Source organism: Gorilla gorilla, chromosome 2 (genome assembly GCF_029281585.2).
Source record: "Gorilla gorilla gorilla isolate KB3781 chromosome 2, NHGRI_mGorGor1-v2.1_pri, whole genome shotgun sequence".
NCBI lineage: Eukaryota > Metazoa > Chordata > Mammalia > Primates > Hominidae > Gorilla > Gorilla gorilla.
The window spans coordinates 160,583,792-160,644,739 of record NC_086017.1 but is presented as its reverse complement, the minus strand read 5'-3'; the positions used below and the strand labels follow the sequence as shown (position 1 = coordinate 160,644,739).

The 60,948-nt window shown below is 41.3% G+C and overlaps 1 protein-coding gene and 2 pseudogenes across 1 annotated transcript; 1 reads left to right on the top strand and 2 right to left on the bottom strand.

The window, feature by feature from the left end:
- Positions 1-365: 365 nt before the first annotated feature.
- On the bottom strand, positions 366-29,061 carry TM4SF4 (transmembrane 4 L six family member 4). The gene is made up of 5 exons (XM_004037832.4): positions 28,649-29,061; positions 27,787-27,876; positions 15,939-16,075; positions 4,781-4,970; positions 366-984 (listed from the first exon to the last, which is right to left on the bottom strand). Exons 1-5 carry the CDS (start codon positions 28,820-28,822, stop codon positions 967-969), a joined length of 609 nt encoding a protein of 202 aa, XP_004037880.1. The 5' UTR covers positions 28,823-29,061; the 3' UTR covers positions 366-966.
- On the bottom strand, positions 7,496-9,084 carry LOC134758105 (elongation factor 1-alpha 1-like; annotated as a pseudogene).
- A 9,692-nt stretch (positions 29,062-38,753) lies between the features above and the next one.
- Positions 38,754-41,692, top strand: LOC115933994 (WD repeat-containing protein 70-like; annotated as a pseudogene).
- Positions 41,693-60,948: the final 19,256 nt, after the last annotated feature.

Below are 60,948 nucleotides of genomic sequence, written 5' to 3'. Positions count from 1 at the left end.
CTTCAAAATTTCCAGTATGACTGATTGTCTCTCAAGTGTCCTTTTACAGATGGGGAAACTGAGACTTTGAAAATAACCGTCCCGGGACCCCTAAGCTGGTTTGTGGTGGAGTTGGGGTTTGAACACAAATCAACAGAATGGATCTGATGCCCTGTTAGTGCCTGACTCATAAAGCCAGTTAGTCTTAATAAGACACATAGAATAATAATACTTATTACCTTAACCCTGGGCAATAGGCTGACAAAATTATTAGTTAAATCAATTTTTTAAAAACTTTTTTTTGTTTGATCAAAGGAAGCATTTGTAGAAAAGATGAGTTGTTATTCATTCAACCTTTTGCCCCCCCTCCTAAAACACACACAATCTTTGTTACGTTACCTCTGAATTCAGGTTTTAATTTAACATACATAAAAGAACCCTAGCCATGATGACAGCCTCAAAAGATCAGTCACAAGGAACTCAAGCAAGTCAGCAAAAAAAGACAACAAATAACAATACTTAGGATACATCAATCATTCTTTTTCCTTATACATCTTAAAAACAGAAATTGGTCTTAGTTTCTCATTTTAAATGTGCTTTCTTCCTTTGATTTATGTAAAACTTCCAAAGATATAAACATCTTTATATACAAAGAAGTAGTATGGCAGTACATGTGACTTTATACATTTTACATTTGTAATAAAAAAATCATGAAAAGTATGCTTTGAACCTGTTGGTAAATTCTAAAAAGAAACTAATTTGAAAGATTTATAAATCAAATTTGTTAAGTGGCCAAACTATTTTTTATTTGAAAATAACAAAATTCTAACTCGAGCAAAGCTGGTTGGAAAGAAGGAATAACTGCCTTTTCTAAGCTTTATCAGCTAGGAAGCAGATAGGAATTAATAATTCCAAGAAGAGAAGAAGTTTTATGAAAAGAAATTGTAGTCATCATGCTGTAGATTCTGAGCAGCTCATCTTGGAGGTTTAAACGGGTCCATCTCCCTAGAAGGTAGAAAAGGTGAATTAACTATGATGTCATGATTTATGTAAATTTTTGCTTTCCCCCTCCTTCTTCCCATCCCCATCACCTGCCTTCCTCCTGGCTCTTAATGGTTGCCTATTGAATGTTTCCTATACTTTTCTGGCTTTGTTTCAGGGCTTTACTCTGTCACCCACCTGTGTTGAGGTTATAGGAATGGAAGCTTTATTTTGTTTTGCATCATGTATTTATTTATTTAGTCCTCAAGGAAGTTACATTTTATTTATTTATTTTTGTTTTATTTTGTTTTTAATTTTTTAAAATTTCAATAGCTTTTCGGGTACAAGTGGTTGTTGGTTCCGTGGATGATGAATTAGGTACTGATGAATTCTGAAATTGCAGTGCACCCATCACCTGAGGAGAATACATTGTATACAATATGCATCATTTATTTAAAAAAATAATTTGGTAAGAGGTGCTGAGAGACCAAGTGCTATGTGGAAAGCCACCACTAACAAGTAGGAGAGCTGGGATTTGAACCAGGGAGGCAGAACCCAGAGATTGTGTTAAAGGAAACTTGAAGCTATGCTACCTCACTGACTTTCATAAGGTTAGTAAATAACATTCAATGCCATTTACTGAGCCTTCTAAGGATTCAAATGAATTCATGCTTGTCACCCTGTACTAGGCACTCCATTGACAACCGTAGGAGTAGGTATTAATAGCCACGTTTTACAGACAAGGAGCAGTTGAGGGCTACTGACTGGGCGAAGACCACACAGCTGACATTCAAACCAGGTCTCATAGCATGTATTTTAAGGCACATTCCCAACTACCACTTCATTTAAGGACTGTGCCAGGCTCAGGAAGCTCTCAGTAAATACTTTCCGCCTGAATGGATAGATGTTGATCTTACACTCTCTCCATAAATTAGGCAAGAGGCAGTTGGAATAACTGAGACTATGAGAAGTTAGTCAGCTTGCTGGAGTCACTCAGCTAGTAAGCTGTGGAACTAGGCTGAGAGCCCAAGTCTTTCCTCAGTGTCCTACTGGGGCAGGAATGCTGACCAGCCCCATGAGAGGCCAGCTGCCCAAGAGAAAGGAATCTTCAGCAGACTGACTTTAAAACTGCAGCTCTTGTGCACTGAAATATTTACTAGTGAAACTTTGTGATGTCCAAAAATTACTTTCCGAGAGTCCAGAAAGAGAGAGGGTGAGAAAATATTAACAATTTTGTGAACATGGGTGAAAGTACACAGGTGTTCATTGCACCATTCCTTCAACTTTATGTAGATTTGAAGTTTTCAAAATAAAAAGTTGGAGGAGGAGTGGGGAGAGAGACAGAGAGGAGAGATGAAGGGAGGGAGGAAGAAAGGAAGGGAAAAAAATGGACAATTCTGGTGTGTACATTCACCCTCTTGAGTCTCTGGTGCCCATGCACTGATAACCATGGAGTCCATCTACTGTCTTTCAACCTATTGAGTGACTCAGCTATTAAGCTCTCCAAAATATGGTATCCAAATAAATGAAACTCACTAAAAGGAACCAACGTGCTGACACCTATGAATGTGTTTTTAAATTGAGAGATAATTCTCAGATTTAGCAAAGTATTATCAACAATTCAAAGAGTAATCATATTTTCTTTCTTTCTTTCTCTCTCTCTCTTTTTTTTTTTTTTGGAAAGGTCTTGTTCTGTTATCCAGGGTGCAGTGCAGGGGCAAGATCTCAGCTCATGCAGCCTCAGCATCGTGGGCTCAGCTGATGCTCCCAGCTCAGCCTCCTGAGTAGCTGGGACTACAGGTGCATGCCACCACATCTGGTTAATTTTTTTGTATTTTTAGTAGAGATGGGGTTTCACCATGTTGCCATGGTCAAGACCAGTTCAAAGCTGGTCTTGAACTCTTGGGTTCAAGTGATCTTCTTGCCTTGGCCTCCCAAAGTGCTGGGATTACAGGCATGAGCCACCGTGTCCAGCCAAAGTAATCATATTTTCAGTAAATCTTGCAAAGAAAATTTACCACCCAGCTAAAATATGTAGAAACTGAAACTTCAATATATAATTTAGCAAACATTCATTCACTTTGGATGAATTACAAGATTTAAATGCTCAATATTTTCAATCACTATCATAAAAATAATTTTGGTGGATTACTAGTTGGTAGTTGCTTTTCCTCTCTAGTATGTTTAAAGACCAAAACATTTAAATACAATACAGTAGAACTGAAAATTTGTAGAATAAAAATGCAATACACAGTGAAATTTATTTGTAATACACGCATTTTACTGCTGATTTGGGGGACTTATTTATATTTTTCATTGAAAAAAGTAATATATAATTATTAAAATTTTTAATACTATAGGCTAAATTAAAGGAAAAAAGTCAGTCTTCTTACCTAGAAATAATGATTATTTAACTTTTGGTTGGATTTCCTTTAGTTTTTTGTTTTATTTTTCTATTCACAGAATTTTGTTTTTTCCTCCTTGTATAATTGTATATTAAGTACAATTTTTGTATCCTGCTAATAACAGTATCTCATAAGATACTGTTATTAGATAAGATAAGATTGGATTTTCAATATTACTGCAATTTTGGGGGAAACATTCTTTTAAGATAGGGAGAATAAAATAATAAAAAGAGATACTGTGACAGGCTATATAAGAAATTAGGTAACCTTACCTAGGTGAGGAGATTGGAGGGAACTGGCTGGATAGAAGACAAAGGCCGGAGGGAGACTTTCCAACTGAATACCTTTATATATTTCTCTGTGTGTGTATACATGTACACATTTAGTTTTTGAGTTATATACATGTAATGCTTATTTAAAATAAATGTATTTATTTATTTATTTATTGAGACAGGGTCTCACTCTGTCACACAGACTGGAGTGCGGTGGTGAGATCTCGGCTCACTGCAACCTCTGCCTCCCAGGTTCAAGTGATTCTCATGCCTCAGCCTCCTGAGTAGCTGGAGCTACAGGCATATGCCACTATACCTGGCCTTCTTATTTAAAATTTAAATAAAATAATTTGAGTCATTTAAAGTTTTACCATAATATTATGTTAAGTGAATAGACCTTTATTTACATATATTTACATAATCCCCCAGTTAGGGAACTCTCAAGTTTTATTTTTTTCTTCATACATCAATCTGTGCTTGTAAGAACTTTGTGTATGTGTGTGAATAATTGCCTAATTTGATTTGGGTATTAGTTGAAATAATCAGACTGTCTTACTGTCTGCAAGTCTGTTTTTATTTTTAGTAATTTGTTGTTGGTATTTTACAATATTATTTAGAGACTAAAGCCTGAGTGATTTCCCTTTTTTCTTCCCATATAAGAACTACCTCTTTTTCTGTATCAGAAATCATATCAAATATAGGTTTTGCATTGGTATGTTCTGTTCATCTGAGGAAGTGAGAAAATGCCAGCCCAGACCGTGACGTACTATTGCTGACACTGTACCCATATGACAAATGCTCACTTCAGGTGGATCTTCATATAAACATCATTGTAAATGTTTATATATAGACAGAGTCCTTTGTCTCTAGAACTATGGTCAACTGGATGTGAGGCTGAAAATTATGGCCAACTTCAGCCTGGGTGTTTTAACGTGCTCTGGGTTCCAGTAATGCAATGTGTCTGTCTCCATGAGCTGACAGACTGGGCTGACTGGGCTTCCCAACCTGGGCTGGTTTTCTGCAGGTGGCCACACTTACCCCCTCATTCCTTCAGTGCTGGTGGCCTGACCTGGCCTCCCTCATGCTGGTGGCCTGACCTGGCCTCCCTCATGCTGAGAAGAAACAGCAAAAGCCTGAACTTACCCCACAGCAGCCACAACACTGGCAGTCTCCACAGAGGGTCCCCAGGAGGCCATTGACCACCTGGATGGCGCAGAGAACCATCTGGATTCCTCCTACGACCAGCAGGATGGAGAAGAGGGTCAGATTCCAGGGAATCACATTGAGAGGCTCTCGGCACTTGTTCCATAAGGCCTCATCATTGAGATAATCCCTGTTGGTGATATAGGGGACAAAGGAAACATTTGTAAAAGGTGTGCAATTCCCTCTACTAGAAAGTTACCATAACAATGTTTCTCATGCACTACTTTCCACCCAAAACTAGCTTCACGAGAAAATACTCTGTACTAACAATTTAAATACCACAAAATGTACAGTTTTTATTGAGTACACCCTGTGTGCCAGACCCTGTTCTAATCACTTCACACATATTCACTCATTTATTCCCCAAAGAAACCTCTGGGTTCTCTTTTTCGGTTTCACAAATAAGGAAGCAGAGGCACAGAGAGGCTAAGTTACTTTCTCCCAGGTCACAGAACTGGCAGAACAATTTTCATTAGCTGTCGAAAAAGACGGGCAAATTCACCATCTATGATGGGGACAGGAAAATAGACACTCCAGGAGTAGAATTTCACAAATGTTCACAGCTTTATCCTAGCTATCATTGTTAGAGACCGTTTTGACTTTTGACAGATGACTTGTCAAGTGTAGTGGCCATCTGAAGCCATGTAAAGTACAAATGTGTCATATAGCTAAAGGGAAAAGCCTGATTTCAAGGCCTAATTTTAACCAAATTGTGAATTTGACTCACTATATTTTTGTTAACATGTAGGAATCTCTCACACACAAAGATGTAATTAATTTTCTTCAAAAGGAACAAATAGTCTGTTGCCTTAATACATATTTTACATAAACTGTGAATTAGGAGAAACCGCAATATATTTATATTTTATTATATAATGAGTTTATTGCAATATAAAGGGCATTGTGGCCAGGCGCGGTGACTCACACCCACACCTGTAATCCCAGCATTTTGGGAGGCCAAGGTGGGCAGATCACCTGAAGTCAGGAGTTCGAGACCAGCCTGGCCAACATGGCAAAACTCTGTCTCTTCTAAAAATACAAAAATTAGCTGGGCATGGTGGTGGGCACCTGTAATCCCAGCTACTCAGGAGACTGAGGCTGGTGAATTGCTTGAACCCGGGAGGTGGAGGTTAAAGTGAGCCAAGATCATGCCATTGCACTCCAGCCTGGGCAACAAGAATGAAACTCCATCTCAAAAAATAAAAATAAAGGGCATTGTGCCTTGAAGGATAAATGTGAAGTATACTATTTTGAGACAAAAATGAGTAAAGTGGTAAAATCTTGTGGATTATTATGACTCTTTACATTCTCAGAGCCCCAAATTGGTCTCTTTGTTTCCTCCATCCTTTCAGAGCCTTAATGAAAAACTCTTTATCTATCTACTGAATTAATGTTGATGTTATTGTTTTTAGATCTTTATGATAACCTTCACAGAAAAGGAAGGAATGAACATTTTGCTTTTGATTTCAAAATAAAACATTGTTTATAGCATTGATTCATCTTTCCATAAGAGTACAGGTACTAGCAGCTTGCTAGCTGTGTGCCTTGTGTACTTACCTATAAAATGGGAGTTACATTATCATATCATAGGGTTATTGTCAGGACTACGTGAGTTAGTACGAGTAAAGTGCTTAGATCAGTGCTTAGCATATAGTAAGTCCTCAGTAAAGGCTAGTATTGTCATTATTTTACTTAATCTAAGCAGTCTAGTCTAATGGAAAGAGCTGGTATTTTGGATTCAGATGAACCCGGGTTTGAACCCAAGCATTCCCCTTGCTAGCTATGTATTCCTCATGCAAGTTACTCACTTCCTTTAACATCAGTTTCTTTTTCTCTTTTTTTAAAAAAATAGACACGGAGGTCTCACTATACTGCCCAGGCTGGTCTCAAACTCCTGAGGTCAGTCCTCCCACCTTGGCTTCCCAAAGTGCGGTGATTACAGGTGTGAGTCACCACGCCCAGCCAGCATCAGTTTTTTTTTTTTTTAATCTATATAACAGACTAAGAACCACATCACAATTGTGAGAATTCACTGAGATGACATACCTTCTGTATAGTTGTGTAAGATTGTCCTTTTTTATTTTTTTGAGACGGAGTTTCGCTCTCGTTGCCCAGGCTGGAGTGCAATGGCACAATCTCGGCTCACTGAAACCTCTGCCTCCCGGGTTCAAGCGGTTCTCCTGCTTCAGTTTCCTGAGTAGCTGGGATTACAGACACATGCCACCACACCCGGCTAATTTTGTATTTTTGGTAGAGGCGGGGTTTCTCCATGTTGGTCAGGCTGGTCTCGAACTCCCGACCTCGGGTGATCCGCCCAAAGTGTTGGGATTACAGTTGTGAGCCACGGCATCTGGCCGACTGTTCTTTTCAGTACTTTTTTTTTCTCATTAAACTTTGCTATAGAGGGTCTCAAAATTCTGTGGCAGATTTTTGGTCAAGTTGTTTCCATTAAAAAGTACTGATTTTAGAAACTAATAACCTAGCCAGGTGTGGGGACACGCACCTGTAATCCCACCTACTTGGGAAGCTGAGGTGGGAGAATCGCTTGAGCCCATGAGGCAAAGTGTGCAGTAAGCTGAGATTGTGCCACTGCACTCCAGCCTGGGTGACAGAGTGAGACCCCATCTCGAAAAACAAACAAACAACCTAGTAACTTAAAACTGCTGCATGAAAAAAAAAATCCCAAATGGTCAACAAAACATTCTCCTTTCCTTCTGAAGGTTTTAATTGTTAACATTAACCAGTCTTTTACTATTAAACTTCAACGGCCAAATGAGACAAACAGTTCTGAGGTCATTCTTCTACCACTGATTAAGACTGTAGTGGCAGGTGTTAGGAATAATATTCACTTAGCCTTCTGAGCTTTCTGGGCAGACTTGGTGACCTTGCCAAGCCTTCTGGTCAGCAACCTTCTTGTTCCTGGCTTTGATGACACCCAGAGCGACTGTCTGTCTCATATCACAAACAGCAACATGACCCAGAGGAGGATAGTCAGAGGAGCTCTCAACACACATGGGCTTCCCAGGAACCACACTGATGATGGCAGCATCACCAGATTTCGAGAATTTAAGGCCCGCTTCTTACCAGAACGATGATCAATCTTTTCCTTCAGCTCAGCAAACTTGGAAGCAATGTGACCTGTGTGACTAGCAGCAGAGGGGCGTGGGTGGTGCAAGATAAACACTTCAGCAGTGAAGCCAGCTGCTCCCATTGGTGGGTCATTTTTGCTGTTACCAGCAATGTTGCCATTACAAAAATCTTTGACAGATGCGTTCTTAACGCTGAAGCCCACATTTTCCCCAGGAAGAGCTTGCAACATGGTGCATTTCAACAGACTTTAGTTGTAACGTTGACTGGAGCAAAGGTGACCACCATGCTGGGTTTGAGAACACCAGTTTCCACTTAGCACATAGGGACCAATGCCACCAACTTTGTAGACATCTGGAGGGCAGATTCAAGGGCTTGTCGGTTGGATGAGTTGGTGGTAGGACACAGTCCAGACCTTCAAGCAGCATGGTTCCATTGGCATTGCCATCTTCATGGATGACTTTACATCCCTTGAACCAAGCCATGTTACTACTTGGCTCTAGCATATTGTCACCATTCCAACTGGAAATTGGTACAGATGCTGCTGTGCTGGGGTTGTAGCCAATTTTCTTAATGTAAGAGCTGACTTTCTTAATGATTTTCTCATGTCTCTTCTGGCTGTAGAGGGGCTTGGTGGATGGAATCCATTTTGTTAACACCAACAATTGGTTGTTTCATCCCCAGTGTGTAAGCACGAAGGGCATGTTCATGGGTCTGCCCATGGAGATATCAGCTTCAGATTCACCAACGCCAGCAGCAACAATCAGGATAGCACAGTCAGCCTGAGATGTGCCTGTAATCATGTTTCTGATAAAGTCTCTGTCCTGAGTATCAATGACTCATGCAGTACTTGCTGGTCTCAAACTTCCACAGGGTGATGTGTCACACTCACACTCATCTTACCATTTATTCAAGACCCAAGCATACCTGAAAGCTCTTTCCCTTCTTAACAGCCTCCTTCTCAAATTCATCGATGGTTCTTTGATGATTTATATCATGTTTGTCGATCAGTTGGCAAGTAGCAGCGGACTTACCTGAATCTACGTGTCCAATAACGACGATATTGATATGAATCTTTTTCTTTCCCATTTTGGTTTTGATTTAGGGGTGGTTTTCATGACACCTGTGTTTTGGTGGCAAACCCGTTGTGAAAATGCCTTTTTTTTCCCCAACATGAAACACCCATCTTTCTGTTCTGCATTTTTCCATTTAGTCCTTTCTATCTTTACAATTTTAAAACTTGGTAATTATAAAAGGCTATAAAGATGCAATATTTTCCAGGCACACTTTATGAAGAAAAGATCCTGAGGTGAAAGAATTGGCAATCCTGAGTTCCGGGCCTCTTTGGAGAGCCTGCACAGCAGTGGCATGACAGCACCTCCTGGTGGTAGGATTTGTGAAACGTTTACGGGGGAACGTAGAAGCAAGGATTGAATTTGGTTGCCTGGAGAAATCATGAGTCCCATTCCTGCTGAAGCCTCACCCCTCACAAACCACCACATAGCCACACTCAGGCCCTTCTTCTCTCCCTTCAAACTCTCTGGTTCTGGCGGTCTTTGAGAGTCTGGCAAAAAAGCCTGTGTTCACTTTCAGTTTGATCATTGTGTCCAACTCCCCAAACCCAGCGAGAGAGGGGTCCTGAGTTTTTCATGGACCTCGCAGTGAAGCAGGGAGAGCAGAAGCAGTTTAGATGCACTTAACTGACATTTTAAAGCATCCAATTATTATGCAGGTGTTTCCACCTGAGCTGTAGTAATCCCATCAAAGTGGGAGCAGAAAGCCACGAATTTCACAGAACTCTCTTCTCAGCTGAAGACAGAAACCAGGGGGCCTGAATACGAATGCTTTGCTGGCCCACTCTGTCTGGTGAATTCAGATGCCACCTCCTCTGGGAGAAGCTCCACAATGCTTCTGCCCTCAGCCTGGGTTTGGTTTCCTTCTGTGTTCCCCAGCACTCTGTGTTTCCGCCCCTGTTGTATAGAGCCCCTGGACCCTGCGCTGCCATCACCTGTCCATTTGTTTGTCTTCTCTTTAGGACTATAAACTTCCAAGGGCAAAGACCATGTGCCACTGTCTCTGTCCCCAGTTCCAGCACAGGCAGTGCTTCATAAATAGCAGCAGCTCTCGTTTCCTAGGTCCTCTAGTGCCAGGCTCTGGGCTAGCTGCTTTCCATCATCTTTCCTAATGCTCCAAGGAGATGCTACTTTATTTGAACAGTGCTTGGCATAGAGTAACCTTCAGTAAACACTCACTGAATGAATGAACATATACCCATTTTACAGATTAAGAAGGTGAGGCTAGTAAATGGAAGTGCCTGGGTTTGATATTAGGTCTGTCTGACTCCAAAGCCAGTGCTCTGACCCATTACACAAATGCCCTTTGTTGGAGTAGTTATTTCCTTAGCATATTTGAAATGATTTATTTATGACATTTGATTTATACATCTATAATAGTATGTGAATCAAGGGTTACTTATATCACAATAAAGAGGTTTTTTTTGAGCCTTATTTATGCCTGGTTGAAATTAAGTCACAGAATCATTATAAAAGCATAACATTTTTAGAGTTTTAATGCATAAAAATAAATTCCATTTACAATAATACTTTATATTCATAAAAATGAATAATAAGGCTGAATCAAGCAAGTATGTGGTAGAAACTTTGCTGAGTGCTTTATGTACCTTGTGTTATTTACTCTTACCTGGACCTGTGAGGTGGATGTTGCTGTTACTCCCATTCATTTCACAGATGAAGCCTGAGAGATAAATGGTATATGGCAGAGGTGTGGCTAGACCCTAAGTCAGCCAAGGGCAAAACTGGCTCCTAACATTTGTGAACTGTTTCTGGTTCATGAAAGCTAAGATTACATGGTGCAAATCCAATCTCATCCTATTAAGGTGGCTTTCAGCTCTTGGGAATATGTTTACAAGCAGCTTATGATGTTCTTTGCTAATAAGTAATTTCTGAAGTGCAAATCCAGATGGTCTTAGCTGAATGTCAAGGCAGAACATTTAACTGTGTTCAGTTCAGTGTCTCGGTGTCTGAACCACAGATGTGAGGGTGCTCTCCTTGCCCTTGACTCTTTCTAAGGAGGTGAAGAGTTGCAGCCTGGCCCAGGAGTGCCATGCATAGCCCCATCCCTCCCTGACTATTGACCACTCCTGGCTCATCCTCTGCTTCCCCTCCTATGGCTGTCCCCACACCCTGTGCAGGCTGCTTTCCTTTCAGCAGCTCAGGGTCAAGGGAGGGATGGCCAATTGTCTCAGGGAGGAAGACCTTGGATGGGAGGAGGTTCTACTTCAAAGGAAGCCAAGAGGGTATATTTCAAAATGCCCAGGTTTCTTTTTCCTTCTAGGGTGTTTCTTTAATATGGTTCTCAGGACAGAAAGAGTTAACTACTTTTGCTCCCTCCCTTAATATTATCACCAAAAAACATTTATGAGGAAAACAGTGCTAAATGCTATGGCATTGCAGAGCCCTGGATTTTGTGCACTAAGTTCGAAATCTCAGAGTCCACCTTGATTACCTTCCCCTTTTCTCCTCACACCTAAACCTGATGACTCCATCTCAAACATTCTCTGAAATTTGTCTTTTTTGAGCCCCAATTCTGCTGCCTGGGTGATGTTCATCATCTTATCTGGATTATGATGCCAGCTTTTATCTCTCTTTAGTTCCTGAATCCTCCTATTCACTTTCCACATCACTAGAACCATCATGCCTCTAAAAGTCCAAAGTAGCCATGCCATGTCTTGCTTGAAGTCCCCTGCTGTGCCCTGATGTCCTGAAGGTCTGGCTGCCTCTCAGTCTCACCACATCGTGTGGCGGCCCCTTCTGCAAATCTCTCCTCATTCATACTGAGCTTCTGCCACACAGTGCTCTGAGGTTCCCTGAGCATGTCAGCCTTTTCATGCCTGAAATGTGCTTCTCCTCCCTCACTGGAAGGCAAACTTCTGCTCATCCTCCAAAATCAGCCCATGTCACCTTCTCGAAGAAGTTTCCCCCGCACTCCTTCTCCATCTCACACTTTCTGCATTATGAGGATCTGTTCCATGTGTTCACCCTAACCCATATGCTGATAGGAAAGGAACCATGTCTATTCGTTTTTTGTTCCATGTTGGAGATAGGCTTCAGCACAAAATAAGATACTGACTACATATATATATGTGTGTGTGTATATATATGTACACATATATAAAAGTAGATATGTGCATATGTAGATATATAAATGTGTGTGTGTGTATATATATATTTTTTTGTTTTGTTTTGTTTTGTTTTGTTTTTTGTTTGAGACAGGGTCTGGCTCTGTTGCCCAGGCTAGAATGCAGTGGCATGATTATGGCTCACTGCAGCCTTGACCTCCTGGGCTCAAATGATCCTCCCACATCAGGCACCTGGAGTAGCTGGGACTACAGGCATGCACAACCATGCCCAGCTAATTTTTTTATTTTATTTTTTTTCTTTTTTTGTAGAGGGGCGCTGGAGCAGGGAGTTCTCCCTATGTTGCCCAAGCTGGTCTTGAACTCCTGGGCTCAAGCAGTCCTTCCACCTCAGCATCCCAAAGTGCTGAGATTACAGGCATGAGCCAACACTCCCAGCTAATTAAAAAAAAAATCCTTTTACTAATTACTAGCCATGGAGCCCTGGGAAAATTAACCTTCTTGAGCTTCATTTTTCTCTTTCAGGGATAAAAATTCTTCTCAGATTTATGAGGAAGATTAGGTGAGATAATGCACATAAAAACACTTAGCATTTACTGGGAAGAAAAAGAAGGAAAAGGAGGAAGAGGAGAGAAAGAAAAAAGAGAAGGAAAAGAAGAAAAAGAAGGGAGGGAAGAGGAAGAAGAACAAGAACAAGAACAAGAACAAGAACAAGAAGCAGTTGCTACCATGGCTGCCCTTTGGTAATAAGGGACAAATGACAACTGTCTTGAGTTTTCTTGTTTTTGGCTCATACAAGTGACTGATCCTTTCTACTCTCTGAGCAGCTGTGTATGAGCATTAGGTTTGCAGCTATAACAACAGTTACTATATGCTTATGTGGATAAGAAGAGTCCACACACCCTTTTTAACTATCAGATACCGGTGTAGTACTGTGTAGTAAAAGCAGTAGGAGGTAGAATCCCATGAGTTTTGCCAACAGGGAATCTAGGCAAAAAGCAGACAGTATGAGTCAATATAAACTGTGTTCTAGAAAAAGCACTGTGACTTGGAGTGAGAAAACTTGGATTTGAGCTTCTGCCACTAAGAAACTGTATTCCTCTTGGCAAGCCACTTGTCCTCTCTGGGCCTCGGCTGTCCTGCCTCTGAAGGAGAGTTAAATAATCTCATAAACTTTTTGTGAGGATCAAATGAAACAATACAGGTGACAGCACTTTGTTAACTGAAAACACCAAGCAATAGAAGTTTCAATTATTGCCATAAGAAATTCAAGGTGAACTTCTGCAGTTAGAGGGAAGATTTGGAGCTGGCAGTAGTAGATAACATCAAAAAGGAATGTGAGCTCTTGTCTCAGAAGGGAGGAAACAGGATTTGAGGAGACAACAGAATGCTGCTGAAGGTTTGCCAGATGGCAAAGAGGGTGCAGTGAGACCTGGGCCCATCCCCTGAATGCCCTTCCTGTAGCCATCATGGCATATTTTATACCTTGCACAAAGAGCAGTCTTACATCTTACAAGGGATTAAATTAAAACATAAGTAGTCAAAATCATTCTTAAATAGCCTATAAATCATCTAGAAACTGTGATATATACGGTTTTGTAATACATCCCTGTACAGTAATTTTTTATCACATTATAATTTGAAGCAGCTGTACAGATGTCTCGGTGTTCAAATCATTCTCCCTTCAGGTAATTATCAAAGCTGTACAGTGAACAGGAGATAAATAGAGAATTCTGAAATGTTCCCGCTTGCCTGCAAGGTTTACCCTATTCTGTTTTTATTATCAAATCTTTATAATATGGTACCTGTTCTTGATACTGGTTAGTTGCTGTTGTGAGGGGTAGATAAAATAACATATTTGAAAACATCTATTACAGAGCAATACACAATAAATGGCTGCGATGAGAATGAAAACTTGCTTCTCCAGAAGTACTAATATGAAGAACTTCCAAAAGTCGTTTCCTGTCCTTCCCTCAGTTTGGCATTTCGTGTGGTGGCCCACAGGCCAGCTGTCACTCCTGACCTTGGGCACTGATCCCATCCCATCCCAAGTAGGGCGTGCGTGTGTGAGGGGAGGGTGTTAGTTCCTGCAGTCAGAACATGTGAGGCCATTGTATGGCTTTGGAGTGTTTTTTGGCATCTGTTGTGTTTTCTTTCTCCCTCCTTTGTTTTGGACATAGATTTATTTCAATTGACTTTAATTTTCTAGGGTAGTATTATTCACATAACAGAAAAAATAGAAAAATATGTTTACTGTGGCACTGATGTTGCTGGAATTAATAGAGGGCTCCTCGAAGAAAGACATAATCTGTAGCTTCACACACACACCCCTAGGTGGAGAGAGTGAGCTGTCAGGGGAAGAGCCTCAATGGGGGCGGGTTGTGGGGGCTCAGCCTGCTGGGATCTGAGTTCGATGCACAAGCAAGCCAACCCCATGGTAGCGTAGCCTGAACAGTCCTCTCTGCATGATAACAGGGCTTTTCACACAGTAAACTAAATGTATTTGGAAACCGCTGCACAAGGTATAAGGATGTTAGAGACCTTGTATTGCTTAACTATGAGAAAGGTGGGGACATTTCATGTGGGACGTCTGTGAACAAACCGAGACCATGTATCACAGAGAACTAGGCCCCTTCACTTCCCCAGCCTGAAGCCTGTTCTTAAGATTCTTTAGGATCTCACAGTAAGTGAATACGTAGAGGTTTGAGTTAATATATTGGCGTTCTACAGATTTTTTTTAGGCACGAATCCATTCTTCATGTGCAGAAAGACCCTATAATTATATTTCCTGACTCTGTGGGATGTGCCAGTCACTGTCAGGCAGAGGGGCTGAGATGGTGAACAAAACAAAAATGCTTCAAGCCCCCTTGGAGGTTAAAGTCTAGTGCAGCTTTGCCTAACAGATCCATTTACCATGATGGAAGTGTTCTAGATCTGTGCTATTCAATACAGTAGCTACAAACTCTGTATGGCTACTGGGTACTTGAAATATGGCTAGTGTGATTAAGGAACTGAATTTTTAACTTTATTTCTATCAATGAATTTGAGTTTAAGCAGCTCCATATGGCTGCTGGCTACTGGACTGAAGAGTGCCGTCCTGGTCAGTGCAGGACAGGAGGATGTGTACTATGAAAGGCTAAGACTTGAAGTCAGAAGTCCTGAGATTGAGCCCTGGCACTGTCCTCAACTAACAATGTGACTTTGAAGCTAGTTAAACTTATTAAGCCTGACTTGGCACAGAGTAATTATCTCTTGAGGTTACTATGAAGATTAAATTATAAATTTGTGGGATAAAGATCTTTACAATCTACAAAGTACCATGAAAATATGAAATGTTATTTTAATGAGTCTATTAACATTAACATGAGAAACCTACAATGATTTCAATGTCATTTTCTGTATTTTTGCACTTAAATGATTGTTTAATTATAGGCAATTTGGGGTATTAATGAAAGCCCTTGGGCCCAGTTAGTGGGTAATTATTCTTGTTTTCTATTATAAGATTTGTAATGATAACTATTACTCTGTTTATTAATATTATTAGTTGCCTTGTGTTGCTGCTAATAAATATTTGGGTGCAAGTGATGACACAACAAATCTCTTCCTTCCCTCAGGCCAAAGGAGGCATCCATCCTCTTTTAGTTATTTCTCCTGGGGTCTGTCAAAGGAGCAATTAGAGGTGAGAGCCTATGCAACTTTGCTGTATTCCACAACTCCAGCTCTGCCTCAAAGGAGCACCGAGCCTGAGGCTTGCATAAGGATGAAGACATGGCATTGTGTGCAGTCTCCCCTTGGGGAATTTATCTGCCCATGCCCCTTGTGGTGACAGGTGGGCATTGCAGGGTGTGGCCTTACCCGTCGTGGAAGGGGTAGCCCCATGTACTATTGGCCATGAGGCATTTAGGACCCTTGTTGATTGAAATGGCTGAGATGATAAACGAGTATCCGGCTCCCAAGAATCCAACCACAGCAAATATCGTGGAGGTGAACATCTGAAAGAGAGGAAGAGAGATAGTCACATTCTCCAGGTGGTCCAGAGGATACACTCAGCAAACCTAATCCACCTGCTGTTGAACATGGTGACTACAAGAAGTTATGTGGTAGGAGCTAGTCTTTATAGTAGATGTGGCCTGTGGGGTCTTCTAGAATGAATTTTGGTGTCTTCTTTTCCCTTCTTCACCCCCATTTCCATTTCTTTTTCACCTTTTCATTGATGACGGAGGTGTTGGTTCTGTTACCTTTGAGCCATGGCCTTTTAATCTTGTTAAACTCTCCTCCCCAGGGCTGATACATAAAGCCAATCTATTATAGAATCAAAGAACCTTAGGATTGGCGTAATCTTTTTTTTGAGACGGAGTTTCACCCTTGTCGCTCAGTCTGGAGTGCAATGGTGTGATCTCAGCTCACTGCAACCTTCACCTCCCAGGTTCAGGGGATTCTCCTGCCTCAGCCTCCTGAGTAGCTAGGGTTACAGGCATGCGCCACCATGCCTGGCTACTTTTTTGTATTTTTAGTAGAGACAGGCTTTCACCATGTTGGCTAGGCTGGTCTTGAACTATTGACCTCAGTTGATTCGCCTGCCTTGGCCTCCCAAAGTCCTGGGATTACAGACGTGAGCCACCGCGCCTGGCCTGGCAGTAATCTTAAATTTTCTGGTCAAATTATCCTGCTAAGGCCAGTCACTGTGATGTCTCATGTGACAGGCAGGTTCTACTTATGAGAAAGAGTAAAATTTAGAACCTCTCCTCATTGGCCCTCATTATGTTCCTCGAGGCCAAAAAGATCAAGTCTAACCTGTCTTCCATTTGGCATCAGTCTTTAAAATATCTGAAGATTGCCTTGACATCTCTCACCCCTTCCACCCTTCGAGCATTTTCTCTTCTTTAAGTTAAACAATAAAAATTTTCATTCTTTTAAATATTTTTCTATGATGGAGATTAATGAAAAACAGATTAGACTACCATATTTTGTTTTCAATTATAAAATCAAAATAGAATTATTGACTGTGAAAGGCAGAAGCAATCCTGGAGTCCAACTAGGTTAACTCCCTCTTACGGATGAAAAAACGTAGACCCAGGGATGTTAAGAACTTTTGCAATATCTATTCTAGACAGTAACTAGAAAGTAGAATGAAAACATTTAAAATTTTGGAAGAAGAGGCAGAAAACGATCACCTCTATTGGTTTGATGACAAAGCACAGGGTTTAAAGTCAGCAGACCCAGACCCAGGGTCATATCTCAGCTTTGCTAGTCTTCTCTGTGTAATGACTTTGCATAATGAATGTGTCCTCAGAGCCTTAGTTTTATCATCTTAAAATGGGCATGATAGAGCCCACCTTAAATATCTGTTGTGAAAATTAGATGTGGCAGCTTAAGCTAAATGTCGGCTATTTTCCCTTTCCCCTTTCATGTTATTAACAATATTATCATAGTATATATCTGGGATGGGGTAAGGTTTGAAGGTGAAGAGGACCTGATCGTGCCTGGGTGATTGGAATCTATGTAATAATGGAGTTCTACTTTAGCTGGGATTCATTTTCATATCATATATCAATGTATTTTGGATGCAACTTTTAAAAAAAGTCTTTTTAATAGAAAATTTAACTCTTTTGCCAACTCATCTGATTGATGCAACGTTTTAATACCGAGCTCTAACTTCATGTGCTTTGTCTGACTCTCCTTGTAGAACTGACCCTTCATTCTTCATCTCTTCCAACCCCTGTACTCTAGATTGCACAAATTTCTATCACAGCACAATGCCTCTAATACAATAATGCATAGGTTTTTTTGTTTTTGTTTTTGTTTTTGTTTTTAGACAGGGTCTTGCCCTGTCACCCAGGCTGAGTGCAGTGGTGCAATTGTGGTTCACTGCAGCCTCAACTTCCTGGGCTCAAGTGATCCTCCCACCTCAGTCTCCTAAGGAGCTAGGACTACAGGCACGCACCACCATGCCCAACTAATGCATAGCTTTTTATGGCTGTCTTCTCCAAATAGAGCACAAGTTCCTTGAAGTCACAGACAATAAGTTATTTGAAGATAGGGCATTTTTCCACACTTAGCATAGTCTTACAGTTTTCCTTCTTCCTAGCTTATCAAAGGCACTGGATAATGACTTGTTGCATGTTTTCAATGACTAAGGTTTCATATTACTAATTGTTTAGATTTTTCCCCTTATTGTTTATGTTTAGGGTATCTAAATCCACTCTCAGCATCCAGAACATTCATGACTTTAACCTAGGTCAGAAGTAAGTGAACATTTTGGTAAATTTCTCATGTTAGAACAGGCAATCTCTTTTCCAAAGGATGTAAGGTTGAATAAGTTTGAGAATTGCTGGATTACATAACTAAGTTTCATTCCTGCTGCACTTCTAAAAATATAGTACTTATGAAACATGAATTTGTGTAAACTTCTGAGAAGGAAATCTACTACATATGCTGGAATATAAGGAAAATCATTCACTCTCACATTATTCCTCAGAAATGAAGGAATTACCTTAGAGTTGAGTCCTTATTTCATCTATCAGGTAATAATGTATTTCCTCAAACACTTTATTTTGAACAACCAAGTACTGCCTAGAGAAGACATCAGTCAGAAACAACTCAATCATTGTTAGATGACAGAATTGTGTTAAAAATTTTTTCTTAACACATATTTATTAATTACTATAAAAAGGTTGAACCCATAGTTCCTAGTTCTGGATATTATAGTTAACAAGGTATTCTAGGCCTTGTTATAGTTTAAAGGGTATTCTAGGCCTGGCGTGGTGGCTCACGACTGTAATCCCAGCACTTTGCGGGGCCGAGGCTGGTGGATCACGAGGTCAGGAGTTCCAGACCAGCCTGGCCAATATGGTGAAACCCCATCTCTATTAAAAATATATAAAAATTAGCCAGGCACAGTGGTGCATGCCTATTTTCCCAGTTACTCGGGAGGCCAAGGCAGAAGAATTGCTTGAACCCGGGAGGCGGAGGTGGCAGTGAGCTGAGATCACGCTACTGCACTCCAGCCTGGGCAACAGAACGAGACTCCGCCTCCAAAAAAAAAAAAAAAAAAAAATTAGCGGGGTGTGGTGGCCCATGCCTGTAATCCCAGTTACTCAAGAGGCTGAGGCAGGAGAATCGCTTGAGCCCGAGAGGCAGAGGTTGCAGTGAGCCAAGATGGCACCACTGCACTCCAGCCTGGGTGACAGAGCGAGAGTCCATCTCAAAAAAATAAATTAAATAAATAAATAAATAAATAAATAAATTGCATTCTAAAATAAGCACACTTCGTGTTTATAATTGTGGAGATCATTAATATGTACCTGTAGGAGGAATGTTTGGACATTGTCTTTGTCTTATGAGAATTGATATTTGTGACTAAGGGTGAAATTTCCCCTGACAACATCATGCATAGACACATAAATGTTGTATTCAGACTTAAACGGAAAAGAAGATGTGCTGTGGGAGTCTTTTGATGGCTCAAAGTGTGTCCTTAGTAGTAGCAAAGACATTGATTAAAAGAAACATGAATATTTATTTATTTTAAAATAAACGGGCCCGGCACAGTGGCTCAAGCCTGTAATCCCAGCACTGTGGGAGGCTGAGGTGGGCATATCACTTGCGCCCAGGAGTTCAAGCCCAGCCTGGGCAACATGGCAAAACCTCATCTCTACAAAACCTACAAAAATTAGCCAGGCATGGTAGTGTGCACCTGTAGTCCCAGCTACTCAGGAGGCTGAGGTGGGAGAATTGCTTCAGCATGGGACGCACGGGTTGCAGTGAGCTGAGATCACACCGCTGCACTCCAGTATGGGTGACAGAGTGAGACTCTGTCTCAAAATAATAATAAATAAATAAATGGGAGAAATGTCAGTTCACAATCAATATATTAAAATTATTTCATATTTTATATAACATGATTTAAAATATGTTTATGTCACTGAAAGTTTATATATTATTGTTGGCTAAGGAGCTTTTTTGAAGTTTCTTTATGGGAAAATAAGACATGCTTTTATGTTCAGATTTGCCTTATACCTGCAGTTCAGTATACATGGTACCTGCAGTTTTCCATTCTTATTGGATCCTATAAGTTTTTTTTTGTTTTTTTTTTTTTCCTGTGACTCCTTGTAAGAAAACACTTTGGAAAATACTGCTACAATTCTTTTTTTTGTTATAGATGATTTTAAATAGAGATGGGGTCTCACTGTGTTGCCCAGGCTGGTCTCGAACTCCTGGTCTCAAGCCATCCTCCTTCCTTGGCCTCCCAAAATACTGGGATTACAGTACTGGGATTACTGAGCCATCATACCTGGCCTACAATTCTTACTGAGAGTTTATATGGCTGGTTTTCTGTTTCTTAGCCACCTCCATGCTCCAACCAAATTTCTGTTCAGTTAGATACAGCTAGTATAACTCTAGGACGAGAGCAAGAGAAATCTTACACTTAGGGCAGTTTCTTCTAATGCTACCTACCACCCTTTCAGAAATAGGTTCTGAGTGGTCTGGAAACATTTGTTGACATATGGCAGATTGAGTTGTCTTCATGAAAGTCCAGGTTGTCACACAGAAAAACAGATTCTATGAAGGAGGGGGGTCTTGGCACATTTTATGGATAAATCACAGGAAGAAAGATACATGCTGCGTCATGTTGCTTTAAGTTATTTCACACTGGGAAGTCTTAAAAATGATAAATTCTCTAGAATAAATTTTTAGAGATATGATCAGTCAAAAAGCCAGCATAGAATAACTTCAATTTATCATGGGTTTCATGACACAAAATGTTAAAAGAAAGAAAGGCCGGGCTTGGTGGCTCATGCCTGTAATCCCAGCACTTTGGGAGGCCAAAGCTGGCAGACCGCTTGAGCCCAGGAGTTCGAGACCAGCCTGGCCAAAATGGTGAAATTCCATGTCTGCAAGAAATACAAAAATTAGTGAGGGGTGGTGGTGTGTGCTTGTAGTCCTAGCTACTCAGGAGGCTGAGGTGGGAGGATTGCTTGAGCCCAGGAGGCAGAGGTTGCAGTGAGCTGAGATTGCACCACTGCACTTCAGCCTGGGCAACAGAGCCAGACCCTGTCTAGAAAAAAAGAAAAGAAAGATTCTTGAGACCAAGTTGAGTACATTAGAGGGTAGACACTTCAAAATTGGTATTATTTACAGTAAATAGGCGAAAGTCCTGGGATATCTCTGGAAGGAGACAGTAATTGAGAATAGTGGGGATCTCTGAGGAGGGAAGTTGGCAGACTTTGGAATCAGATAAGGGAGTCTTCCTTTGTGGTTTTTGTGCTATGGGCATGCTCTACCTGGTCTAAGTGAATAAATGGTGAAGAAGGACACTACTGTGTTGTGGTCAAAGGTATGGATTACAGGCAGATGGATCTGGATCTGAGTTCTGGTTCCTCCCTCATGATCTTGGGAAGTTAATCTTTTTTATTCCAGTTCTTCTTCTGTAAAATAAGGCTCATTAATAAGTACCTGCCTTACAGATAATATGTAAGATAGCCTAATTAGTAAAGGCACACACCTCTCGAAAATCAGATCATCCCCACGTGGGATAGGCTGCTAGTAATCCCCAGTGCCTCACTGATAGGACACCTAGAATTATTTTTCCTGTTCCCAAGGTTTGGATAATTTCCCATGACATTAACAAGCACTTGATCCATGTCATTATTATATTATAGTATTTTTGTGATCATATCCTCACACACACTTACTTTCCACAAATACAGAGAGCATAACTCTGGAGAGAAAAAATTCAACGGGCTAATTCCCTCGCAGCTGCTCAGTGCACATATTCTGCTCACATGGTTAAAGAAACGTATATAGCATACACTGCAAATGTTTCCCTTGAAAGAGTAGATAAGAAGGCCTGAGATCTTATGTCCTCTAACTCACCAATTGCCAGCTTGAAGATCTCCCTTTCTGTTGGGCTCTGGAGACAGACAGGTACCATGAGATCCCAGCTGTCTCCACACATGGTGTGTCCTGGGGTCATGTAGGTGCTTATGTTGGCCAAAGCATGTCCTTAGGGCATGGACATTCCTCCTTAGTAAGGAGGAATAGAGATTACCTGAAGTGTTTTTTCTTCTTAAAAATTAATATCCTCTATTTTTTGCCTGTGCTAGGCTTGGGAAGGGAGTGGGGGAAGTGGCAGTCAGAAACTTAACTTGCAGGAGCCCCAGTTTCCTCATTTATAAAATGAGGAGTTTAATGCTGAATTCACAGGGTTATTGTGAGGATTGAGTGTGATAAATATGGAAGCCCGTTTTCTCTCCTAGGTGTTCACTTACTTCATCCATCCAGCAAGTACTTATTGAGGATCTATGTGTCCTCCATACCCTAGGCACTTAGTTGGTACTTCCCTCCTCTTCCCTTACACCAAATGCTTGCAAAATCTTCCCCTAGAACTTACAACATCCTTATGAGAGACAGTAACTGCCAGGATCCATTTTGTAGCAGAGGATTTTGAAGCATAGAAAATATTTACTGAAGATGCCGGCGTGGTGGCTCACGACTGTAATCCCAGCACTTTGGGAGGCTAAGGCAGGCAGATCAAGAGGTCAGAAGTTTGAGACCAGCCTGGCCAACATAGTGAAATGCCGTCTCTACTAAAAATACAAAAAATTAGCTGGGCGTGGTGGCCGGCGCCTGTAATCCCAGCTACCCGGGAGGCTGAGACAGGAGAATCGCGTGAATCCAGGAGGTGGAGGTTGCAGCGAGCCGAGATAGCGCCAACCTCTTGCACACCAGCCCGGGCGACAGTGCAAGACTCTGTCTCAAAATATAAATAAATAAAAATAAAATAAAATATGTAGAAGTAGAATAAAAATAGGAGCTTAGGGAGAAAACATCTGGAAAAAAGAATAAATAAAATTCCATACTTTATTTTTTTTCTTTCAATATATTCCATTTCTCTAAAGGAAATGTCTTTCTAAAATATTCCTCAAGTTGCCTGTCATTCCAAGGAATGAGGAGGTAGATTAGGGATGCTTTTGGCCTGCAGGACCTCTGCAAGAGGGAGTCCCCAGAAATGCTCACTCAGGAGGTGTCTCTAGGGGGCACTGATGAGCCAGGCACGGGAAGAAGTGCTGACCACAACACACAGACTGCATTAGGACATGACCAAGACCTTTCTTCAAAACAGGGAGGTTGATCGTCTGGCCCTGCCTATGGGTGGGGCAGGCCTTGATCTATCTAATATGCTTTAAGGATGGTGAAATACATGCCTACCCAACACATATCCTCATCAATCTACCTTTGGTCTCATTATTAAAGACACTCCTTTGAGTCAAATCCAAGATTTACAAAAGGCTCTTAATAAAATACGTACTTAACATAAACGAGTTGACAAAATTAATTTGCTCCCCCACTGCGCCCCGAGAGATCCATTTTTTAGAAGGATTAGAGGGCAAGAGATGCTGACCAGCCACCGACATGCTGCCAAGAAGCCACTGGGAATCTCGGGTTTGGGAGGAAGAAGCTGTGACCTGAAAACAAACCCAGGCCGGGGTTCTTACTATTTTTACTCCAGGGCTCACTTTTCCCGGCTCTCCTTTAGCCTAATTTATTTGAAAGAGCGCAGGCCTTTGGAGCTGAGCTTCAGTCTTGCTCTGCCTCAGAGGAGCAAGCCATTTTCTCGGCTTTACCAAGAAACTATGAATCAGGTGATCCAAGATTCTTTCCAGCTTATTGTCTTGCTTTATCTCTGCAGCCACCACATCCTGCTTCTCCTATCTCCTACTTGGTTTTGCTACCCGAGGAAAGGGAAGAGAATGGTGCAGCTGGCCTCTGGAGAATGTTCCAGAAAGATATAATGCAGATGAGAGAAGAGAGAGAGGAGCCAGGAAAATAAATGACAGAAAGCAGACTGTAGAGAGGACAGAGGATTCAGCCCAGCCGCTGGTGGCCCAGTCTGTGTCTGCCTCACAGGCCTTTCCACCTGCAGGGCTTCCTATGCAATGCTCCCTATTGCAGTGCTCCACAGAAGCCCGGTGTCCCCGAAGGAGCTGGAGCCTGGAGGGGAATGCGTGAGTCTTTGGAAAATAATTCAGAACTTCAGCAGTTTAGTTCTCCCCAAATTAGTCTGCAGTTTTTGCTTCTTGTCTGACAAAATGCAAATACCTCATTTTGGAGAAATGATTAGCCAGGTGAGGTGGTGAGCACCTGTAGCACCAGCTACTCAGGAGGCTGAGTGGGGAGGATTGCTTGAGTTCAGGAGTTCCAGAAGTTTGGGACCAACCTGGGCAACATAGTGAGACCCCCCAACCACCTCAAAAAAAAAAAAAAAAGAAATGATTATTGTTTGATGCTCCAAAGCCTTAGAACATAACATTAAGCAAACAAGAGTCTGAAGCAGGGAGCATGAGCTCAATGGTCTTAGGGGCAGGGAAGGAACCCTGAGTAGAGCAGCCAGGGTGGGCCCTGTGGAGCTCAGTCAGGCCCAGTGAAGGCTGCTGTTGTGCCAAAATGCAGGCTAGGGGTGCCAGATTAATTTTTTATTTCTTGGGGAAAAAATGTTCTCTCTCTGAATTTTTAAAAATTGGGAGCTGATTAAAAAACAAAACAATCGGCCAGGCGCAGTGGCTCACGCCTGTAATCCCAGCACTTTGGGAGGTTAAGGCAGGCAGATCACCTGAGGTCAGGAGTTCGAGACCAGCCTGGCCAACATGGTGAAACCCCGTCTCTAACAAAAATGCAAAAAAAATTAGCCGAGCATGGTGGCAAGCACTTGTAATCCCAGCTACTCGGGAGGCTAAGGCAGGAGAATTGCTTGTACCCAAGAGGTGGAGGTTGCAGTGAGCTGAGATTGCATCATCTCACTCCAGCCTGCTGGGGGACAAGAGGGAGACTTCGTCTCAAAAAAACAAAATAGAACAAAACAAAAAAATCAAAGACAAGAAATCCTTCTGCTGGCTACCCAGCATGTGGTCGACCCTGGCCCAGGGCAGCCGTGCTAGGTGCCTTGGTTTACAATCTGGCACAGCTGGTCCTTTGATGGACACTGCCTCATCATTTGGATGGTCAGTTGGTCATTTGGAGGAGTTATCCTCAATTCATGCCAAGGGCAGGTTCCACATGGAGGCTTAGACAGCCCCCACAGACAACCTATATTGGGAAGCCCAAATATTTCAGATCCTATTGACTCAAAATTTTTTTTAATGAAATGTGCTTATAAAAACATTTTTTTTCCGGCCAGGTGTAGTGGCTCATGACTGTAATGCCAGCACTTTGGGATGACGAGGTGGGTGGATCACCTGAGGTTGGGAGTTCCAGACCAGCCTGGCTAACATGGAGAAACAGCATCTCTACTAAAAATACAAAATTAGCTGGGCATGGTGGCACATGGCTGTAATCCCAGCTACTTGGGAGGCTGAGGCAGGAGAATTGCTTGAACCCAAGAGGCAGAGGTTGCAGTGAGCCGAGATCGCGCCATTGCGCTCCAGCCTGGGCAACAAGAGCTAAACTCCATCTCAAACAAACAACAACAACAAAAAGACAAACTTTTTTTGCCTTCATCTTGGACTTCATTTACATCTGATTTTAAAAACCAAGTTTTGTGTAATACTTAGAATGCTATCTCACTTCTCACTGTGGTTATATGTAAACCTAAAACCAAAAATCAAGCAAACAAAAGATCCCTTATTTTATATTAGCCAGTCTTTAGCTTTCTAGTCAGCACCAGGTGTGAAATTTTAGATTTCTAAAATAAATGACTCTTCTTTTCTTTTCATCCTATTTTCTTAATTGCTAATTAAAAAAAAAATCCTCATCTCCAACTTCTATCCCCCAAAAGTTCACAACATATAATGGGATTATAATTCAAGGGGAAAATAAGTTATAAATACCTTCTTTTCCTTTATAATTACATAAAATATCCTTTGTTATATAAAACATATATTACATGATTATATTAAATTGTGGGTTTTTTTAAAAGAACTCTTTGTAAATGATGATTTTAAATGTTAACATAACAATTATCAATACTTATTTGGGACTCATGATGTTATATTTTCTTTGACCTTTGAACTCACATGGAAACTGTAATGTATGCACATTGGACCAGCCTCAGCCTTTCACATGTGCTCAATATTTTTTGATTGAATAAATGAACAAATAATGCTAAGAAAGAAATGTTAAAAGGATCCTGTTTCAGAATGGATAGATGCACCTTTCCCTTTAGGAAGTCAAAGTAAATGTGGTTAATTCATTATTGTGGTTCATGAATCTTTTAGGTGGACATGTGAACCATGGGAGATTACAGGAGAAACTGATCTTCCTCATTTTTCAGACCAGTCATTCCAGTTCTACTATGCTTCATTTCTGCCTCATCAATATATCTAACTCTTAATATTTTTTGTCAACTCTCACTGTGTTCATTTATATCACTATATGAATGAAAAATTAGAATCATTGGCAGATAGAAACACAATATAGTTGCATTTTAGTTAAACAATGTTGCATTCATTCCTGGAGCCTAAGACTTGTCCTCTCTTTGTTAGAAAGGGAGATTATAAAGGGTAAAAAATAGTAAAGACGACTGGGCACAGTGCCTCACACCTGTAATCCCAGCACTTTGGGAGGCTCAGGTGGGCAGATTGCTTGAGTCCGGGAGTTTGAGACCAGCCTAGGAAACATGCCCAAACTCTGTCTCTACTAAAAATACAAAAAATCAGCTGCGTGGGGTGGCACACTTGTACTCCCAGCTACTTGGAAGGCTGAGGTGGGAGAATCACTTGAGCCCAGAAGTTCAAGCCTGCTGTGAGCCAAGATCTAGCCTGGGCAAACAGAGTGAGACCCTGTCTCAAAAAAAAAACAAAACAAAAAAAAAAAAAAAACAGAAAAGAAAAAAGAAAGACTTATGTCTACCAAAATAAGATCTTTTTCTTGATAGATTGATAGATTCAAAAGGATTGAAGGAGAATTGAATGGGAATGACATTCTATGTTGTGGAAAGATATAGCACATTTGTGTAGCACCAGAGCTTGTCCCATACTTGAGAAATTCTGGTCTAGTCCAGCTTCCTGCTTTATATATGAGCAAAGGGAGGCAGAGCAGTACAATGACTTGCTCAATTGCAGAATGGGTCCTGTCCCCATGTCCCAGCATTCTTTCCACTGCACTCTGGAACTTTGATGCCTAACGTCTCTAGTTCACCTACTAAAAGATCGATGGCCGCATGAAACAAGAGAGGAAACAGAAGTCCTGAAGCACAGCCTGGTGGAAGCCAGAGGCGCTGGGCCTCAGAAATAGAGAATATGGAAGTGGTGTGGGTGAGGAACCTAGAAGCCTACTGGGGAGGGGAGGATACCATCTTTTGTCCTGTCCCAAGTCCCCTTTGCAGATGAGGCAATTCAGGGCCAGAAAAGGGAAATGACTTGTCCAAGTTCTTATGGCCTCTCAGTGGCAGAGGAATGCTGCAGCTTCATCTCTGCCTTCCAGGCTTGCATTCTGTATATGGGACCCCTCTGAATCTCCAGTTCTGACATCGCTGTCGGTTTGTAAAATCTAATACAATATTCATACCCTATAAGTATGAGGGCTATGGTATTTTGGAAAATTATTATTATTTCACACTGGCAGAAAAAAATCACAGTTTTATCCCTTCACCAGCTGCTCTCAGAGTCCTGGCTGGAGCTGATAACTTGTCTCCATCCCCATGCTGCCCAGCACAAAAACACAGAGCACCCTGGAGTAATTCTAGTAGCTGCCCCCCATGGTAACTCACCGCAAATCGCTTCCCGCAGCCCTTGTTGCCGCAGCACCCACAGCAGTCATTGTTCTTCAGGCCCAAGAACACCAGCGCAGGGAAGATCATCTACCAGGAGAAGAGGCACCTCAGAGAGAGTCCAGGAGTTGAAGGGAGGGCCCGAGCCTGCCTGACTGTATAAGGAGCCCCATCCACAATGAGGGACTTGGAGGCCCAAAGGGAATGGCAAAGTAACAGAGCATGGCTGGAGGGGTAATGGAGTGTTATGGAGTACTTAGATTCCATTTGGGCTGACTAACCAGCTTCAATGAGGCAAGATTTCAAAATCTGAGTTTCCATTTAGATGGTGTGTTAGAAAAAAGAATAACAAACTTTTCCTCAATTGTCATGAAAAGTGAGTCTCTCTCCCTTTCACTCTCTCAAATGGAGGTTCCCAATTCTATTGGTAACCAGAGGTAAAGAAATCATTAGGTCCTAAGTGGAAGACGACCACACTGACAACAGCTTCTCATGGTGGTTTTAAGTCAATTTGCTTTTCTAGTGGGTTTGCATCGTGGGTTTGTTGTTGTTATTGTTTTGGGCACTATCTTGTTGGAATCAAGAAATTATGTGACCTTCACTTCGGTTCATGGGACTCAAATGACCCATGAGAACTGTCAGCCCAAGCTTAGTGATTAATTACTTAGTAAATTTAGCTGACGTGTCCTTGTCAGATCCTAAAAGAAACGAGAAAAAACTTAAGGCATTGACCTCTCATCATGCAATGCTTGAGCTTCTATTAGCAACTAAATATCTCCCTGTTCAATAAGTACCTGATTTAAAAAGGATTGTGGGGAAGGGAAAATCTCTCTTAGGGGGATTTTAAGGCTTCCCTACTCACCAAGACACCGCTTCCTAATATTCCTCCGAAAAACCAGATCTCTTGGGAAAGGTGGTCGTTGTCATCTATCACTTTTCCTCCAGGAAAAAATAACAGGATGTTAGCCAGGAAGCCAAAAAAAGCAAGGGGAATGAGGGTCCCCCCCAGGCATCTGGCACAGCCCCCAGTGCACATTCTGGGGTGGTACGACACAGGTCAGCAATCAAAAGCTCCTCACTGCCTCCTTCACGGGGCCTCTTCAAGGGTTTTTGGCCAGAGAGTCCTTGTTATTGTCCCCAATTCAATCAGTATTTTGGGGCTGAGAACCAAATTTCTGTGAACTGTGTCCTTGGAGTTGCTTCAGCTTCTCAAAAATAGCAGAACCTCGATGGCAATGGACATTTATACATTCTCCCTGACCTGAAGTGCTTTGTTTTTTGCACCCCCATAAATGAGATTACGTTCAGAGCAATCATTCAATCGTTTTGCCATGGAGACCAATAACCTCTGTTAATAATCCACCAGCACAGACAAGACACTCACATTGTTGCAATCGAAGACAGGGCTGGAACAAACAGCATTTAGAACCACTGCACCTTTAATCTGACAGTGCCCATGCCCAAATAAAGAAATATTTTCTCCAGACTCTTTATAAATCACTAATATAATTGAGTTACATCCTGGTTAAAATCATGTCTCCCAAGTACTTAATGGTGTACAGTGCGTGTCTTTGTCTTTTCCACTGAAAGCCTGGAATTCAGGGTTATCCAAAAGAGCTTCTGTTTTCCTCAATATCAAAATAATTTGATGGTCTAGATGTGTATCATTGAGCTCAGACTTAAAAGAATTTTTTAAGGCAAAAAGCAACTGTTCATTTTATTGTCTGATTGCTGTATTTCCCTACTTGTTACTCAATTAAGTAATTAAGTTCTATCTTTTCCCTACACGATGTGATGGAATTAGCAAAAACAGTTTTCCTAATCAACTTTCTCAGCTGTGTCTTCCATATAGGAATAAAGAAACCATCATCCACTAAGGCTAAGGGGAAAGGAAGGTCAGCATTGGTAGAGAGGGAGAGAAAATGTCCTGATGAGTTGACTGGGGAGAAGACACAGTTGGAAGAGCAGTTAGAGAGTGCAGGAGGCAGCAAAAACACACCCCTATCAGAAAGTTTGCCAACTGCCAGGGGCATGATTCATTCATTTGCTTTGTGTCACTTAAGAAGTTCTCTGCCACGCCTGGACCAAGCTCTACATTATGCGATGGCCCTGCCTGGTACTGGTGTTACATAACAGCTGAAGGATTAAGAGGTGGAACCGGAAGTCTTACTAGTTCTTCATTGAGAATCTAGAGGTTAAAATAGGTCGAATATTTTAAGGAGTCAAATTTTAGCTAAATAAAAAGCAAGTGACATTATTACCATGGTGAGACCTGTCCTACCGTGGAATAGGCCACCTGCTCACAAGGAAGCCATGGACTGGGCTTTGCCAAGGCTCAGAGGCCCTTGGAAAGGGAAGCTGTGGGAAGGATTCCAGAAAAGTCAGACTGGAAAAATGTTGAGGCTCCTTCTAAAATTTCTAAGAAATGAATACTGGTTGCTTTATAAAGATACTTAGAAATCTCAGGGTCAGGATGAGAAAGAAAGCAGAAAAACAGCAAATGTTTATTGAGCCATGCATAATACTCCAAGCACAAATGAGCACCTTAAATGTTCTTCACCCTTCTGTGAAGAAGGTGTCATGCCCCCTTCACAAGTGGGGATGCTTCTGCTCAAAGTGATTTTTGCAAGCTCATCTCAGCATAAGAAGAAGAGCTAAGATTTTGTTTTTTATTTATACATACTATTTTACACATTTATGGGGGTACGTGTGATATTTTGTTACATGTGTAGAATATGTAGTGATTAAGCCAGGGTATTTGGGGGTATCCATCACTGAATATTTATCATTTCTATGTGCTGGGAACAATTTAAGTCCTCTCTTCTAGCCACTTTGCAATCTATAATACATTATCACTAACCACGGTCACTTTACTGTAATGTCAAACAACAGAGGTTATCCCTTTGGCTAACTGTATGTTCATACCCATTAGCCTACCTCCCCTCCGGCTCTGTGTTGCCATAACCCAGGCTATGTTCTCTCTCATAGATTTTCCTTTTTGAACACAAACAAACAACAAAACATCATCTTTTAAATATAAACAATAGAATGACACTCTGTGTGAGGTATATGCACACAGTGGGAGACACTTCCTTCTGAACACAACAACAAACTGTGATTTTATTCCTTATTACAAAATAATATGACTTTTTTTTGGTAGAAAAATTAGATATACAGACAAGCAAAAGGAAGAAAAAGAAAACCAGCTGTGTTTCCACCAGAAGCAAACAAGGGCTGTCATCACTGTGCTGACAGCTGTTTTCCAACACTCCAGGCAGGTGCAAATGAACTTTATTTATAACCCACTGGCTTCTGACAGGGAGTCTTGAGCATATGAACTCTAAAGGCAACAGTCCTGGGGGTGAGCGGATTGGGTTAATCAAATGCATATGCCACTTAGAGCTAGGCAGCTTCTCTCTGGGGACTGGGCAGCTTTTTCCTTTCTCCCTGGACTACACCGTTTGCTTCTAGAAGTTACCATCATGGCATTTGACCAACACTAGCCCTGTTGTCCTAGATTTTTCAGATGCACAACTGGAGTTACCCATGTATACTGTCTGAGTGACTAGATGAAAGTAAGAAATATTGTGGACTGCACTTCAGTTTTCTTTCAAGCCTGAGGTAACTTATTTCCTGGGTAGAGGAAGAGAAACACTGAAAAACAGTCACTTTCCTGGAATGCCCTGACCACTTCAGACTTCAAACACTTGGATAGTGACTAACTCATTAATTGTTCAATTATTAATTGTGCCTTCAGACCTCCAGGAAAGAAGTAGAATATCTAATTTGGAGAGAGGGAATCGTGGGGGGATGGGAACCTTGGTGAAATTCACTCTCTGGAAGTGTAGCAGGGAGGTCACCAACAGACTGCTTTGGGGGCAAGGGAAAATTGTGTGAGATTCTGGGAATCGTTTTTGTGATACTCCTACTTGATAGTTTATTGCTTATTCTGTTCCTCTGGGTGTTTAGCAGTGAAGGCTTTAAACCAAAAAGGCTAACTCCCTTGTTTTCAGAAACAGCAAGAAGGAAGTGGCTGAGGACACTAAGCCCCATTCTGTCACTAGCCTTCTATGGAGACTTCAGAAGTGAGAGCAAATAGTAGCCCTGGAAGGGATAGAAAGACAGGAGGGATCCTTGGGGGAAGAAAAGGAGAATAATGTGAATATGGGCACTACCTCCATGGACCTCACCGGATGTGAGGTTTGACCATACGGGACTAAGCAGCAGGAAGTCTAGGGGTTCCTTCCAGTGATGCAGGAAGTCAATTCCTCAGCTAACAAGCACAGGAGCAGAAGACATTCACCCTGAAATGGGTGAAGAGCTGTCAATTCAGTGCAATCGATAAGTGTATTGTTACACGCATGGTATGTCCACCAATGTGCCAAATACTGTCCTTGTGAATAAAATAAATCTAAGACTTGCTTTCTGCCCTCAATGATATTACAACCTTCTACTTGTGACAAGAGACAAGAGAAGCCATACACAGAGGTTAAATGAGTAACTGCCCCTTAGCAGAAGAACAAGACATGGCTTCTTCTGCTTGTCTTAAAGCAGAGCATTCTCATCTATTCATACAGAATATCAGGAAGAAGACAGGGGTCTCCACACATTTGCATTAAAATAAAATTCAGGTCCTCATCTTTGCTTACCTGGATGATGAAAATAGATTGTTAAAAGTGATTTTCCAAAGGAGGAAAAAATAATAGAAAATATTAGTGGGCATTGCATGTAATAAGAGCCATTTTATGAAATTTTTGTTATGTGTGCATAGATGTTAGGTAATAATGCAACATGTTTTGCTTACTATAGGTCTTCAATCAAAAAATAAAGATCAAATCAGGTAGTGAAAGTTAGTGATCTTTATAAAGTGAGAACTAGTGATCTCTATAAATGCTAAACTGATATTACATTTTTGCTGAAAGCCCTCAGGAGGCTTCCGTGGCCCTCAGATCTTAAACTTAGTCCTCCCTGATTTGTCTTCCAGCCAGATCAGCCCTCCTGTCTTCCTGCTTCCTGCTCTGCCCTCTTCTCCTGCTTTCCTGCTACACCCCTCCAGGACTCAGCTCAGTGGTCACTTTTTCTAAGAAGTCTTGTTTTATAAGAAAACTGTTTTACTGTCAAGATATGTTTGGGAAATCTGAATAACACAGAGCAAAATAGGGCTCTGAATGGCAGAACTTTTTAGGGCCTTTAATTTGCAAGTGCATGTGTAATTATTGGAAAGCTGAGAAATATAGTACCCAGCGTTTTCCAAGCTTCAATGCCTGCAGAACCCATCTTTTGTATCCTGTAGCTGGCAGGACCAGAATTTTCCAGAACATCCTTTGGAAAACTTGGAGCTTACTCATTTCCCAAGTGCTTGTGATGGAATCTGTGTTGGCAGAGAGAAAGTGAGGGGTGATTTGAGACAAGGAAGTATAACAAGAGCAAAGATGGAAGATGGGATGAAGCACGATTTGGGGAGATTGTGAGGTGCCAAGGTGGTGAGCTGGGAGCAGGGTTGAAAGCCAACTTGGCCTCCACGAACAAAGAAATGTGAAATATTTTGCCTAAGGGAAGACAGTCACTATTCTCTAAGAGCTCTGACGCTTCATGACCGACTCCTCCATGCCTGGGCCACTTCAACATGAGTGTTCCCTAAAGCACCGGGGTCCTGGGAGAGGCTGAACTACTAAAGGGCCACATGGTCTGGAGAACTAGAAGAAACAGACCTCCCTCTCAGATGTCTCTATCTCACTATCTAGAGTTGTCATCGAGCTCTATAGAAGCAAGCAATTACATGACATTATTGTCCCTATTTTAGAGATGAGGAAACAAAAACAAGTGGTAAACACTGTTCTGGTTATCTTTTTTTTTTTTTGGAACCGGGTATCACTCTGTCACCCAGACTGGAGTGCAGTGGCACAATCGCAGCTCACCAAAGCCTTGACTGCCTGAGCTCAAGCGATCCTCCTGCCTTATCCTCCTGAGGGACCACAGGCACATGCCACCATACCAGGCTAATTTTTTTTTTTTTGAGACAGAGTCTCACTCTGTTGCCCAGGCTGGAGTGCAGTGGCACAATCTCAGCTCACTGCAGCCTCTGCTTCCCAGGTTCAAGCAATTCTTCTGCCTCAGCCTCCCGAGTAGCTGAGAACACAGGCATGGGCCACCATGCCCAGCTAATTTTTGTATTTCTAGTAGAGACGGGGTTTCACCATTTTGGCCAGGCTGGTCTCAAACTCCTGGGCTCAAGCAATCCTCCTGCCTCTGCCTCTCAAATTGTTGGGATACAGGTGTAAGCCACCACATCAGGCCACTGGTTATCTTTTGATGTATAATAAACCAACTCAAAACTGTGTATTTAAAACAATAATCATTTTACTTTATCTCAGGATTTTGTGGGTCAGGAAGATGGGTTGAGACAAACTGGGTGATTATTCTGCTCCAAGTAGTATTGATTGTGGTTATTTGCTGTTGTTCAGTTGTGGCCACATTGGTGTGCAGAATCCAAGGTGGTTTCACTTATATGTCAAGGTGCCTTGATGGGAACAGCTATAACACTGGGCTCATATAAAGCTGGGCCCCTCTTTTTCTTCCTTTAGTCTCAGGGCTCTCCATGTGGTTTCTGCAACACTGTAGTTAGACTTTTACATGGTAACATAAGGCTCTGAGATATAAGTAGAAGCTGCCATTGTCTTAAGGCCTGGGCCAGAAAATGGGACAGGGTCACTTTGGCCATATTTTATTGGTCAGTGTAGTCAGAATGATCTCAAATTCAAGGGTAGGGAACATAGACCTCACCTCTTTATGAAAGAAATGTCAGAGAATTTCTGGCCAGCTTTAATTCACCACAGAGATAAAGGTAGATTTAAACCAAAGGAATCTGATTATAGAGACCATCCTCTTAATCACCACAATATCCTGCTTCAGAAACCAAAGACTAGTACCTATTGTTTGCTCAACACAGAGAGGACAGCCTGCATGCATTTAGGTTTAAATCAAGGGCCTTTCTCAGCTACAGGGTAAATTATCTGGATAATTCCCACAATTGTGTATGGGTAGACACAGCCTGAGTTAGGATTTGCACTTGAGGAGCTAGCAGGCACCATCTACACCTTAAAAGTATCTCCAGTTGTTTTCAAAATTAGAATGAGCAAATGCAAATCTCTTCCTGCCTCATGACTCAAAGGGGTGTTATATAGTCCCCTCTAATGCAGGTCTCAGTACAAAAGGGCACAGCTATGACCTCTCAGAGAGGCGTGAGCTCTGGCTGGTAAATCTGTCCCAGATGACCTGCCCAAATATTGATTTGTTTTAGCATTCTTTGATATCATCATGGTTATAGGTGAAAAGTTAACTTTCAACAGGAACTCACCCCCCCCCACTCTCCGTAAGGTAAAACATCACTAACTGTGATTCCTCATCTTCTTTTTAAAATTAAACACGGGTTCAAAAATAAACCAGGTTTAAAAATTCATGTTATGGCTTTAAAATGCAGAGAAATTTTAACACTGCATGTATTTTTAATTTCTATAAATCTGACTTTATGTAATTATGTATTATTCTTTTTGTCTGTGCCTTTGCACAAGTGTTTCCCCATTAGTTTTTAAAAATTATTTTTCCAAATAATTTTTGCTTATAAAAATTTACAAACATATTGGGAAATGATAACAACACCAAGACAGCAAGCACAATTTGGAAAAAAAAAAAACATCAAAAACAACTGTCTTAAAATTTCATGTCAGTGAACTTTCGTGGGGGTCAATTTTAGCTTTTGTATATTTATTCTTTTAGCATATTTTTTGAGCACTGATGTGTCAGGTACTGGAGACATGTTAAATGGACAGAGCTTATAAGAAAAGGAAGATAGATATTAATAATGCTAATAATAGAAAACAGAGCAATTGTATGAAGTTGGTTCTATTTTAATCTGAATTTTACTCATAAGGAAACTGTATCCCAGAGAGATTAAGTAGCTTTCCCAAGATCTCATCACTAGTAGCAGGAGACAGGATTTGATCTCAAGCAATCTAGTTTAAAAAAAAAAGTCTGTGCTCTTAACCTCTACGCATGTTGCCTTTCATTAATCAAACCGTCTCAAAAACATATAATAACAAACTATAATTTGTTCCATGGACTAGAGAAAGCTAAGAAAGCATATAGGGTAACAGGGGGATTCCAGTCAGGATAGGGAAGGCTCCCCTGAATAGGCTCCTTTGAAACTATTCATTGCCAAGAATAGAATTTTGATAAAATTACATTATGTAGTAATATTTATTGTAAGCTTGTTACATGCTAGGTATAACTTTAATGCTTTTCAGTATTAACTCACAATGTCCCTCTGAGATGGGTAATAGTAACCCAGTAACCTCCCTCTTTGCTATATGGAAGGAAGTTGAGGCTCAGCGGGTAAAGAGTTTGCTCAAAACCACACAGCTAGAAAGCAAGTCAGCACTTGAACCCAAGCCCACACTCTTTAGACTGAGTGCGTGTCTTATGAAAGAAAAGAGCAATGCCAACGAGTTGGAAAGGACATGTTGTCCCACTGCTCAAAGATGCTCTCACTGACTCTAACTATGGATTTCTAGTTGCCAAAGGACTGAGCAAAGAGAGCAAAAATTATGGATAAGACCAAATTCTAAGGCGGTAAAAATATTAAAACTAAGTTTTAAAAGGAAGTAACTCAGTGTAGTAATTGGTAGGATGTGTGACTGCTCTAAGTGCACCTGAGCTACCCTGCCACTGACAGTGGTGGAGAGTCCAGAAGCAAGGTCGAATGATAAACTCCCTTGCTTAAAATTGAATAATCAGTTCCAATTCACAGAATGTCAAAGTTAGATAAACCTTTTCCCTTTTATAGGTTTTCAAGACTGAACTGCAATTGCAAAAATAATTCCTCCTTGCAATAACTACTGTGATTAAACCTAAAGGGTAGAGAAATGCATCCAGGTCTTTGGTGGTCTTCACAGTGTGAGGCACAATGTAGAGGCCCAATTTATTTTTAAATTGACATTAGCTTTTCTGTGATTACCCACATGTATATCAAAGCTTCTAGCAAAGTTACAGACCAAGGCTTCTCAAATTTTAATGTGCATGTAAATCATCTGCAATCTTGTTAAAATACAGATTCTGATTTAGAAAATCTGGGACAGGGCCTTTGATTTTGAATTTCTAACAAGCTTCAGGTGATTCTGGCAGTCGGAGGGCCATACATTGAGGGGGGACACATTTATTACTCTGCTTACTTTGGGGCAAATGGATGCCCTTCCTTAGACTTCCCACTGGAGCAGCTCATTGTGGGGTGTTTCAAGCAGTTGCTACTTGCTGTAACAAACTTTTGTTCTTGGGACAGTCACTTGCCAGCTTAGGGATTTCAGAAGGCTCTAGGGTCAGAAGAGACCCCACATCACTCTAGCTTGCTGTTTTCTGCATGCTTTATGGTGGTGGCTGTCAAAGTATGAACCGGTTAAAAGCTTGGGCTGCCTTTCTTTAGATGGGCCTGCTTCTCAACAGTCATCTTCCCCTCTTACTCACTCCCTACTGCATTCCGCAACTGTTATTCCAACCCTTTTCCACATTCCTCAAACCCTCCCTCCTCCCTCGCCCCAACTCCTTTGAGAGTTATAACCTCTCCTCCCACTTGCAGAAATGAAGGCCCAAGTTCCTTCATCCATCTTCCTTTCAGCCTTATAATATTTTTATATGAACACTTTCCTCTTTCATCCACATGTTATTCTTATCTTCATCCATTTTTATTATCTTTCCCCTGTCAGCAGATTAATTCCCTCACTGGTGCTTTTGTTTCCATCTCTAAACCTTCCCTGAGACTGTACGAAGGCCCAAGTTCCTTCATCCATCTTCCTTTCAGCCTTATAATATTTTTATATGAACACTTTCCTCTTTCATCCACATTTTATTCTTATCTTCATCCATTTTTATTATCTTTCCCCTGTCAGCAGATTAATTCCCTCACTGGTGCTTTTGTTTCCATCTCTAAACCTTCCCTGAGACTGTACCACCAATTACCATTATTCTGTCTTAAAGATTTAGTATCCTCTCTTACCTATCTCTTCATTCTCTTCACACATTCTCAGTTCTCACTTTGCCTTTCCTACATTTTTATTAAAGAAGCTAAAAGATACCCACTAGGTATAGAGAATTGTATAATGAACTCCCATTTACCCATCAAACAACCAGAAATAATCAAATTTTTCCATTTTTGAATTCTGTCTTGGAAACATCTTCCCTTGACCCTGCTCCTTTCTCCTCTTGACCAAACCTGTCTCTCCAGTTCCCAGCCCCCTCTGATTTGTTAACCTCTTGCCATCTGGTTCCTGTCCCAGTCTCACTATGGCAAGTTCATCAGTGCCATTACCCGTTACTGAACCCCGTGGCCATGTCTCAGGCTTCATTCTCCTTTGACCTCCTTGCAGCGTTCCACTATTTCTGAGTCTGTTCCCACTGAGCAGCTGGAAGCACACTGGCTATCTGTGGAAGGACTTTGGAAGCCAGCACTCTGAAGTTTGTTCCCTCTCCTCCTCCCTTCTTCCCGGGACTTTCAGGGCTGTATCTGTTTTTCAAACTTATCACCATGTCAGAACGTCTAATCTTACCTCTGGGCCAGAAATGGAGATGGGACACTCCTTAAAAACGGTGACAGTATCTTATAGAAAGGTAAAGTCCTTAACTGTACCTAGCACGGTGCCTCCACTTAATCAAGGCACCATAAAATATGCGCTGATAATAGTGATGATGACGATAATGACTGCCACCGACATACAACTGTTAAACCAGACTATGGAAAATACAAGACAGGGGAGTGAGCTGGAAGTCACCCTGCCTGCCCACTTCCACACTGCACGGGCGGACCCTCAAGCACTGGAAGAGAAGTTCCGGGGCTGGGCTGGCCTGGCAGTAGGCGGCGGAATGGAGACACGGACCCAGGACGGGGCCTGACTCCGGCCCCACGCTGTCCTCTTCCTGGGATGCCGCAGGGCGGGGCCCTGACCCACGGCCTCCTTCTCACTCGGGCAGTCTCAGAGCCCGCAACTTCGAAAGTGAGGAGCTGCTGGCGCGGCCAGGATCTGGTGAGTTTGAAGAGAGGCCCGAACAACCAACATGAAAACCCCTGCTTCCTTTTCCTGAAATGTAACCCTGACGGAGGTGAAGAAATAGCTTCTATTGGCATTTTAAGTTCAGCAAGAAATATGGAAGTGTACCCAGGAGAGGAGTACTGTGGAACCAGCAGGGGCAAGAATGTTTATACTCTCCTGGATTACAGGACTGTGAGGACGTGGGAAATTGAAAATCCAAAGAAACAAAAAAGTGTGTTTAAACCACGGACGATGCAGAACAAAAAAATGTCATTCCCACAACGTGCACATATAGTAGAGATGGAAATCTCATAGCAGCCGCCTGCCAGAATGGAAGCATGCAGATCTGGGACCGATATCTGACGGTTCATCCTAAGTTCAACTATAAACAGCCTCATTACTTGGGCACAGACACTTCTTGGCGTGACTTTTTCCTGTGATGGTAATGTCCTTGCTTCTCGTGGAGGTGATGATTCTTTAAAATTATGGGACATCCGACAATTTAATAAGCACTTTTTTCAGCCTCGGGTCTTCCCACCATGTTCCCAATGATTGACTGCTGTTTCAGTCCAGATGATAAGCTCATAGTCACTGGTACGTCTGTTCAAAGGGGATGTGGCAACGGCAAACTTGTTTGCCTTGAGCGTAGGACTTTCCAAAGGGTGTATGAAACAGACATCACAGACGCTGCCTGCGGCATCCAAGGCTGAACCAGATCATGGTTGGAACTGGAAATGATTGCCTAAAGTCTATTACAACCCCAACAAGAGTCAGAGGGGAGCAAAATTATATGTGGTTAAAACCCGGCGAAAGGGGACTAGGCAGAGCCATGGAACCGCTGCCAGGTCGCTGTGAGTCCACGCCGCCCCTCGCGCTGCCTGCCCACCCAGCGTCCGCAGCCGCCATGGGAGTGCAGGTGGAAACCATCTCCCCAGGAGACGCGCACACCCTCCTGAAGCGCCGCCAGAACTGCGTGATGCACTACACTGGGATGCTTGAAGATGGAAAGAAATTTGATTCCTCCCGGGACAGAAAAAGCCCTTTAAGCTTATGCTAGGCAAGCAGGAGGTGATCCCAGGCTGGGAAGAAAGGGTTGTCCAGATGAGTGCGGTGACCCGCCAATTTGGTAACAGCCAAACTGACTATATCTCCAGATTATGCCTACGGTGCCACTGGGCACCCAGGCATCATCCCACCACACGCCACTCTCGTCTTCGATGTGGAGCTTCTAAAACTGGAATGACAGGAATGGCCTCCTCCTCTCATTCCAGTTTTAGAATGATCCAAGATCCAGATCCCTGTTCTTGGATCTGCCAAGGAGGGATCTGGTGCCTCCAGACGCGTGCACATGAATCCATATGGAGCTTTTCCTGATGTTCCACTCCACTCTGTATAGACATCTACCCTGACTGAATGTGTTCTGTCGCTCAGCTTTGCTTCCAACACCTCCATCTCCTCTTCCCCTTTCTCCTCGTACGTGTGTTTACCTAAACTGTACGCCAGAAACCTCAAGTTATTCATTTTATTTTGTTTTCATTTTGGGGTGAAGATTCAGTTTCAGTCTTTTGGATCTAGGTTTCCAATAAGTATATGGTCAAGTATTAACAGCACAAGTGATAGGTTAACTTTAGAATAGGAATTGGTGTGGGGCGGGGGTGGGGGTTGCAAGAATATTTTATTTTAATTTTTTTGGATGAAATTTTAATCTATTATATATTAAACATTCTTGCTGCTGCGCTGCAAAGCCATAGCAGATTTGAGGCGCTGTTGAGGGCTCAATTATTCTCCAAGTTGAGAGATGTCCTTAGGTTAAATTAAAAGCCCTACCTCAAACTGAGGTGGGGATGGGGAGAGCCTTTGCTTCCACTAGTCTCACCCCACCGTCCCCTTAAACCCTCTGCCTTTGAAAGCAGATCATGTTCACTGCCATGCTGGACACTACAGGTCTGTCCCTAGGCCAGTGGGGACCTCTGAAGTCTTCTTTGTGGCCTGGCTTATTTATTTATTTATTTTTCCATCCTGTGGTTTTTCTAGTGGACTTTCAGGAATTTTGTAATCTCATAACTTTCCAAGCTCCACCACTTCCTAAATTTTAAAAACTTTAATTGACAGTTTAAATTGTAGGTGCTGTTTGTGACTTAACACCCAATGAAAGCCCAGGCATCATGACAAATCCTTGAATGTTCTCTTAAGAAAATAATGCTGGTCATCGCAGCTTCAGCATCTCCTGTTTCTTCATGCTTGGCTCCCACTGCTGATTTCAGTTTCCTAGCTTTTCCTCCCTCAGGCCCTTCTCACCCCCTTTGCTGTCCTGTGTAGTGATTTGGTGAGATAAATCATTGCTGCCTCACCCCCCCGGCACCATATATGGGTTTCAAGTTTTGTTATTGCAATAAAAGTGCTTTATGCTGGCTTTTCTAACAAACAAATAACCAGTGGAAGGCAAAACAAGCTGAGGACTACATCATCGCCCCTCATGTCTTGCCTATGTTCTGTGAGCCCCACCAACGGAGTACAAGGAAACAGCTAGAGAAGGACAGACTGGATCCCCCGAAGTTGCATAAACCTGAACCTCCTGTAGCAGACCCAGGTTGTGGTGGGACCCACAAGGGCACTCTTTCTTTCTATATTGTGAAGAACATTGCTTTGGACAAGACTGATGACAGTAATCCTTGGGAAGCCATTTTGCATCATGCCAAAGCGCAGAAGACAACCCATATTGGGTTTCTCCAACACATTCCAAGACTCAGCCCAGAATCATGTTTGGCCAAGTTGAATATGATGATGAGGAAGCAAAGAATGAGCCAGAATGGAAAAAATGTAAAATTTGAAGAAACTCTTTTGAAAACTGTTTGTATGAGTAGGAGGGAAATGTGACAGGTTTTGGGTTTTCTTTTTAATACTCATGAAATTAAAAATTCATTTTTATAAAAAAAAGAAAAAATACAAGACAGGATCATTTATCTACTTCTTGAACCTTTAGTTTTGGTCCCTTTTGGATTAACCATCTATCTAATTACCTAAGCTGCTGAGGCTAAAATGTATATGCTCTTGTGATTCTTATGTATTAATAATTTTGAATGCATTTTAAAATTCAACTTAACACTTAAAATATCATCACTTGTTGATAATTGAATTGAGAGCTACTCAAGTTCACAAATGCAACTGGCAAGGTGGGGTGAGTTGGGGGAGGAAGGGCTTGAAGAGAGGACTAAGAAGGAGAGAAGTGATTCTATTTGGTTCAAGCATAATATTTCTCTCCACCACCATCACAAAAACATAAACACCTGAAAAATACCATCATACAGAACACTTTCTTACAGTCTGGACAGTTATGTTTCAGACAGGGATGTGACGCACAAGAAGCTTCAGCCATGTTCCTCTGCTATGTGCATGTGCTGGCTGGGAGGCCCCAAGTCAGTACAATCTCATCCACCACCATCCATGGGGTCTCCCTCTGCCCAGACCCAAGATACCTCTAGTATTCATTCACTGTGAAGTCAATGGTGCCTTCAAGTACTGCCTGCCAGCCCCATGGTTTATTCACCAGCTCTAGTGCAGGCAAAGAAGAGAAACAAAAAGATCTCCAAAACTCCCTGGCTGAAGGGATTTGCTTCCTGCTTTGTTCTTGTGAAGATGCCTGGGCGTCATCCCACATAAAGCTACCTTCTCAGAGTCAGTGATGTACGTGTGCCTTTGAGGCCAACTTGCCTTCAATCTTTTTGAGAAACCTTGCTGGGATATAATGGAAAGGGTCCCTGGGTATAAGTTCTGGCTCTACTGCTTAGTAACTGTGGCCCTTGAGAAGTTACTTAATCTCTCAGAGTCTCAGTCACTTCACCTATGAAGCAGAGTAATTGGTTATCCAGGGTTAGCCAATTATTAATCCGTTTATAGCATTGATTACATATACTATCATACACAAACCTTTATTTTGTAAAATGAAGTCCAGGTATTTGGCATCATATACTAAACACTGACTTTTTTTTTAAACAGAAAATATTATCAGATATTTTGAATAGTCCAGGCAAAACTATAGTGTATTCAGTTGAGATCCTACATCACATCCTCACGTCATCTCATGAGTGTGTATGTGTATGACTACCTTTCAGTATTCACTGTGTGTTCATATCATCATCTTACTCGATCCCGCCAATGAAGTGGGCAGGCCAGCCACGTAGGGATTATTATAGCCAGTATTTTTTATGAATGAGGAAACTGAGGCCAGAGAGGTCTAGAGAGTAGCCAAAGTTCACACAACCAGCAAGTGGCAGAGACAGAATTAGAGTAAACATCCTCTGACTTCTGGGCTAGGACTCTAGCTGCTGCCATGCAGGGAAAAACAGAATGTCCATACCAGAAAGCTTGGCAGCCACGTAACCCCAACTACCAGCTCTAACCATATATGGCCAAGTCTCCTGCTCACTCAGCCTCCTTCTTCACCACCCACTCAGGTAAAAGTGACCTGAAGAAATACATATAGGGGATTTAATTATTACATTATTATTAATAATAAGTGGTCATTTTGTTGACAGAATATTGTCTAATATCAGGATTGGAGATTTTGCATCTTCTTCTGTGTTGGTTAGTGATTGTTGTGTAACAAACCAGCCCAAAGCTCAAGAGCTGAAAGCAACATTGGCAAGGCCAGAAATGACCTTGCAGTCTCAGGCACACAGCTGTCCAAAAGCTGAGGCCCAAGCAGAAAAGCAGATTGTGGCCAACTGCTGCTAGAATGGAACTTCCTTTCTGCCTGTGGCTCACACATTCTCTCTTTGATTCCCCAGCTCATTCATAAGAATTTCTTCACTTTGAGCTGCCAAAAGGCCGCAGAGAACTATTTTTAAATGTGAAGAATACTCTGAGAAAAATCATGTTTTTACTTTTTACTGTTTCTTTTCTATGAAGCTGGTTATCATGCCTCTTAAAATTACTCCTGTTTTCTAAAACTGTTGTCCATTTGCAATTACACCATTAAACGAAAACTCTTTCTCCTCACATTTCTATAGAGGAGCAAATGTGACATTGTGGTGCACCAAGTTAAAACACTTTTTCTTTCTTCATTTCTTCTGGTAAGGAAAAGCAGATGAAATGATATGTCTGGGGATTTGCAACACTAGTGTGGGTGGGTGCGGAGACACAGCAACAATTGGCCAAGGAAGCTGGTGATTGCTACAGTGAAGGAGATAGATGGATTCATAACACAGCTAAGACTATTTTACTCCCTAGAATCAGAGACTGACAGAGCTAGAAAGTTATCCAGCCCAAACTAGTTATATTGTAGATAAGATAATGGGGGCCTGGTGAGATAGTGCCCAAGGCTACGCAAATGTGGGTCTTGAACTCCAGCCCTTCCCACATCCACGCCAGTGTTGCACAGGGTCACTTTATACTGTATTCCTTAATCTTTCCTGACTCATATGTCATAATTTTACTGTCATCAAAAGTTTGAAAACTGTCTTTAAGCAATTATGTTGACTTGGATCTCAATAAGAATGCAGGCAAAGAGAAGACTATTTCATTTATTTAGGTCATAATATAATTTTGTAAGCAAAAAGTACAAAATGCACAATAGATATGCGGTTTATATATAATGTAAATGTTCATTATATATATTTAAAATATAATTACTTGGAACTTTCTCAAATTAATTCTCCCTTTGTACACACACACACACACACACTTCAGGTTCTTGATTCTAAACTCGAACAGCATATATTTTTCTTTTTTCTGGCACTTATTACCTCCTACTTTGTATTTAATTTACAAATTATGATATGATATGATATATCATATCATATGTCAATTTTTGTACTTTTAGTAGAAATGGGGTTTCCCTATGTTGGCCAGGCTGGTCTCAAACTCCTGACCTCAGGTAATCCACTCGCCTCGGACTCCCAAACTGCTGGGATTACAGGCGTGAGCCACCGCACCCAGCCTGGACCCACACTCTTTTAAAAAATTGTAGCAAAATATCTATTACATAAAATTTACCATTATAATCATTTTAAAGTATACAATTCAGTGGCATTAAGTGGCATCCTTGTGCAACTACCATCAGTACTCATCTCTAAAACTCTTTCATCTTTCCAAGCTGAAATTCTATACCCATTAAACACCAGCTCCCAATTCTAGCCTCCTCCCAGTCCCTAGTAACCACTATTTTACTTTCTCTGTCTGTGAATTTGACTATTCTAGGTACCTCATGTAAATAGAAGCATACAATATTTGTCCTTCTGTAACGGATTTATTTCACTTATCATAATGTTTCAAGGTTTATCCATGTTATAGCATGTGTCAGAATTTTATTCCTTTTAAAGAGACTCGTGCTTTTTTTTTCAGCAGCTAGAACAACTAAGCTTGCAAAAATGATTAGTTAAAATTGAATTGCTCTCCTCAGGTGATTTGGCAATGGGCAGTCCAGGGTATTGGGTCCACAGTCTGTCACTGTGCTCACCCTAGCAGGGATGGGCAGTACCCTGATGCTACTCCACTCTCACCGAGTTGTCCTGTCTAGTCAGGTTTCTTCAGTGATATGGTTTGGCTTTGTGTCTCCATCCAAATCTCATCTCGAATTGTAATCCCCACGTGTGGAGGAAGAGAAGTGATTGGATCATGGGGACAGTTTCCCCCGTGTTATTCTCATGACAGTGAGTAAGTTTTCACGAGGTCTGACAGTTTTATAAGGGGATCTTCCCCCTTCATTTTCTCTTCTCTCTTTCCTGCTGCCTTGTGAAGAAGGTACTTGCTTCTCCTTTGCCTTCCACCATGATTGTAAGTTTTCTGAGGCTTCCCCAGTCATGTGGACCTGTGAGTCAATTAAACTTCTTTCCTTTGTAAATTACCCAGCCTCGGGTATGTCTTTATAGCAGTGTGAAAATGAACTAATACACCTGGCATGGCTCCCCTAGCCTCCAGAGTAATAATGCCCCTTCCTTTATTAATCTCAATTACCAACACCCCCCTTCCTTTGTTAATTTACATTACCAACCCTACCACAATCCCACCTGCCCACACACTAGGCTGTCCATCCTGAAGTATTCAACTTGGTCCTGCTACTGTGTTCTTCTTTGATCTCTAACCTGTTATTGATAAATAAACTTCTTGGTCTCTTCTGCTCTTGATATTCAATACCAAGTTTAAGTCTACTTTTGATGGTGAGTTTAAAAACTTCATTCAGAATATCATTTACTCTGTCAGGGTAAATTTAGATCCTTTCTTCTTTCTGACAAAAGAAAGAACTAAAAAGTAATAAATAATAATGTTGACAGTAATAAGGGTAGAAATGGGGAGTCAGCAAAGAAAGACTTAGGTTTAATATACATTCCAAATATCATCCTTTCACGGTCATGTCTTTTTTCTTTTCTTTCTTTCTTTCTTTTTTTTTTTTGAGACAAAGTCTCCCTCTGTCACCCAGGCTGGAGTGCAGTGGCATGCTCTTGGCTCAGTGGAGCCTCCACCTCCCAGGTTCAAGCGATTCTCCTGTCTCAGCCTCCTGAGTACCTGGAATTACAGGTGCACACCACGAAGCCCGGCTAACTTTTGTATTTTTGGTAGAGATCAGGTTTCTCCATGTTGGCCAGGCTGCTCTTGAACTCCTGGGCTCAAGCCATCCACCCACCTCTGCCTCCCAAAGTGCTGGGATTACAAGAGTGAGCCACTGTCCCTGTCCCTTTCACAGCCATTTCTGACAGCTAAGCTTTTGAGAAGGGAGAAGAGAGGTCATTCTTCTTGACAAGTATTGGAATTCAGTTATTCTCTGCTAATAATTAAAGTCTGAATCTGGTTTAAAATCCAGTTATGAGAATCTTGGTGCATAATGAAGACACATGCCCAACATAGGTCATCTCTGCTTGGTGATGGCCAAGCCAGTAATAAGAGGCAAGGCTAAGATTTCTCTCTCCAAATAATTTGTTGTATTTTATATGATTCAACATAATTTGCCATCATTTAGCCAAGAAAGATTTTTAAGTGATTATTACAAAACACCCACCATGGTTTTAAAAAACAGCAGCAGCGTCAAAATTAATTCAATGAAGTATCCATAAATATTTTGTTTTGTGAAAAGTAATGTCCTAGTGCCCAGTAAGTTTTCTCAAATGCAGATTGAGATCCAGTAGGGAGTCATGAGCTCAACTTAGAAGGTCAGTATTTAATTTTAAAAATAAATAAAAATAGAATGAAATAGAGAATACTGGAGTACATGACAATTAGTAAGAATAAATATCGTTTTGTTAAATTTTTAATCTGGTAAGGTATGAGTGTGTGTGTGTGTGTGTTATATTTTGTGGTATAGTTTATACTGAGTATAATGTGTTTCTTACTGAGGGTTCCAGCAGAGGAGAGTAGTTTGAGAAATTTTCCTTGTTAACTGAATGAATAGATTGCAAAGCAGGCCAGCTTACTGCCCTCTACAAGTAAAATGTTGCCAGATATCTACTCAAAATGCATTTGATTATAGAGTGGGTAATAATAAATATGTAGCAAGAATATCTTACATTTTCAGATACTCTTTGTTTTTCTTCATTTAAACATGAATTTTTTTTCTTCTCTAGAAAAGGATTTTAAAAAGCTTATAAACACTTGAATATAATATAATATAACATACACACTGTAAATAATGAGCGGTAAAAATAATCCAAACGGAAAAATAGGTTGAGAAGGTGGTATGGAACCAGGACTGAAGGTAGCAGTATTCAGTAAACTCACACACCCTGGAAAGTGGTAAAACAATGAAAAAGGATAAGAGTACTCTCTGACATTTAGGACAGATTTGACATTCACACCTAGACCTCAATGCTATTACAAGTTGGTCTGACACACACAGCCATGCCATGTTATTTTCCTCTTGAATATAAACAATCTCACAGAATATCTATATCTAACAAGGTCACTCTTAGGCCATGATAAAGTGAGACAAAAATAAGGTCACTGTGCAACACAAAATAGCAGATATTTTCTTCTCTTGCTGAATGAGTGACAGTGACTTCTTTACCAATGACAGCTTTAATGTCTCCCTAGTCTGTGTGTTCCCCACAGATAAGACCTATCGAGATTCCCAAAAGTAGGATTGCCTCCACTTACTGATAATACCCAATCTGGAGAGAATCCTGTTTTCTTAGACTCTCCGTAAAATTACTCAACCAAACCCCAAATTCTATACTGGGTTGTTTTTGGCAACCCTTTTCTGAGATACTCCATGACACTTTCATGGAGTTTTCAAGGTATTTTCCCTTACTGCAGTTTGTGAAAAACCCAACTTGTTCAACTACAGGTGTCTCTGGCAGTCTTTGTCTGAGAGTATAGATAACAGCAAAGCTGATTGTCGGCACCATGTCTTGCATGGGACAACAAAAAATCTCATTAGAAGCGCCTTTCCATCCTTTAGAGAGTGTGTAGGCTTGTTCATACGTGGGGTATGTGTAGGAGGACAGCAGTCGTAAAGAGCTAGCTTCATGGAGCTTTATCACCTCAATATCTTTTGGACTGAAAATTATCAGTTGCTGAAACTTAAAGAGTACCCAGAGTATTTTCAGGTGTGGTAATGTTTTTAGTTGTGTTTTTAAAAAGTACTTATTTTTTAAAGATAGATACCAGAATAGTTATGGATAAAACACTGTGATATCTAGCTAAGGCTTGCTTCGAAATCATTTAGGGCAGCAGGGAAGTGGATTAGGGTGTGGAAGAAATAAGACTGGTCATGAGCTAATAATAATTGAAACTGGGTGATGGTCCTATTAAAATTTATCACTATATTTTCTTTAACTTTAAAAATTTCCATAGTAAAAAGTAACAATAAAAAGATTTCTGGAGTCCAATTGCTCATTTGTGTTTCCAGTTTGGGGAACACCAAAGCTAAATGAGGCTATGTCTGAATATGCTGAGAATCAGGGTGTTGGAATTTAGTAGCAGATTCCAGAGTTTTGTGTGGGTGTGGAGGTGAGGAAGGACAGGCTTTGGAAAGATGTTATTCAAGGGGAGCAGAGAGTTCAGGCAGATTTCAAGCCAAATGTACACTCCAACTGCAACATCCATCTGAAGGGTTTGGGCAATCAGGTATGAGGCAACAAGGAAGGAATCTGAGATGCAGGAACAGAGCAAGGAGGTCTGAAATAGTGAGTGGAGATTGAAACCTAGATATACTCCTTCAGTAGAGCCTGGCATGCCTGAGATCATGTCTGCTGCTGTGGAGGGAATTCTTAAAGAGAACTACTTAGTTGGTATTGCTTGAGTCACAGAATCAAATAATTTTGCTTTTTAAAAATCGGATATCATGATTTTTCTAAGGTTTGACACTTAAAAATCAAACACCATGCTTGTGAAAATAAATTCCTAAAATTGCTTTCCATTTTAATGGGGCTGACTTTTTTATTTCAGCATTAAATATTTCTGGAGAGAAGGAACAATTCCTTCATTCAAAGAATATTATTAAGCATCTAGTATATGCAAGCCTCAGACCTATGTGCTGGAGATAAATAATATCTGACTATATAGAGCTTAGGCTCTGGTGAGGAAGATAGAGGGTAATCCAACAATCATACAAATATTAAATTACAAACTAAGGTAAGTGCCCTGAAGAAGTACAAGGAGCTATTAAAGCATGTACCTTATTCTATTTAGAAGAATTACCTGAATAACTCATTGGAATCTGTAATTAGTGGAAACAGAAGGAAATAGGGCAGTATCAGGAGACGGGAGCAAGAGCAGGCGTTTGGTTTGAATGATCAGAATTCTTGGTTTTTACTCTAGAGACAGAGCAATGAGTTACACAGTGACAGGCTCACATGGAGGATAAAATTTGCTGGCAAAAAAAAAAAGCCCAAGGTGACAAAATCATCTTAGCCATGAGGAAAACATAATCTGATACAAAAATTTGCCCTTTTTTTGGGAATAGTTTTAATTGGTAGGAACTCAGAAGCCTGAGGCATGTGGTAGATGATGTCTATCTTGCACTTGGTTGAAGAACTTCCAACTAAAAAATAACACAAGTAAACATCTTGTGTTTCTATGCACATGAAACTCATATATCTTATCCATCAGTGGTAGCTTGTCTCCAAAGACATTCACCATTAATCCCTTCCCTTTGTGCACATACATGCCATTCCCCTATGGAGAGGTGGAAACTACCCCTCCTCCTTCTTGAATCTTGGCTGGTCTGTACTTGCCTTTCGCTATCAGAATATGGCATAAGAGACCTGGGCCATTTCTGGGCTAAGGTTCTAAGATTATTGGTAGTTTCTGCTTCCTGTTTCTTCCTTTTCTTAGAGCATTAAGTCACCATACAGTACATCTAGACTACTCTTCTGGAGAAAGACACCATGTGGAGGAGCATGGAGGCAATAAAATAGAGGGTGAAGAAGCTGTCTTGGAAGCCCAGCCCAGACAAACCTCCAGATGACTCAACTGCTGACTGCCATTGCATGAGAACCAACCAGCCAGGTTTAGTAAATCTGCAGAACCATGAGAGTCAACAATACATTGTTGTTTTAAGACCCTACTGGTATGGTTTGGATCTGTGTCCTCATCCAAATCTCATGTTCAATTGTAACCCCCAGTGTTGGAGGTAAGGTCTGGTAGGAGGTGATTGGATCATGGGGGCAGTTTCTCATGAATAGTTTAAAGCACCACGACCTCAGTGCTGTTGTCATGATAGCGAGTGAGTGAATTATTGTGAAATCTGATTGTTTAAAAGTGTGTAGCACCTCTTCCCCCACTCTTGGTCCTGGCTAATAACCAATTGAAACTCTTTTCTTTATAAATTACCCAGTCTCAGGTATTTCTTTGTAGCAATGTGAGAACAGACTAATACAGAAAATTGGTACCAAGTAGTGGGGCATTGCTATACAGATATCTGAAAATGTAGAAGCAGCTTTGAAATTGGGTAACGGGCAAAGGTTGGAACAGTTTGGAGGGCTCAGAAGAAGACAGGAAGATGAGAGAAAGTTTGGAACTTCCTAGAAACTTGTTGAATGGTTGTGACCAAAATGCTGAGAGTGATATGGACAGTAAGTCCATGCTGAGGAGGTGTCAGATGGAGATGAGGAACTTATTGGGAACTGGAGCAAAGGTCACTTTTGTTATGCATTAGCAAAACACTTGGAGGCATTGTGCCCCTGCTCTAGTGATTTGTGGAACTTTGAACTTGAGAATGATAATTTAGGGTATCTGGCAGAATAAATTTCTGAGTGGCAAAGTGTTCAAGATGTGACCTGTCTGCTTCTAACACCCAATGTTCATATGCATGAGCAAAGAAATGATGTAAAACTGGAACTTACATTTAAAGGGGAAGCAGAGCATAAAAGTTTGAAAAATTTTCAGCCCAGCCATGTGTTAGAAAAGAAAAGCCCATTTTTCAGAGGAGAAACTCAAGTGGGATGCAGAAATTCACATAAGTAAAAAGGAGATAAGTGCTAATATCCAAGACAATGGGAAAGGCCTCAGTGGCATTTCAGAAACCTTTCCAGCAGTACTGCCCATCACAGGCCCAAAGGACTAGGAGACAAGAATGGTTTCATGGGCCAGGCCCAGGGTCTCACTGTGCTGTGCAGCGTCAGGGTCCTGGATACTCCAGCTCCATCCGTGGCTCAAAGGGGCCCAGGTAGAGCTTGGGCCACTGATTCAGAGGGTGCCATCAATAAGCATTGGCAGCTTCCATGTGGTGTTAAGACTGCAGGTGCACAGAGTGTAAGAGTTAAGGCTTGGGAGCCTCCACCTAAATTTCAGAGGACATACTGAAAAGCCTGGATGTCCAGACAGAAACCTACTGCAGAGGTGGAGCCCTTACAGAGAACCTCTACTAGGGCAGTGCAGAGGGGAAATGTGAGGTTGGACCCCCAACCCAGAGTCCCCATTGGGGCTCTGCCTATGCCTAGTGGAGCTGTGAGAAGGGGGCCACCGCCCTCCAGACCCCAGAATGGTAGATCCACTGGCAGCTTGTACCCTGAACCTGGAAAAGCCACACTCAGCACCAACCCATGGAAGCAGCCACAGGGGCTGACTCCTGCAAAGCCATAGGGGTGGAGATGCCCAAGGCCTTGGGAGCCCACCATTTGCATGAGAGTGCCTGAATGTGGGACATGGTGTCAAAGGAGATTATTTTGGAGCTTTAAGGTTTAATGGCTGCCCAGATAGGTTTTGAACTTGCATGGGGCCCGTAGTCCCTTTCTTTTGGCCAGTTTCGCCTTTTTGGAATGGGAGTGTTTTACCCAATGCTGGTACCCCCATTGTATCCTTCTTTCTTTCTTTTTTTTTTTTTTTGAGACAGGGTCGCGCTCTGTTGTCTAGGCTGGAGTGCAGTGGTGTAATCTCATTTCACTGCAACATTTGCCTCCTGGGCTCAGCCAATCCTCCCACCTCAGCCTCCTGAGTAACTGGGACCACAGGCACACACCACCATGCCCAGCTAATGTTTGTATTTTTTTGTAGAGATGGGGTTTCACCATGTTGACCAGGCTGACCTCAAACTCCTAGTATCAAGCAATATGCCTGCCTCAGCCTCCAAAAGTGCTGGGATTACAGGCATGAGCCACCATTCCAAGCTCCCCCATTGTATCTTGAAAGTAACTAACTTGTTTTTGATTTTGCAGGCTCATAGGTAGAAGGGGCTTGCCTTGTCTCAGATGAGACTTTGGACTTTGGACTTTTGAGTTAATGCTGAAATGAGTTAAGACTTTGTGGGACTGTTGGGAAGGCATTATTGTATTTTGCAATTCAAGAAGGACATGAGAATTGGGAGGGCTCAGGGGAAGAATAATATGGTTTGGATCTGTATCTGCACCCAAATCTTATGTTGAATTGTAATCCCCAGTGTTGGAGGTGGAGCCTAGTGGGAGGTAATTGGATCATGTGGGTGGTTTCTCATAAACAGTTTAGTACCACCCCCTCGGTGCTGTTCTTGTGACAGTGAGTGAGTTATCATGAGATCTAGTTGTTTAAAGGTGTATAGCACCTCCACCATCTCTCTTTCTTGGTTCTGCTGCTGCCATGTAAGAGATCTGTCCCCACTTTGTTTCCCAATATGAGTACAATCTCCCTGAGGCTTCCCCAGAAGCAGATGCTGCCATATTCCTCTATAGCCCATGGAACCATGAGCCAATTAAACCTCTTTTCTTTATAAATTACCCTGTCTCAGATATTCCTTTATAGGAATGCAAGAACAGACTAATAAAATTACGTTTTGGGGTGATTTTGGCCATAGGTAACCAGAAATTATCTTTAACTGCAAGTACCTACAAAGAGCATAGCTTGTGCTCCACAAAGGCTTATTTTTAAAGTTAAATTTGGGTTGAGCTATCTTTCTTTGTAGAACGTTCCAGATCTCTCCAAATTTTACTGTGGCTTTTGGTAAGGGGCCATGTTGAGAATGTAGCAGGATTGGGTAAGTTGTCTAGCACATTCCAATTGGACCTGTGTGAAATGACACTGGACAAGGGAAGACTAATATTTATTGATGCTGTATTATGAGCCAGGAATAGTACCATGTGCTTGACATGTGCTATCTCATTTCATTCTCAAAACAACCACACAAAGGAGATGATGTAATCATCTCTATTTTAGAGATGGAAAAACCGAGGCCACAAAGTTGCTGAATGGCAGAGCTGAGTTGGTAGATCTGTTTGATTTCAATGCCAGTTACCTTGCCTGAATGTGTCCCTCATCTGGAGGAAATTCCACAGAAGTATCCTATGGAAGTTACTGAAAAGTTTATGTTAAGCAGATGCAGATTCCCTGGAGCCTGACCTGATGCTGTGATGTTTACTTTTCTTTGAGTGAGTGTGAGGAGAGGTGTACTTGAAGGAGGAGTAGGTATGATAATGGATATATTAGAATTCATTCGTGTTCCCTGGGATAAGAGCTTGGTTCTGTCTCCTCCTTGCTCTCCACAGAAACACCCCCTGCCATATCAGCCAGGTCAGAGCTGCAGCAGGCTCCAGCAACTGTTTGAAAGTCTTGAGCATTGTCAGATCTCGGAGGAGATCAAAAGAAACAGTCATGCCATATGGAGAGGGGAGGAGGCCAGAGAGAACTGACCTGCCACATTCTTTCAGACCTCCAAGCTGGCAGGAGACTGCATTCCCTGAACACCACTCCTAAACCTCCTGGATACAGCAGTCTCCACCCTGGGCCCAGAGGCTTCTCTGGGGGAAAGAGGCAAAGACACGCCAGGTGAAAAGCTCTGATTTGGATCAATCTTCCTCCCAGCTTGAGATGCTAAGATGTCACTTTGCAACACAGTGACTTCAACTTCTGAAACCTCAGCATTATTTAATATAGAATTATATATATCATCCTGGTTTAGGGCTTGCAGAGGAAATACGTATTCATTATGTTTAAGACATTCTTAAGATTATCTTCCTTCCCCTTCAGAAAGTTTTATGGTTTTTTTTTTTTCTTTTTAAGGACTTAGCCTCTTGCTTCCAGCTTTAGTTTTATTTTTGCTTTTCTTTCCACAATTAGGTTCAGGAAAGAAAAATACATTAAGGCTCTGTCCCATCCTGTGGAGTTGGAAAATTTCCTTAGAAAGAGTCTCGAAAGGAGGAAAACAATGTTTTTTTACTGAATTAAATAACCTTATGTTGGCCATCTGGAAAGACACTTAAAACTATCATCAAAAGGACAGAGTCACTACCACAAAGGCTGAAAGACTTGTCCAGTAAGGGGCCATGATGAGAATTTACAGGGCTGAGAATTAACATGTGGTTACAGGGCTTTTTTCCATAACTTAGTTTTATATCCCTGAGGGCATCCTCCTCAATTGCTAGAGTATGTAGCAGAAGAAGGTCTCAGTCTAAAGCAAGTGGAAGCTACCTTTAGGCTGCTAGTCCAGCCAGAAGCCAGGTCTTGCAGGCCTTTCGCCAGCTCTACTGCTAAATCACAGGCTTCTTATTAGAAAAATTGCGTCTATGTCACAGTTTACTTTTCTATAAACAGCATAGGCCAGGCGTGGTGGCTCACACCTGTAATCCCAGAACTTTGGGAGGCTGAGGTGGGAGGATCACTTGAAGTCAGGAGTTCAAAAGCAGCCTGGCCAACATGGTGAAACCTCATCTGTACTAAAAATACAGGCATGATGGCACACAACTGTAATCTCAGCTACTCAGGAGGCTGAGGCAGGAGACTCGCTTGAACCCAGGGGGTGAAAGTTGCAGTGAGCCGAGATAGCACCACTGCACTCCTGCCTGGGTGACGGAGACTCTGCCTCAAAAACAAAACCAAAACCCAGCATAAACCTCCTCTATAAAACAGTATCAAGCCCAGGGGTCAGAGGCATGATTAACACATTTGAAATCATTGAGCAAGCTAATTCTCATGAAGATTAAAAGATAGCTATGCATTTTCAGCTTTGTTTTTATTTTGTGCTTAGTCATCATTAAACCACAGGGCATTTTGCATTTTTACAAAATGATCTTATGCATTTTAGTCATTCTTCGTAAAACACCATTAGGTAGAATAATATGAGAAGGGAAGGAAGAAGAGGAAGGAGAAAGGGGGAAGGAAGAAGCAGGGAGGGGTCCTCAAGGAGCTATGTGAGTTAGGTAAGTCATAGGGGAAGTCAGAACTGAAGGGGAAGTCACACTGTGACCTGGAGGCTTTAGTCTCTTTGGCAGGAATATTACACTTGTCTTCTTGAAGCCTTGATGGCATCATTGTACAGTAGCTGATTGGGAAGTTCTGCTCTTCAAGTCAGTTGCTTCCTCGGGATGGGGAGATGGGTAGGTCTGGAAGCCCTTCCATTTTCTATGTCATACTCCTGAAGCTTGATACCCATGGTTGCATTGCTTTAAACAATCATTAAATCAAGTACTAATTTTGATCACCATAGTTTTTGCTCCCCAAATGTCTCTGCTTGTTCTAAACCCTATAAAATTGTCCTCCACCCACAGGCCTTCTCAAACAGCCTCCTCCTGGGCTCCTGCTTTCCTAGACAGAACCATAATAACATCTGATTAATACCTATTCTACTACAATTATCAGCCTCCTGCAGGTGGCAGAGTTATTTATGCATTCAAATAGATATTCGTGTAGCTATGGTCACCACAAATCTCTGTCCCTCCAAATATTAACCAGGATTTATTTGGTTCTTACTAAGTCCCAGTCATTGTTCTAAGTGTTTGATAAGAATTACATCACTTAGTTCTCATAACAACTTTATGGAGTAGGTAATATTATTATACCCTATATACAGATGGGGAAATGTAGGCACAGTAAGCTACCCAAGGTAATGCTTTTAGAAAGTGGTGGGCTGGGATTCAAGCCTAGGTAGTCTGTTTCCAGAGTGGTTAGCCTACTGTAATATCCTGCCTTCCCAATTAAGAGCAAGCCTCTGTGTCATAATCACTGAGTTTAATAAATATGTGTGGAATTGAATTAAATGAAAATATTTTTGGCAAAGAGTCTTGCAACCTCTGTATGTTTTCAACATACAGTGGGCCTTGATTTCAGGAAAATGTCTGAAAATGAAACATGCAGGAAAATGACTGGAGGTGAGAAGAACCACATGTAGTATTAGGTTGGCGCAAAAGTAATTGTGTTTTTTGCCATTGCTTTGGCAAAAAAACACAATTATCTTTGCGCCAACCTAATAGAAAGAACTCTGGGTTTAGAATCTAAAACTTGGCTTAAGTCCTACCCATGACACTTAGCAGCTTAGAATCCTTGGATAAAGAAATTAGGTTCATTGAGTCTCAGTTTTTTCATCTGTCAAAGAGGACTAACATTTTTTATCTGTCAAAGAGGACTAATCTGCTTCAAATGGTTGTTGTGAAGGTTAAATAAGGCAATATGGCCAGGCACGGTGGCTCACGCCTGTAATCCCAGCACTTTGGGAGGCTGAGGCAGGCAAATCACTTGAGGCTAGGAGTTCAAGGCCAGCTGGGCACAGTGGCTCACACCTATAATCTCGCTACTAGGGAGGCTGAGGTGGGAGAATCGCTTGAAGCCGGGAGGCAAGGTTGCAGTGAACTGAGATCATGCCACTGGACTCTAGCCTGGGTGACAGAGCGAGACTGTCTCAAATATGTAATATGTTTGTGTGTGTGTGTGTGTTTCTTTTCTTTTTTTTTTGAGATAGAGTTTCACTCTTGTTGCCCAGGCTAGAGTGCAATGGCACAATCTCAGCTCACTGCATCCTCCGCCTCCCGGGTTCAAGTGATTCTCCTGCCTCAGCCACCCAAGTAGTTGGGATTACAGACATGTGCCATCACTCCAGGCTAATTTTGTATTTTTAGTAGTGACCGGGTTTCTCCATGTTGGTCAGGCTGGTCTCGAACTCCTGACCTCAGGTGATCTGCCCGCCTTGGCCTCCCAAAGTGCTGGGATTACAGGCGTGAGCCACCACGCCCGGTCCATGTGTTTTATGTATTACAAAGCATCATACAAATACTTGCTTAATTTAAAATAAAATTATAGAAACTATATATTTTTTAAAATTACTAGAAAAAAATGGAATGGAAAAAGAAAAATGTCTTATTTTCCTTGATTGAAAATATAATTTCAGTTCCAAGGATAATGACTTTGTGGGTCTTCAGCAGACTTTGAATTTTATACATCAGATCTGGCAGTTTCCAACTTGGCAGTTAGACACAGGGTTCAGATTTCAACAGCAGTTTTATTCCAGTGGGGGCATCCGAAGAGGGTGAAGTAGAGGTAGTTTTTCTAACTCTTCTCTAAAACTGAACATTTTAATTCTGATTTATTTAATCATGTTCATGTTTAGACAAAACCTTGCTCCTATAGAAAAGTCTGACTTTCTCTGTTTGCCCCATAGCGGTAGTAAAGTCACCCTGAAAATACTTCGTTTGGCTGTGGATCTCAAGTTTAAAAGTTTCCCCTCTTACAGAAGGAACAGAGTAGAAAAATTGTAACTTTAAAACAGAAATATCTCTATCCAAAGATTGCTGGGACCAAAATGGCATCCTTTATACAACAGACTAATTTTTTTCTTTTTTGATTTGTTTCTCTTTTAGGGAAATGATCATTTCAGGAACTGTGAAGTGTTAAAGAGAAAGTATATTAGAACTATTATGAAGTCACAGGAGAAGCCATATGAGTTGTCAGTGGTTGCTGTCTTTGCTACCCTTTCTTAACGATGCTGGCTCCCATATCTCAGCTTCAACTAGAGTCCTTTCATAGAATTGATGAGGTGTGTGTGTGTCTGTGTGTGTGTGTGTGTGTGTGTGTGTGTGTGGCTTCTCAAAGTAGGAATCATATTCATATTTACCTTACTCTGCATTGTTCATAGAAACACTCTGGGATCCACATTGGTAGCCCCATAGCCAGCCTCTAGGAGCATCTGGCCAAAACTCCTCCAGGTCCACTAGAGTCCAGTGGGATTCTGGGTGGATCCTTTGGGCATTCCATAGGAAATTATTTCTGTTTCTCCTATGGCTGATGCAGAGCTTTCTGTCTCTCTCCCCTAAGTGCCTTCCCTACCTGCTACAGAAACTCCATCTTTTCTGAGGCTTCCTGGAACCAAAGTTCTGGCTTGAATGACGTTGACTTGGGATTATATTTGAGTGACTTCCCCACTCTAGAGCATCAGCTATCCCATTACTCTTCTCTACCTCAGTGTCTAGGTCCCATCGAGAGTCCCTACACTCTTTGAACCTATAGGCAGTGTCCCTCCTTAGGAGCTAAGAACTGGAGAAACAGGACCCTTGCCATATCAGTGTTAAACAAGAGGGCTGCCATACTAGGAGTAGCCTCTTATAATAAATAACAGGGGGATCTACTATGCCTGGAGGAGGGACATGACACCACATGTTAGTCACCGCCACTCAGTCGTATCTGGGGGCTGACATGGTAATTAAGTGCTCCATATCATACCATGTTTCCCGTAACCTTTGTTCAGTTCTTAATAATTATATCATGCTTTTTTTTTTAACTTAGATAAGAACATATCACAGGTGTATTTGTAAGCAAAGTTCTTTTTTGAAAAAAGATAGGTAATCAATTCATGGGAAACCAATGTTATGAACTCAAAAAAGGAGTTAATATAGGCAATGTTTTCTACTTGTGTTTATATTTTGAAGTTAGAGATTAGTGACCTTAACTGGAAGCTTGGGATCATTGCCTTCACAGAGTTCGGAGCACAGTGAGGATATTTTTGTAAGCACCATGCAGGCAAGAGAGACTAAAATGCCAGTTTGTGCTTGTAATTTGCATGGTAAGGTTTGGATCCAGACAGAACCAGAAAAGACAGTTGGGGAAGGTGACTTCATCAAAATCTACATTTCATATTCCTGCACACAGCCATTTGGAAAGAAAAAAACACACATGAACAAACAAATGAACAGACCCGTTTTCCCATATGTCCTAAGAACCTCCCACTGCATTGTTGTTCTTTTCCTACGCAAATCTCTGTGTGGATAATATTTTAGGTAGTAGTCAGGCCTATGAATACAAGATAGTGGCAATGCAGGAAAAGAAGTATGTTTTACTGCTGCTAAAAATAACTAGAGCAAGCCACACTTCAAGATGACTAATCAGCTCAGTGTTCTCTAATACAAGCTAATTACTTCCTTCTTTTTAATTGCGTATTTATATTTGTAGCCTTCACTTATTACTGAGGGTTTGATGTAAAAATGTCATGGGGGTTGGCTGGTAGAATGTGTCACATGAAATAATATGGTTTGAATGGAAGAATCTTTCTAATTAAAAGATTAATTAGAGAAAAGTGATACATAGGAAGGCAAACTGGCAGCTTTCAGATCCTGAAGAGTCACATATGCACACTTTAGCTTATTATTGAACGGCTTGAATACAGTTATAAAAGCTAAAGTCTTTATTTTTCTGGGGGTGGTACTGCTTTTAATAAAACTTCAAATTATCTTTGATTCTCTTATTCCTGGCGGAGAAATTTGAATGTGCTTCTTAATAGAATCGAAATACACATATTAAAATGTTAAGATCAAGTACTTCTAAACAACTTTTTGTTTTTCAGTTGTAGAATCTTCTTTATTAAATTCGTTTGTTAAATTTACATTTATTGTGTGTTGCTTCCAAAGAAATATCCATGGAAAGTTAAAAATGCAAGGAAACCATGGTTACACTCATCAGAACAGGGTTACAGAATTACTACCATATATCTTCACTATCTTCAGAAGATTTATTCTGCATGGTTGATTTCAATTATATGTAGCATAAGGCTACTGTGAGCTAGTCACATACCTATATACAAAGTAACATTAAGTCATAATTTCTAGAGCTGAAAATCTGGTGCACCAGAGGCTGAACGTTTGTGACTGCTGGAGATTGTTATTTTGGAAAGTACCGTGATTTGCTCTGTAATGATGGGACTATACACAGACTGGAAAGTGGCTGGCATTCCTGTCCAATGTGGAACTCTACAGTACACATATTTGAGACTAGAGAGGAACAAAAGGAAAATAAATGAGTAGACAATATGTATAAGAAAAGATAAAAGGAATTAGGATGGTTTGGTTCAGAGATGAGAAGGCTAAACGGAAGTTCAATTTTATGAAGCCTCTACTATTGTATTGTCAATATTGGGAGGTGGCCACTTTATCTTTGCAGAACTGTGTCTCCTGAAAGCCATGGCTCCGAAGCCATCTTTAAGGCAGATTGTGATAGCTAAACTACACTGTGACATGAAATGCCAAGAATGATGGGCTCTTAACATGCAAGAGTAGATACAAAGCAAGCTACTGGCTTGAATAATGATTTTTGTAGTGACTTAAAGGATTTCATGTCCAAATTTGGATTGTTTCATGTTTATTATTGTTAGCATTACTGGGTGCCTACTAAGTGCATGACATTTTGGGAATATGACAGTGTCATTTAGCTATTTATGTAATGAATGTATTCAGGGAATATACAAAATGCCAACACTTACTGAGCATTTTTAGTTAATGTTTTGCTTTTTGTGTATATTAACCCATTCACTCAATATAATTGCCCTGTGAAATAGGTACAATTGTATTTCTCATTTTATAGATAAGGAAATTGTAAAGGCTACATAACCAAAATAACCAAATTACTAACAAAGAATAAATTACTTCTATAAAGTCTCATAAATAGTAAACGGCATAATTTGGATTCAAACCCAGGCATTCTGGCTCTAACACTT

What these genes read in the sequence shown, in the direction of transcription:
- TM4SF4 (XM_004037832.4), bottom strand. Translation starts at nt 28,822, where the DNA reads ATGTGCACTGGGGGCTGTGCCAGATGCCTGGGGGGGACCCTCATTCCC. An exon ending in TATTAGGAAGCGGTGTCTTG is followed by an intron (nt 27,877 to 28,648) that starts GTGAGTAGGGAA and finishes TTCTCCTGGTAG; the next exon opens with ATGATCTTCCCTGCGCTGGT. An exon ending in GCTGCGGGAAGCGATTTGCG is followed by an intron (nt 16,076 to 27,786) that starts GTGAGTTACCAT and finishes CCTCTCTTTCAG; the next exon opens with ATGTTCACCTCCACGATATT.